The 72,089-nt window shown below is 36.5% G+C and overlaps 1 protein-coding gene across 1 annotated transcript; it reads left to right on the top strand.

The window, feature by feature from the left end:
- The first annotated feature begins 22,444 nt into the window (after positions 1-22,444).
- Positions 22,445-65,742, top strand: LOC149787678 (RNA ligase 1-like). Its single transcript, XM_089973875.1, has 9 exons — positions 22,445-22,579; positions 25,870-25,992; positions 42,281-42,389; positions 48,634-48,779; positions 50,660-50,744; positions 53,315-53,402; positions 56,127-56,236; positions 60,070-60,239; positions 65,273-65,742. The coding sequence occupies exons 2-9, from the start codon at positions 25,894-25,896 to the stop codon at positions 65,507-65,509; spliced, it is 1,044 nt and encodes a 347-aa protein (XP_089830001.1). The 5' UTR covers positions 22,445-22,579; positions 25,870-25,893; the 3' UTR covers positions 65,510-65,742.
- Positions 65,743-72,089: the final 6,347 nt, after the last annotated feature.

Here is a 72,089-nt window from a genome sequence, read left to right as displayed (position 1 = left end):
CTCGAACCGCTACGATAAATCCAATCGAAGTCGTTACACGCAACAACAGGAATGCAATCAAAGGAGAATGTGAAGTTTGCAAGACAATCAAGTTTAGATTTGTAAAAAAAAAAGTAGAACCGGAGGAGACATCGCTGCCTCCTTAACAAATCTACCTGGAGCTCCCTGGGCGAAATATCCCGGAGAGAAACATTTACCAGGATATAACTACTGCGGACCTGGTACAAGGCTCGATATAAGACTTAACGATAATAATCAACCAAATCCTGGTGAAGATCCAGTAAACGCTATCGATAACGCATGCTACTATCACGATCTTGCATATCGCAGCGGAGATTTACAACAAAGACACCTCGCTGATATTAAATTAATTCACGCAATAGATGCTGTTCCTGATAAAAATTTCAAAGAGAAATTGGCAACTTGGTTGATAAAAGGAGCAATGAAAGGTAAATTAGTTCTCGGTGCTGGTAAATTATAATGGAGCAGATATATTATTCTCCGCGAGGTTTTTGGCGAGGAAAATCAGCAATTGCCAAACTTGCCAAGGCAGCAAAAGTAAAGCAATCTGTCGCTGAATCGTGGCTATCGAGACAAGCAGTTTGGCAAATTTATCTTCCTCCGCCTAAGAAAATATCATATGCGAGTTTCTCTGTCAGCGTCCCTAATGAAGTCCATCAGGCTGATCTTATGTTTCTTCCTTACGATACCGTTGACGGAGTCACATACAAATACGTGCTAACTATTGTTGATATTGCCAGTAGGTATAAAGAAGCAGAACCATTATCGAATAAAACAGCAACGGAAATAGCAAAAGCATTTGAGAAAATTTATTCACGATCTCCATTAACATGGCCGAAGCTTCTCCAGGTTGATCCAGGTCGAGAATTTCTTGGCGCGGTTACTTCACTGATGAAAAAGAATAATGTTAAAATCCGTCGCGGTATTGTAGGTGTTCATCACAATCAAGCTATCGTTGAAAGATTCAACAAAACACTAGCAGAAAGATTATTCGGATATCAATACGCGAGAGAATTTATCCAAGATAAACGATCTCACGATTGGGTAACAAGATTACCTCACGTGATTAACGCACTAAATAACGAAGTAACACGAACAATATCAATGAAGCCCGCAACTGCAATTACAAAACCAAATATACCACTAAAGCGAGATTCTACTATTCCACCTGTGCTAGGTAGAGTCACGGTCAGATATTTATATAAGGAGGGGGAAGCCGAGGGAGGAAGAAAAAGAGCAACTGATCCAACTTGGAGTGTTACGACACATAAAATATCAGCCGTAACAAGATCATCAGGAAGACCAGCAATTTATTTCTTAGATTCATTAGCGCCACAACGAGGATTTACCAAAGAGGAATTACAAATAATACCGAAGGATACTCAATTACCGCCATCGTCGTTAATGTGAAATCTAATTCTACCCAACTGAGATAATTTTCTTACTCGAGACACTGCTAGATAAACTAAATTTGACCAGGAAATTCTATCATCGACGATCCAAACTTGGCCATCTACTGTTAATCCCTGCGATGAATGTATCGTTGCTGCGTATCCAAGTTTCCATGGTGATCTTTCCGCGTTTATTGCATCATTGACAAGATTAATATCAACGAAAATAATATCATTCAAAACTAATATTTTTTCTTCTCCGCATGGCAAAGTAACATTAATATTTTGTTTCCTGGTATCAGCGGGCCTATAACACAACGGTACCTGCAATGTTGGAAATTTCTCACAATGAAGCTTGAATAACATTTCCTGAATAACATCGCGAACAATTTTTCTGCTAGCAACAATCAGATGATCTGGACGCCACAAATTTAGAAAATTATCCATCGGAGTCTCGTCGATTATTTTTCTCATCACATCGCATTGAAACTTATTCGGTTGCAATCGAATTATTTTTTTGAATTCGGTCAGTAAATTATCATTGGATCTATAATCAGCGTCGATTTCTTCATAATAGTCAACGAAGTTTCTAAGCCATTCATGAGGAGATTCGCCATCAATAGGATCGGGCTGACCATGATCTCCGCACATTATCACAGCGGTATTTTTTCCTTCCAGCCAACCCAGGAATGATTTTAACACAACTAAATTTACCGTGCAAATTTCATCAAATATTATAATCTTGTTGATATATTTGTTTCCCATGCGAGCCGAATCCCACAATCCACCGCTGTATTTGAAATAACTGTGATACGTGCCAGAATTAACGCCGCGTTGTTTTATTTCTCGCGCTAATCTGTGAGTTGGAGTCAACACAACCATATCAGAGTTTGAAAATAAATTTATCGCTCTTGTTGTTTTACCACTACCGCCAGGACCGTTTATGTATACAAATTTATTTCGTGAAATCGGATCAAATACGGATGCAGCTGTTGATACTTCATCGCATTTATCTTTATGAAATTTATCGCAATCTTCAACATCGGCGTCTTCACAATAATCTAGAATATCCTCGTTTTTTATTCTCCAAGTTCCCCATGAACCATCAGCGATTAAATTTTCTAATCTACACTGGAATTTCTTATCGATATAAAACGAATCCGTTGCAACCCTTACCGCGATATCAGAAAATTTATTTATCATCGACAGCAAATTAATACTCACATAGGCGAGCATCGATGATCTTAAATGAGTATACTGTGCTGACTCTCCATCAAGATAAGTGATCACTGTACCTAACTTCGCTCCATCAATAATAATATTTTCTCTGTTACAAAATATTCCACGCGATACTGTATCGGCAATAATAAAATCCATCTCGGCATCATTAATAAATAACCTAGCGTGTCGGTGTTTATGATCAACTGATCCTCCTTGAGTAAATTTACCAATTATTTTTCTTCCGATATCTTTCGCATTTTCACAATCCGTCGGCAACCACACCTTGGTCTGCTTTCTATACGATATAATCGCCTCGCTCACCGTCAACGATATTAACATCGACGAATCCAGCATATATCTCAACAATACCGTAGGGACCCATCTTCGCTGAGATAAATGCCGACCAAACCAAATATAACAAATTTTATGTAAATTTTCAGCAAACTCGAATGAAGTAACATAAGCGAATCCTGTCATGACAAAATCAGGTAACGGTCCGTTAATTGCAACTCTCGTCATCTCGCTGGTAGGATGGCCGAATTTAGCAAAGTAATCCGCACAATCACCATATCCAAGGAAACTTCCAGGATAGCATGCGCTCATATCAACAGAGATCATATCTTCGAAATAATACTTGGTATTCCATAATCCTCCATGGCCGTATTCGATACAACTAAGTTGAATATCATTGAGAAATTCATTCCTTGTAGGTTTCCACGAGTTTCTTTCTCTAGCAGCGTGAGCAGCAACAGACGGAACGGTAAAACAATTCGTTAATAACTGATCTGGATTTGACGAATACTTCACCGCGATATTTTTCATTGATTCGTGTAATATTTCATCACGGTAAATATCTCCTCGTGGCAAGATAAATTGATCATATTTTTCTTCGCTCGAGAATAACCAAACTGATATTGGATCGGACGCGGCTAATAGTTTGATAAACCTAAACATGGCATCGGAATTGTCTTTCCCAGATTCCACAGGATAAAATTTAATGGAGCGATCTCGTGGAAATATCATTACCGACTGTGTCCACGCATGCGAATTATGATCAACAATTTCGATTGGTGTTCCTCGAGAACTATACGGCGATGAATATAATATTTCACCCGATAATGTTTTTACCGTGATAGGAAATTTAAGTTTTTTACTCAACGCAGCAACATCATCAATCGATGCGCCATCAGCAACTGTCTTTGCCCACGTGTTAATTTTATCCAATCTCAATTGAGTCAGACCAGATCCACGTCGTGCATTTTTCATGTGTTCGATAACTCGCTCGGCAACGCAATTTATTTTCGGAGATTCTTTCATCGTAGGTAGGTTTTTCACATCAGGATTATTATTCAGCCGATAAATTCCATAAACAACAGCGCTAGAAGGATACGCCTTAGCATAATAAGGACCGTCTATACCCAATAACAATCCTGGTTTCGAATTCTTATCAAGAATAACATTTTTCTTACCGCCGCGTACTGGATCTCGTTTATCGCGAATAATCCAAATGTCATCAGGCATTTGTGCAATAAATTTTATTCCGAAAATAAATCGTTCTTCCTTGTGTTCAGATTTTATATGTTCGATTATCTTTTTCGCCCGTTCCAAATTCATCGTAGCATCAACGAAGTTAGTTTTCCATGTCGACCAAACATGAATAGCTCCATCATCGAAAAATTCTTTCTTTGCACGATCAACTTCAGGAATGATAAATTCTGCCTCATCAAGATCAAATGCATCCATTATTATATTTTAGACAAATGTTTAAATTATAATATGCAATGCAAATGGATAACAGTCGGATCAACAAAAACATGTGACAAATCCTGCAGAGGTGAATATTGCGGAGCTCACATATACGCAATTCGACGAGGCAGTAAAGGACCACAGCGATGTTTAGTTTGCCAAGTTGGTATTCGAGGAAAGACTCGATTATGTTTCTCCTGTGGAGGGAAAAATTATCGTGAGTTACGAAGATATTATGAAAAAAGATCTTCCTCAGTAATAAAATGCGAAGAAGATTACATTAATCGATTCAAAGCAAATTATGATTTAAACAAAGAAAATATAGTATATGAATCACAAAACAACGATTCCTGCAATGAAAATCTCACACGAGTATAGATCGCATCCAACCATCGAGGGATACGAGGCATCTACCGATGGTACCGTTAGACATATCAGAACAAAGAAACGTGTTGGTCGTATTTGTAATACAGGATATTTCAAATTTACCGCCTACAAAACAAATTATTACAATCACAGATTTGTGTTCGAATGTCACAAAGGACATATCAGGAAAGGACTTGTCATTGATCATATCGACGGAGATAAACTTAACAACAAACTTTCTAATCTTCGAGCAGTAACTCCGAGTGAAAATTCAAGGGTTGGCAATACTGGTGGTATATGGCTACCAGCTAAGGCCGTCAAATCGATAAATTTAGAAACAGGTGAGGAACTTGCATTCGAATCGATGACTGCAGCAGCAAAACATTTCAGTATTAATTCAGCATCGGTGTATCGTGCGGCAGAAAAAATAACTAGCGCAGCATTTTCTTATCGATTTGGCGAGTGGATCGAGTTTTCCTATACTCGAATAATATTTGATTCGGAAATCGAGGACGAAGAATAATTGAATATTACAAAATTAATATAATGAATGAGGAAACCATAAACGACATCATTGGAGCGATTGATGATCTGAAGAAAAAATAAATCTTCCATCGGATCTAGATACAAATAAAATTCGATCTGAATTTGAAACAATTGTTCAAGGAAAACTTGAATATAAATATACGCTACCGTCAGAATATAAATTAATAAAGAAGATCCAAATCGCGATGTATCAATCACTTGCTACAGTCAGCGATGATCGCATCGAGGATTTTGTTAAATTATCGATGTTGGTAGAAAACGCTAGATTGATTTTATCAGACGCGTATGAATCACGAAAAATTACAAGTTCGCGTGTCAGGCAGTTGAAAAGACTTGTAGACGAGAGTAAAGTTAGGGAATCTTCCGATTCCTAATTCCGCAAACAAAAAAAAAACAAAAATTAAAAAAATATATTAATTTTGAAAATTTCCCTGGATTTTATTTATTTTTTTCGCCCATTTTTCTCTGGGATATAGATTTACGATTTCACTAGTAAATTGATACTTACAGTTTCTCCTCGTATATCAAGTAAATTTCCTTTCTGATCCGTAAGTTTGAAATTTATTCTCGTCAATAACCGATTATGACATCGCAGGTAAAACGGATTAACGGGCTCCTTTATTATCAAATAACCAGGAGAGGCGCTAGGTGAAAACGAATACAAAATAAATCCCTGATGGGCTTGATTTGACACTGACGCATCAACATTATAACTACCTTCAACAACATCCGCGTGAAGATAAATCGCGATAACTTCCGTTATATTAACGATACCTGGCGAGATATGCCGTCCACCCCCAGTCGGATCGTTATTGTGTTTAAGAATCAATTCTGAATGTACTTTTTTAGTCCATGCGGCATGTAATTTCGGAAATAAATCATCAATGGTATCAGTGACGGATTTTCTCATCGCATCAAAATCAGAATTGGGAAATTTGAAATTTGGTAGCGTTTCCTCGGTTAATTCAAATACTCTCATGAATTTTTGTTTTTCTCCTGAGTTTTTGATCAACTCGAATTTGCTAATAGGAAGAACATATTCGGCAATTGATATATCGTCGACTATCGCCTGAATAAACATATCATGATAATATTCAATATCATTCGCAAGTTGATTTAAAATCTTCACGTGCTTTATAATTTCGCTGCATGAACCAGATTTATTTAGGATGCATTCATGAAATGATCCTCGCAATAAATTTAATTGTGATTCGTGTTCTTGAATAAACTCGTCTAGTGTTCTTCTTACCAAGATACCGTCTATGGGGGCTATTATCCTGTTAATGTGGGTAGCGTCGAAGATTTTCACATCTGGGGGGATTTTAGGAAGAGGCAGCCATGAGAGAATTCTTTCGTTAATAAAAGTGAAAACGAACATTACTAGGTTAAATTTGTGGTTATTCATGAGATTGATGGCGCTGTGGATCAAGGGTTTGTGTTTGATATCTCCGTACCATCCTTCGTTGGTTGTAAAATCTTCCTTTTTTGGTTCCGGTAGTTCTGGAAGAGCTTCCTCGTACCAACCTGGAATAATAACATCCGATTTTTTTGGTTCTACCAGAGGTGTGACCTCGGGCCAACCTAATATATTTCTAATCGATGATTGGTAAATATCAACAATATACGGTGATTTCACTTCTATCATCGATGACAACGTCGGTTCATGCGCAGATATTTTTATTCCCGGAGTAGCATCGCCGGTTATATTTGATATTCTAGTGATAAACTCATTATTCAGCTGATCAATTTCATAACTGCCCGTTGGTATACCAACGACGATCCAATCAGGTGTTCCATCGGGTTTATTTTTATTTGCAAAAACAAGTGAATTATTTGACATCAAATTACCGAATGATTTCGATCTAACATTAGGCCAGCTGTTGTAGACGCGCAATTGTGTTAATGCAATTTCGTTGACGCTGATTGGTGTTGAGAAATTAATGCTAAACTCTGGTTTCGTTGAACTTAACGATATTAACGTTGTTGTCGGCGGTGTCGTGTTTGTCACGATCTGGGCTAGCTCGGACATTATTAATATTCATTTGTTCAATCTCCGAGTAGATACTGATAATCGAAGAAAATTCTAGATCGGATATAATACCGTCATTAAGACTCTCCGAAAGTAACGATGATAATTTTGAGTACGCGTCACTGATCTTAGTTAGTTTACTTTTGTACGAAGATAACTTTTCACTTGTGCACGAGGATATCTTTTTCGCGATGATATTTAAAACACCGGCAATTGTTGTTGTTGACGAGATTATTATTGTTGCTACAATTGGCGCGATTGTTGTCACTACGGATAAAATTATTCCTGCACCAGCGACTACCGCAGATACTGCGTAAACAGCAACATCAATGGTAACTAACCTTCGTTGATATTTCTTTATTTTTATCTGATAATCGTCGAGGAGTTTTTTTAGCGAATCCTGCCATGATCGCGCCTGATTGTAGCGGTAATCAGATGCGGTCATTTATTAATCTACGATAACAATTACGGGATTACCATGTTTATCCTGGAATACCAACTGTTCCCAATCCCGATAAATATTCGAAAATTACAAAATAATCCACCGGTCCTGTGGTGGTTCTATCTGGCGGTTCTAGATGGCATGATGTACCGACATCTTTTTCTAGCGAAATAATAAAAAATCCAGGATGGAATTCATGAATTCTACTGCCACGTTCCATTATCACGCTGAATTTTATCTTGGAAATAACATATACTCGATATATGCCGGTAATTGGCACAGTGAAATAAAATCCGATACTACCGTTTTCAGGGTCCCAATCATAATTGTATGTCTTAAACACAAATGGCACATTGCAGACAATATTTTTTGTTTCTACCTCCGTTGGTATCGAAATTCGCGATAATCTTTCAAGGTTCATTGACGATATTTTTGTGTTGATATTGTTAATTTTTGTGGTTGTTTCGATAATTTCCCTACCTAATTGTTTTACGTCAGTGGCGTGACCAGTTTTATCGACGGATTGGTCAATCTTTGCTGTTGCAGCAAGAAGTTTCGTGTTTAAATCTCGAATTTCTCCGTCGTACGTTGATATATCTAACTTTTGACGCGCCAATTCACGTACCACGTTAATTTCATCGTTGATGGATTTTATTTTCTCATCTATTTGTCCTTGCATCAATTTAATCCCCTTGGTAAATTCAGGAACAACAACATCGCCGAGTTTAATAATTTCCTCGTTGATTTTTTTGCTGAGATCGTCGATTGATGGTTTCTGACCCATCGAGATATTTACTTTGTTAATTTCGGCAAGAATATTAGTAATTTCCTCGTTGATTTTTTTTATTTTTTTGCTGAGATCGTCGATTGATGTTTTATCGATTTTCTGACCCATCGCGGTATTTATTTTGGTAATATCGGCGAGAATTTCAGTGATATCCTCGTTGATTTTTCTTATTCTCTCGCTGAGATCGTCATGCGATGCTTGATCGGTTTTTTTCTTTGCTAGTTCGTTTGCGGCGGAGGAAGTATCGCTGGATGTTTTTATGTCCTCGTCAAATTTTTTGCTAAATTTAGCTAAGGCATCGTCAAGTTTTTTAAAGTCGTTATTTAGCCTGTTAAGTCTTTTTGTCATTCTGTCCTGAAGATCGTCGTGTAATGCTTTATCGGCCTTCAGAAGCAACGTTGCTGATAACTCTTTGTCGGATTTTTCCACATCCGCGATATTGGCCTTCAGGGGTAACTTCGCTATAATATCGGCGATAGATTTTAATACCATCTCCGATTGGCGAGTAAACTGACTAATGTGATCGCGGTATTCGTCTCGCTTGATTATATCAGTTATTTTGACGTTGCTAGTTTGTAATCGCCCTTCGGTATTTTGAAAAACAGCAACTTCGCCAGGATCCACCTCTGACAGCGATAAAAGATTGTTAATATCACTCTTGGTTGCAAACTTTGATGTATCGATGTCGACTGCTCCCTTTTTTTCTTTTCTGAAGAGAGATCTACCGTAAATGTCAACCATGATATTTATCTACGGTATATTCAAATAAAATTTTGCGATAAGGATTGGATGATTTTGAAATTGCATCAAGGACATTAATTGACTCCGGGCCGCATATTGGTGGATCTGCTAATGTTTGTGTTGGAAGCGTTGAATACCAAACTGGAAGTTTTAGTTTTGACACGTATTTGATAAATTCATTTGGCGGTGCTAATCCATATGAGTCGAAGTAAATAACTTCGCGAGGATTAATCGCGTAAGCAACCCAGTGAGTGCCAGGGCCGGAATTTTTATCGAGATTTATTATTCCTGTCTCGGTAGGATTTGGTTTGTCTGGTAGTTGATCTCGCATAAATACGCCTCTGAAAAATTTTATTTTCTTTTTTTTTGCTTCACTTATTAAATCTAAATTTGAGGCTGGTAACCTCGACTTAACCCGGATCCGTACGGGGGTCGTCTTAGGTAAAGACCGGATCCTTGTCGTTGCTGCATCGCTTTTGCAAGAAGAAGAGGAGCAAGAAGGGGGAATATCCCTCCCTTTTTTTTACGATATCTTCCTCCGACGATCTTTTTTCCTAATACGGTACCCATCCCACCAAGTGCACCTAATCCTACTGCCTTCGCAATCGCGGGAGCCGCCGCAGCTATCAATCCCGGAATAGCGGCAAATAAAGGAAAAATACCACCTACTTTGATCATATCTCTGATTGCTCCTATTGAGAGATTCAGGCGAATACCAGTATTTGCTGATCTGGCTCTGGTGAAATGTCCATGTTGACTTTTAGTTAACGATAGTTTGTTAGGTCCACCGTGAAGCTGATTGCTTTTTAAGGTTAAACTTAAACCTCGTCGCGCTGTTGTTGCCGATTGAAGCTTTTTCACCTGACCGGGGGTCAGAGTTACGCTGACGTGATCGTATGGCATATTAATAATCACTTAATCTAAATTTGGAATTTGTTACATGTTCTCTACGGGTGCGTCGATGACTCTCATTCTACCGCTGATGCCTTCCAAGATCATTGTTCTATCGCTGAGAATTACTGCAATTGCTCTTGCATTATTTCCCCTTGTGTTAATTCTGGCTTTGAAATGAATATCGACGACCGACTGCTTTACCAAATCGAGATGTTCCAAAGAAAAATAATAGATGGGATAGAGTGTATTAAAATCTAGTTGTGATATTTGCAATCCAGTATCAATATTTTGATCGCGGCCCATGAAACTTAACAATCGATGATACGCGCGTGCCGTGGAATTGGTGACATAATCGATGGCTATTTCCTCGGATGGTTCCTGTTGGCCGTTTATTCTCAATGATACGTTTGTCGCCTCGAATCGATCGAATATCATATGGCTATGCAGTTGATCATTTCTATCTACAGATTGAAGGGCAACAAAGATATGTCTAGGTGCGGAAGAACCTTGTTGTGAAGCAATTCGCCAGGTAAATATTCCGTTAATATTAACATCATAGGAGTCGGTCATAGTTGTCAGCCAGGACATAACGGATTTTCCACCTTGATTCATAAATGATAATAATTTTTCTTCAATGATCATCGATGGGACTATCGCTGGCATCCACAAGGTAATTCTTTCAAGGACAACTTTACCGATATCAAGGGGATCCACACTTGCATCTCGCCAGATGGCTCTGTCATCATTGGCATCTCGAACGAAAGATATCGTATGTTTTGCTCCGTAAATAACTTTTCTAAAATGTCTGCAAAATCCAAAAATGTGAGATAACGGAATTGCGCAGGAAAATCTTAAACTCGGACCAACCAACATAAGTTTTCGTGTGGCAAATCCGAGATTGTAATCGTCATTGACGCCAGTTATTAAAGCCATCTGAGTGGCTGGATTAACACCACCTGGAGTAGTTGGTATAGCGATGTTATACCGATTGTGTTCAGCTTCATTAGAATTATCCTTCGCGAACATCATACTAGGACCGGCTGATCTGGTAAAATCATCCGAGTATCTTGCTAGTCCTATGATCGTCGTTGCTATATCAACATTATTCGTGATTGATTCAATCTCTTTTCCATCGATCATGTAAGTGGCATTCTTGAATAATGCCATAATACCATTATTGACAAATCCAACTTTAAAATTTGCTCCAAAGTTGGTATCATTGGTTCTAACAATTTTACCAACAAATTCGATATACGCCTCAGATGGAAGAAAATATCTTGTTGTATCGTGGACTTGAATTTCCTTCCGATTTCTTGAATCTGGCTCAACTACATCGTACGAGAAATACTGAAAATCTCGCACCGATGTATCCCTACCTACTGGTTCATCCATGTCAAATACTTCATTTGACACTTGTGCGAACATTTATTATTAATAATATCGTCTAAAACGAAGACCATCACCTGAAACAAAACTTGTATTTGCTAAATTTGTATTAGCAACATTCTGCGCTAGATTTGTATTAGCAACTTCCTGCGCTAGATTTGTTATAGCAGCTTCCTGTGCTAGATCATTTATTTTTTTATTTGCCGCATCATTTATGACCTTACTAACTTCGAGTGGCATTTCTCTGGTAATAGGTAATTTGACGGGTTGCTTTTTGCGTACTAAACTTAATATTTTATTTTTTATAGCATTGAAGCCCTTACTGGCCAAATTACCGATACCAGAAACAGCAGTTTCACCAATCTTTCCTATTGCTTTTAATCCTAATTGTTTGATCGCGGGACCAATTTTAGGTGCTATTCGCGTGACAAGACTTCCAATGATATCACCGAATCCATTACCGTGAATATATTTGTATACTGGCAATCGAGAGTTTACTATGCGGACCTGATTAGGTCTGCGTTGATGTTTATGAACAATCATATTATTTCAATTGTGTTGATTTAATCGATGAGTTCATCGACAAACTCCTTGTAAATGTGAGAATCGATGATACCACCACGGAATAATCGCTGACAAATATCTGATGCTTCGTTGACTATCTCACGGGAGTTATTTCCAGCTCGCTTTCCTCCGATTAATACTTCAAGGCGAGATACATCGTTGACAACACTATCGGGACAAACTGAATATCCGCTTCCTGTTTTTTTTGTTTCTGGAGATTCCAATGGCGTTACGTAGAATACTTCATCTGACGGCGATGAAGATTTCTTCTCCTCTGCTGATCCTGGTGATGTCCCTGACGACGACCCTGGTGAATATTTTTCTGGTGAACTTTGGGGAGTCCCACCCGGGTGTCTTTCTAGTTTTTTACGTTCAGGGTCATAAAGTAATTGTTTCTTAGTTTCCCTGTAGTTTGACGCTGTTGGTTCTGAAGGTGGGTCCATATACCAGGGGCGTTCTGTAGAAGGATACACCTTTTCACGTATTTCAGGAAATTGAATGGTATGGCGAATATCAAGGGGGGATAGTTCAGAGCTATCTTGTTTGGATGGCGAAAACCCAAGTGGTTGTTCTGAAGGGAGACGGAAGGAAGGAGCGGAAAACTGGGGGGTTAATACATCACTCGCAAATGTAGAAGATGATCGACGAATTTTATACTTCTCATCTATTCTTTTTTTTCTTTCGATACCAACATCCTTCATAAATTTACTAAAATTTTTATCTCCATAATCTACTGGTTTTCCCAAATGACCAAAATATATTACCGCCAGCCATTCAGCATCTTCCTTGAGTATATCAAAAAATTCTGGCCTTAAAAAGAATTTTTTATTTTCCACAGAATCATCCGCAGCCATTCCAACTGCTGAATCATAGTTTCTGATTAAATGAAACAGTTCAGTCTTCAAATAGTTATCAGCGGAAAATTTAGGATCGAACTCGTGCAACGTGTGCAACACTGATTTGGGTTTATCACTCTCTTTTTTCTTTTTTGGTATTCTCTCTTTTTTTAGTTTAGCTATTAATAATTCATCCGGTTGAATATCTTCCTGTGGTATTACTTTTTTCTCTCGTGTTTTAGTTTTTTCTTTTTTTTCCTGTTGTTTTCTTTCTTTCTCTCGTTTTTTTTCTTCCTTCTCCTGTTGTTTTCTTTCTTTCTCCTGTTGTTTTCTTTCAATTTTCTGCTCCTTATTATATTTTTGTACTTCTCTTGCTGCAGCTATATATCTTACGTAATATCTATCTTCTACCTTTTTTATTGTTGTTGTTTCTGTGTAAATTTTGTATAATAAATCATACCAAACTTCACGAGTTCCATATCTTTTTTTTCCTATTTCAGTCAAAAATTCCCTTCGATCCTCGAACATATTTTCCACAAGTTGAGCAAAATGATCTATATTAGGATACATTTCATAAAGTGGCTGTGATATTATATCCCATCCCTCATCGGTGAAATTTTCTCTTAAATTATCAATATTATATTTTCCTTTTATCATCATAGGTTTTCCTACTACAGATTTTCCATCTCCAGGTTTTCCTCCAGCAGCAATTGCAAGTTGTTGTGCTGCTGCTGCTATTGCTAATCGCTCGGGTAATGTTCGTGATTGATCCTCAATACCTTTTAACATAGGAAAGATTCCGCGTTTCCTGGTATCTGGATCTTTTTCGTCGCCATATACAACTTGTTCAATTGTTCCGGTCACTGGCTTCAACCATTTTGCCGAAGTTTCTGAAATTCCATGTTGCATATCTTCGTAACCACGAACATTTCTCTTAAATAATCGTTTTGTCGGAATGAACTTCTTTAATGCCGCTAATTGCTCTCGCGCTAATCTGGCAGAATGAGGTTCTCCAACTGTGCTAGTTTTCGGACTCATCTTATTTTCAACTATATTGTTTTATTGTGAAATAAAATTAACATCCGCAGCCCAATCTTGCAATCGCACATATAATTTTTCCTACCCCCCCCCCTAAATTTTGTTGTTTTTTTTTATGTCTGAAATTGCATCCTGGGTCGAATTTTCGCTGATTAATTTGCGTAGGAGGGCTTATTTCTGCAATCTGAGGCTTCTACGGAGAAAGTTTATGTGGGAGGCTTAATTTTATCTGAGCCACCTGGTCTGTAGAACTTCCCTGCTGCTAACGCTGACTGGTATTGACAAACCGTATTATGAGCGAGCGTATCCTGTGAACGCGGTTATTTATGGAATTTGTGTGATAAATGAAAAACCCAGCATTAATAAACTGACGCCGATGAAATTTTCAAAAATAAACTGTGTGGCTGAACGAGTAATGGAACATTTTACAAACGCGACCCGTGGAAACGGTTTAACGGATAAAGGACGTAAAATAATAAACGAGTGGGGTGAGATGGTTAAAGATACCGGGGCGTATATCAAAGATGTCACTGAGTTAGGAAAAAAATTAAAATTCCCAATAACCTTAGCGACTATAACAGGGGAGATTTTATATGAATCAAAATATAAATCAAAAGGAGCTCCAATAAATATCATTCATCATAACGCTCACGCGTGAACTAGCGCAGTAACAGTGTTTGCACGAGATCGAACTGTTAAATATTATCGCGGAGGTATGTTTGATTTTATTAACGAGATAAGTAAAAACGGTCCTGTGTCAGTATGGCTGTTTCAAAGTTCTAACGACGAATCGGATATGGAAGAAAAAAATAATTTTGATCAGTTTGTAAGACCGAATTGCGTTATTTATCGAACAGATCTTCTCCACGAAAAAATGAAAAATCTTGCGCTGCAATATACTGATGACACTGATGAACTACTGTGCAAATGTTTTACTGTTCCGTCAGTTGCGGCTCATTTTGCTAGAAAGAAAAATTCATGGAAACCAACTCGGTCCGATTTTCTTGATGATATAATATCAAGTTGTGTCGAATACGGACACGATGGATTGTGGAATACTAAATACGATCATAAAGATGTTATTTCAGTTGATATGGTTGCGTGTTATCATGGAAGATTTCTTGGATACGGAGATTGTTCTGTGTACTTTGAGCGATTCGGTCATCCGACGCACGAGATGACACGAGTATCGATAAATGTACCATTACCGGATTTTGACTTAACTGGATTTGCTTGTATCGAGTCATTTGAAATGTCTAAAGATCTCCATGCGATTTGTTATACCTGGTTTGGAAAACATTTTTCAGAAAAAATGTGGGCACCAATAGTACTATTACGGTATATGCTTCATTGTGCGATATTAACACTATTGATTGTAAGTGAAGCAATTATATCATACCGGAAACAAACCGAAGTTTGGTTACCACAACAAAAGAAATATTCTAATGATGAAAATCCCGATATAACCGATTACGAGAATAAAATTACAAAAGATCTCGGTAGAAAAATAATCGGCAAGTTCACCCAAGGAGGAGCATATGATCACAGACGACATTGTACAAGATTGATCATGGACGATGCTGAGTTAGATTTTATAATCGCTGATACAACGAACAGAAAGACGTTTATAAGTCGAGAAATTGCTTTCTTGTCAAATGGAACTAAATTAGGTACAATTGTGAGCTATATGGACGGTGAGTCATCTGAGTATACTCATTTAAGATCATCGATGCTCGCGTACGTTGCGAGAAATCTATTATCGATGATAAATGAGGTTTCTACACTCGCTGTCAGAGTCGCTACAGATTCATTTTATATCAATAAAAAATATTCAGGACTGTTAGAAAAATTAAGCATAGACACCTGTGCATCATGGGGTTCGTGGAGAATAAAAGAGGAAAATATACTCGATTATTCCGAATCAGCTGATGTTGCGGTTAAAGGTATTTATTGTAAAAAACATCAAAAACTACAATTATCATCTGCACCATCGGTGTACCATCCAATAACTAGAAATAAAACTGTTTATCTAAACGGACCTAGTGGTTCTGGTAAAACCACTCGAGCGATCGAACTGTTTTAGAACTTAGATATGATTGTGCTGACACCTACACACAGACTCGAGCGAGAGATGAAACAACGAGGAGTACAATCATGTACTTATCATAGCTTCTTCCGATGGAAGGGCGATGCATGGACTTCTTCGAGGATGAGAGAAAAATATAATCCGAGGATTATAATATGGGATGAAATATGCACTGTGTCGTTAGAAACATTAAAAACATTTCTTGATTGGTTATTAACAGGAAATACTGCTGTGATAATGTGCGGCGATCATGGTCAACCACCACCTTTTGTTGGACCATCTCCACATGATTGGTTGAAAAATTTCGTTGATTATTACGAAGAAATAAATGATGATCATAAAGCGCTTGATGCAGAATTAAGAGAATTTAAAAAATTAATCAGACTACAGCCGAATAAAATTCAATGTGAAGTAATGCGTGGAATAATTTCAGAAACACCCATGAACAACTTTCTGCAGACGTGGCGACCAAATGATCTGATAGTTGCAAGTCGAAAAATAGTGATACACTTCAACGGGAATTGTTTCAGTTACATAAAGAAAAATTTCCAACATTGCCGGTTCCGTTATGTTATCGACCAGCTGATACACGGCGGCAAAATATTGACGTTGATATACCGGGACAGACAGAGAAACATAATTTAGTATTAAATTATATTATCACAGTTGATATCAACGCTGTTGAAGATGCATTATCGTTGAACAAATCTCCGTGGACACTAGGATATGCAATGACGATTCACTCATCTCAAGGATTAACTATTTCTGATACAGTTGTTTGGATTATAGATGATCGTATCGAGTGGTCAAACCTAGTTTATCTCGCAGTGTCTCGAGTCAGAAGAATATCTCAGTTGCGGAGGATTGTCTTGGACGAGTCAGTGATTAGTGATGATATTGACAATGATATAATAAGAAAAAAATTAGCTGGTTATAAACAATCTGATAAAAAAATAATCGAGAATTTGATCTCGACGTTGAATTTATTAACGCGCTAAAACAACAACAGAATAATCATTGTACAAGATGTAATTGTGTGATGCTATGGAGATATTCGAGTAATAATCCAAGACAATTTACCGTAGATAGAAAAGATAATAGTCGCGGTCATACACGAGAAAATACCATGTTGACCTGTCTTGAGTGTAATCGACGTAAAGGTGCTAGATAAGTGATCGCGGTGGTAATCCACGTTGAGGAGCAGTTGAATCCAGTCTGTAGATTGCAGGTCTACCTGAGGATCTTGTCACGGTGGATATCTTATGTGTGGTAACACTTCAAATAGGATCAGTCGCTCTTTTTTTACCACCTTCGAGTTCACCGGGTTCATATAAATACCTTACAGTGGTATTACCTAATTCTGGTTGCGCTGAAAAATCACGTCGTTGTATTGGTATATTTTTTTTTGTAATTGCATTAATAGGTTTCATGTTGGTCGTTCGAGTTACTTCATTATTTAACTCAGTTATCACACTTGGTAATCTTGCAACCCATTCACGAGATCTCTTGTCTTGAATAAATTCCTTCGCGTATTGATATCCAAATAACCGCTCAGTAAGTGTTCGATTAAATCGTTCAACAATTGCCTGATCACGATGAATTGCAGTGTGTCCTCGTCGTATTTTGACATTATGTTGCTTCATCAACGATGATACTGGACCAAGAAATTCTTTGCCAGGATCAACCTGTAGCAGCTGTGGCCATTGTAGACCACCTTGTGGTCCGGGTCCATGTTGATAAATTCGTTTAAACGCATCGGCTACTTCAGCAGCTGTCTTTGTCAATAATGGTTCTGCTTCTTTATATCTACTTGCAACATCGACGACGGTTAGCGCGTATGTATACGTTTTTCTGCGTACAGTATCATGTGGTAAAAATAGAATATCAGCTTGATGAACTTCATTAGGGACGCTGACATCGAAATACGCGTACTGAATTTGTTTCGGTGGTGGTAGGTAAATTTGCCATATTGCCTGTTTAGACAACCATTTTTTAGCAGTAACACGTGTAACTTTTGCTACCTCGGCGAATTTACTAACTGCTGCGTTACCTTTCCAGTATCCTCTTGCGGAATAATAAATCGTTTCCATTTATACATTACCAGCACCTAGCGCTAATTTACCTTTCATCGCGGATCTTATTAACCAATTAGCTAGTGATTCTCTTATGTTTTATTTTTTATAGAATTTAACGCATGAATTAATTTCACATCTGCAATATGTCTGTCTTGTAGATTTTCACATTTATACGCTACATCATGAACATGACACGCTTTATCAATAGCGTTTATTGGATGCTCACCTGGCTTTGGTTGATCCAGATTTTCAAGCCTGATATCAAGTCCAGTACCAGGACCACAATAATTATATCCTGGTAGATGTTTTTCTCCTTGGTATTTAGCCCACGGAGTTCCTGGGAACTTTGACATTAATTTAGCAATATCACCACCGTTTTTACGTTGAATTCTGGGTAAAAACGAAACCTTCTTCCTGTTACATATTGCACATCTTCCACCATATGCTATTCTAGCATTTTTTGTTGTAACCGTGGACAGATCATTAGTTGGGGTTTTGGTTCTACAGCGTAAACAATATAGATTCATGTATTTATATAATATGGATATAATTGATTTCTCAGCGACTCGGCGACGAGAGACAGTTAAACACCATTATGCGTTGCCAAATTCGATCAGAATGATTATAATAGGCCCATCTGGATCGGGTAAGACGCAATTGTTACTTAATTTAATAATGAGATGGCTGAAATGGGATAAGTTGTATTTAGTAGCGCCATCAGTTGATGATCAACGATGTTATGATGTGCTTAAAGATTTTAATGTAAACGCAACACTGTTGAATGACGAGAATGTGATTGAATTTATAACTAACATTGATGAAGCTCCATCCGTTGATGATTTAGACGGATTTATTAATAATTTAGTTGTATACGATGATGTGATGATGGACAAAAATCAAATCCAGCTAGAATATTTTCTTGACGAAGACATAAAAACACCGATGTGATATATGTTACTCAGCGATACGTACAGATTCCGAAAGTAATCAGGGATAACTGTAATGTTTTAGTTGTGTTTAATGGAGTTGATACACATACGTTGCGCAATATTCATCAAACTTGGTGTAGCGGAGATATGGATATAAATAAGTTTAGAAACTTTTTTCACGAGCGCAAGCTACTGCGCATGGATTTATAACGATACATTTACATGATCCTAGAACAAGATATCGTGTAGGTCTCGATAAGATATTTGGATAAATTAATAACAGCAGGGGGGCGCGACCTTGCGTTGACGTAATCGCGTAAACAACGTGCATAATAAACTAGAAAAAATCACCAACGACAATAAAGTAATATCAATTAGAAAAATTCCGGAGAAATTTTCTCAGTAAAGTGTCGACGCTTTTTTAAATCTGTCGACGCTTTTTTCGATCATTTGTAGGAGGGCTTATTTTCGACATTTGGACGTTTTTCGACCATTTGTCTGTTCGCCTTCCCTGCTGCTCAGTCTGAGTGACCAATTCCGAAATTTTCTTTTCTCTTTCCATGAGTAGAATATGCCAGAATCCTATCAAAGATCAAATTTAGTGACATGTTTAGCATTTCCAATTTTTTAAATGTAGTAATCGATTCTTGACATTGGAAACGAATCTATTTTGGTGAGACTGTTCACTTTTCTATAGTCAGTACACATACGGAAAGTATTATCAGGTTTCAGCACAAGAATACCTCGTGAACTCCAATTACTTTTACTTGGTTCAATGACTCATTCTGCAGCAAACGAATAATTTCGTTTTCAAAGATTCATATTTGAGAAAATTCGTCCTTTGATGATGTTCTTTCACATGTGTAAAATCTATAGTTTCAAAGTCGTGGTAAATAGTAATTGCTTCTGTTGGATTATCTGAAAGCAAGTGCTCATATTTACAAATAGCTGTTTTAGTTTACTCTTTTTGTGGCTATTGATGTGAAAGTTTCTACCTCAGGTTGTTCAGTAATTCTAAATTCTGAAGATTGGTTACGCCAAAATCACAACAATCCGATTTCCTAGCCATCGTTTAAATCCTCACTGTGTGAGACAGGTACAGCTAAATTGATTGATTGAATAACAGGGTTATCTCTATCTACATACTCATTTAACATATTTATATGGCAAAGTTGTTTTTGTTTTCGCCTTGCAGGAGTGTTAATGATATAATTTAACCCAGTTACTTTTTATCAGCTGTAGGTGGTCCATAATACTTAGCCTGAAGAGAATTTTGAGGTTTGGACAAGAGACCCATAACACTATCACCAGGCTGAAAACTCCTTTCTTTTGTATTTCTGTCATACCTTAATTTTATTTTTGACTTAGTAGAGTGAATATTAGTTCTTGCTACTTCCCAAGCCTTTGACAATTACTGCTGTAGATGCTTTTCTTATAATAACATCAATGGTCATCAGACGGTATGTCCAAAACCTAGTTCAAAAGGACGAAATGCTAATGATTCTTGAATTGATTTCCTAACAAAAAACAATAGCAAACGAACATCGTCGTCCCAATCTTTACCTGTATTAAAGCAATATGACCGAATGATGTTCTTCAAAGTTTGGTGAAATCTTTCCAAAGCCCCTTGACTTTTACAGTGATAGGCATAAGACTTAAACTCTTGAATGCCTAATTAATACACAACTTGCTGAAAATTCCAGGCATACAATTTGGCCCTTGATCGGATTCGGCAGATTTGGGAAGTGCAAGAAGCGTAGCAAAAACTTTATGAAAGCGTTTTTATGGCTTTAGTTTTAATATTCCTCAAAGGAAAAGCATCTGGAAATCTTGTGGACGCACACATTATCTTCAACAAGCATTGCTTGCCTGAATTGGTCTTTGGTAATTAGGGACCGACACAGTCTACCAATATTCTGCTGAAAGGTTCATCAAATGGAGGAAGAGGTGGCAGACGAGCCTTAGGTATCTTCTGATTGGGTTCTCTGTTTTCCTTCCATTTCACAAGTTTGACAAGATCTACAGGGTTTATAGTAAAAGTCACACAAACCGTGTATGCGTATTTTCTGATATAAAATTAACAATTAATTTAGTTTTAAATTTTAATGGTAATATATTTCAAAGTTTATTCGATCGTGATTTTTTTTTTAATCTGCATTATAATTGTCATAACAAAATTTCCAGACGAAAATTATTGATCACTATGGACTTTACAATGGCATCTGGGCATTAGACTGGGTCAAGAAAATTGATATTGGATTGAACTATTTACTAGTGCAGGGGAATCAGTGTACAATCACGTGAGCAAGAAGTCGCGTACAGTTTCATTCATCTCTTGTATGGATGTTCAGCTATGAATGGGATAGAGAAGTAACATACAATTTTTGTGAACACGTTTAATTAAGCTGTACATTTGACATTTCTTCAAAATTATAATCTAGCAGTGTGTAAAATTTAACCAAAATGAATCTGAATTTTTGACAACCGCGTTTCTACTCTTTTTTACGTATGTGAAGGAAGATATTTGTATGGAATAAAATATGTATTGTGTACGAAGTGAAATATAAGATACGACATACCATACATAAGATATATACAAAGTTACATAATTACATCAAGTTTATTGGACTGAAGCGCCGAGTGGGGTGAGGGTATGCTGTTTTTTCCATAGGCTTTGTTTATAAATGACGACATTGTTGCGTCTCTGTTTACGTTTGTTGTGCAACTTAACAGCAGGCGCATTTCCTGTTTCATCATAGCGCGCGACAGAAACCGGTTTAAACGGGATCATCCTGCTTGGGTTAAAAATGTCGACGTACGTTATTATTGAATTTGCTGTTAAGTATTTCTTGAGGAATTTTCACAATAATCTTCAATGGGATTTTGATGATATCGTGCGAAATAAAGTGAATAAATGCCATTTAAAGGTAATTGTAATCAAATTCTCCAAAATGACACTCATGGCTGCAAAAAGTGTCTTGGCGCGTTCATGACCTATGTGAGTTGTGATATAGACTCATCACTTTTAATTTTCGGCAAATAAAAGATGATTGGGGATTTTACGATGAACGAAATGACTAAATTTTGTGCATTTTTTATATTCTTCATGCTTTCGTTTTTAAATTCGGTATAGGGTGGTACAAGTAAGCGGTTGATTGTGCTGAGATGCTTGTAACTCCAAATCAAGTACGGTGTCATCAATGCGCACTGTATGATTTGTAGGTATATTGTTAGTCCTGGAATGTAAGAGGTCTTCCCTGAACCAAACAACATAAATATCAGGGTAGACATCTTATATTGTAGAACTAGTATATTTTTAATCAACGATACGTGACTTTGATAGGATTGCTCACATTAAAGGTGTTCTCAGAACTGGAGGTTTTTTTATACAGCAAAGATTAAACATGGCTGCTCCCTGTTGTACATTGTAAAATTGGATTCATTCATCTTGACTGACGCTCATAGATTTGCCATTGACTTAGTGAGCGTTCTGCACTTTTATTTATTCAGTCATTCACTCATCAGTTCATCCATTTTTTTTAAATATATTTATACTAAATGTTTAGTAAGTGCAAAAGTGCTGAAGTAAATCCACAGGGGTTCGTATCGTTGCTTACAATTGACTTGTCATACATGTACTATACAATAACTACACCGGAGGACACTTGTCTCCTTGCACGCGCGACCTATTTAAGAATAAACGCTGATATTAGTAAATTTGGTACCGATATTTAGCTCGGGCATTCGACTGTGTATCCCTATCAAAAGTTTAACTTAATATTATACCTTTAAGGAATGCCAAATAATGTTCCCATTCTTCCGCTCGATATTGCCCTGACCGCGTCCGAAAATAAGTATAAATAAATACTGTAAACCTGTATAGAAAGTTGTCAATCGTGATAAAACTTGTTTTGGACAATCGGTAATACTACAACTTAAGACATATGATATTTTGGTTTCGGTGCTTATGTCTTACTGCCTATAAAATGGCGTGTAGCATGCTTCCGAGTCGACTTACAGAAGAACGATAGTTTAAATTTTCAGGAATATCTCACAAGGGCTTGTATCATTGCTTACAATTGACCTGTCATACATGTTCTATATAATAACTACAAAGGAAGAACACTTCTCTACTTTTACTCGCGACCCATTTAAGAATAAACGCTGTTATTTCAAGCTACATTTTGCGGAGCATAATAAATTTGGAACCCATGTTTATCTCAGGCATTTAACTTTGTATGCATATCCAAAGTTTGGCTTACTATCATACCTTTAAGGAATGCCAGACCATTTTCCCACACTACTACTCGACATGGCCGTCATGTGCCCGCTTAATATGCAGGTGAGATCCCGCTGAATGGAATACAGTCCTTTCATTTGTTTAAAGAAAATGACGTCCTGCATTTATTTATAACTAATTTTCAGTTGGCCAATGAAAAGGTAGTATTCCATTCAGCTCATTCTTGCATATTAAGCAGGTGCGATCACAGCCATGTTGAGCAGTGTGAGATGCCATTTAAAGCATAATTTAGTGTGAAAGTACATTCAAGTCATTTTTTAACATTTTATTGTACTCAGTCATAATTTAAGTTTGAAAATGTATATACTAATCATTATAATAGAAATATATCAATATGTGTGTGTGTGTGTGTGTGTGTGCTATGGTATTACACTGGTTTTAAAATTGTATATATAATGCTTTTTTAAAAAACTACCTACCTATGTACCCTAATTTTAAAATGAGTGCACTACTGTAGTAAACATATATATAGTTTGGGCCCAAAAGATTTCTTTTGATGTCTAGTTGATGTAAATAAAAAGGGTGACATCTGGCATGGCTGCCATCTTAAAAATATTGTTATCACAACTCTGCCTGAACAGAAAGTCATCTTGACATGATGTTTTCACTAGAACACTTCTTATGAGGTCTAGGCGGACTTAAATGAAAATTGTGCCAATCTGACATCTGATATGGCCACCACAAGTAAGCTATCTTGAAAAAGTAATCTTGTTATCAATTCTCCTGAATAGATGGTTTTATCAAAATGAGGTTTTCAATAAAAAGACTTCTTACAATATTTTGTTGGTCCGAACTGAAAATTGTGCCAATCTGATATTTATTACAGCTGCCACAGCCATACTGAACATCAGATAATAACAAATCTTGTAATTGATACACATCATGAATGGAAAGTCATATCTTGAAAATATTATCTCTACTCTTCCTAAACGGACAGCTCTAACACCATGGAATTTTCATTTTCACCAAAAGTACTTCTTATGACCGCTCTAGTGGTTACAGTGTCTGCCTCGGAAGCAGGAGGTTGTGGGTTCGAACCCAGGGTGAGTCATACCATAAACTTACAAAAATGGTAGTAACATCTGCCTCGCTAGATAATCAGCATTAAGAGGTTAGTGTTAGGACTGGTCGGCCTGGTGTCAGGATAATGTGACTGGGTGGGACATGATGCTACGTGTCTGCAGCATGATGCCCCAGTGCTAGACATCACTATAAACTGCCACGCTGCAGACATTGTAGCGATATGACTGAAAAATTGTTAAAGCTACTTTAAAAATCCTAATCACACACACTTCTTATGATACCTAGCTGGTCCTAAATGAAAATGGTACTAGTTAAATAACTATCATAAAAATCCTATAAAATGAATGACCATTATGACATAGGGTTTTCACTAACAGACTATTAATGATGTCTGCTTTGTGATAAATGAAAATGGTAACAAGCTGACATGCAGTATGTCCACAACAGCAACTAATTTTAAAATCGCTATCGAAGAAGAATGTCAGAGGTGGTTTGAACATTTGACAGTTAAAAGGAAGAAATTTTCTTATCATCAGACTATTAGAAATTCTTTCCTCCATGTAGGAGCATCAGTCCCTTAATATAGCTTATTATTTGTCTTGAATTGGTACTGTTCTCAGCATACTAATTACATCACTTGTACTTTATATATGATTTTTTGCACATTTCTACAATATGTAATTTGTTCATAAATATATTGTTCATTTTATTATGATTATGTCTTTGAAGTTTTTCTAGTAATTTCCATTTTTTTAAAGGGGAAAATGTACCCAAATTTTTATAAGAACTTTTTCTGATTAATAGATATTTAAAATCATTGTTTCTTTTAATTATTGTACAGACTAAGATTCCTCTTAATTAGCCTTTGAAAATTTGATGCTTAATCATTAACTTTATTTTATATCATTTAAGGGAAAATCTGTTTGATTAATTCACACTTCATTTGCAGTTGCACTATTGCCCTGATGTTAGAATTTACCAAGTGCAAGTGAAGTTACCCTTTGTAGCCATTTAAATTTAGAGTGTAACTGTAACTTAGATAGTAACTGTAATTTAGATAGTAACTGTAAGTAACTGTAATTTAGATGGTAACTGTAATTTAGATAGTAACTGTAATTTAGATGGTAACTGTAATTTAGATAGTAACTGTAATTTAGATGGTAACTGTTGGTTAGGTGTGAAAAGTACCACTAAGCTGGACCTCGGTTCCAATTACTGGCATATTCAAGGTGCAAAGACAACACGATGTTTTTATGAACGCGATAGCAACTGAGTACATTCTCAACTACTTTGATCCCCTTGATCAGCTGGTACTACATGGTGACAAGAATATTGCTTTCCACAAACCAGAGCAAAGTTTTGTACCAAAAAGTTACTTTTTCACCCTGGTCACCCCTTATTATGGTCTCTTTGTTGATGATGAAGTGTACCAAATATATTAATTTCAGCCCAAGGCCTGTGATTAGGAGGGGATGGAAAACTATGGCACTGTCCAACAGAAGATTTCCTGTGTCTTTGAGACAGCAGTTCTGGATGAGCCATCTGGAAAGAGAGACTATCAGCCATTTAAGGTATCAAACAGCTAATGCAGAGTACCATTTTGTTTGGGCCCCAAGTGGCCAAGTGGTCTAGAGTGCTCACTGTTATGAATCACTGCCATCTCACCTCTGTCTGCATTGGTTCGAGTCTTGGATTCAGCCAATGTGGGTATGTGAGAAAACTTGCCAGTTGCTTCCATGGGTCAATGTTTCTTTCTAGGGTATTCCTTGGTTTTTCGCGTTTATACTGGCCACCATGTGTAGTCTGTCTTGTGCTGAAAAATGGCATTAAACCCTACAACAACAACAACAAAAACCATTTTGGTAGTTAATGAACATGGTTAACAGAACCATACTACCGTATATCCTCCTTAAAAATCAAGTCCAACTGCAAACAACATAGCTACTGTTCACTCCTTACAGACTGCACAGACCCAGATCTGCTGTTGCGTAATGTGTGGGCAGATCTGGCTCTGTGCAATTTTGCAGTTGGACTTGTCTTAATAATGAGTGAAGACAGTACCTATATTTATTCGTGTGTGCATGTGTTTTCTTCTTTATGTGCTTGATGTGGGTGTGTAGTCCTATAGTGTATTAAAGACCAGAGCATTTACAGCCAGCGTACTGAAATTGCACTTGTTTTTGTCATTGTTGTTTTGTGTTTAATGCCAGTTTTCATTACATGATAGGCTGCCTGTATATATGGTGGAGGAAGAAACAAATCCCATGAGGAACCACCAACCCCCAGAAAGCTACTTGCAAGCTTTCTCACATACCCTTTCTGGCATAACCCAAGACTTGAACATCTGCAGACATGGGTGAGATGTCTGTGATCTATAATGGGGGGGGCATCTTAGACCACTGGGTCACCCAGGGTAAACACATTTGTCTAACAAAGTTGTCCATTATGTTAGTTAATTTAGTTGGTGGTAAATTTTATGAGAATTTGTTCACGATAATAGCAAATATTAGTAATGGATGGAGAAAGAAGTGTTTGTCTTGTGAATTATTTTGGAGATAAATAGGTCTTAATAGATGAAAATAACATGGTCACCATTACTCTTAAGTCCAAAAATTCAGCTAGTTAAAGGTAGTAACCAGTACTTCATAAGCCAATTTGATGTTATTTTAAAGGGCTGATTCAGAAAAATCACTTGTCTCACCAGCCTTTTCACTTATCCCAAAATTTAAAAACCTTGTCTGGATTCAATGAGATGTATACACCTTAATCTGTAGAAAGAAGAAAATAATGTACAGCAAATTTAGCACTATTTCTCCTTCAGATACGTTTCCCAATCACATTAACGTTAGGGATATAAGCCTGCTACCTCTCGAATCCAGCCCTACTAAAAGACGAAAATTCATCTTTTCGGTCTATCTCATATAGACCAAAGGATAATAACTCTTGCCCCTTACCTCCCCTTGCCACCGCCAGGTGTCACTAGTTTTTAAGCTTTGCTTGTACTGATAACACGTACATTATACCTCCAAACAATCCAAGCCATCTTAGCGTTAAATTGGACCATCTGAAGTTAAATTTGGATTTATTGTGTTGGACAATCATTCTTCTACAGGTTGTATACATTATTTTAACAGTTTTTTTCAAATTTGAGTGACTTTGTCACCCTTACGGATTTCGTTTACTGAAGAACATGTTACACACACTATCGCAGAACTCATGTTGTCAGTTAAGAGTTAATGCGACACTTACTAATTTCGCTTACTCCGTTAGTAACAGTTGTGGTATTAGTGAATTAATAACATGCTGAATTGATAATTTGTGCTTTGTTTTCTTTTCTTGTGTCGTTTCAGTAGAAATGTCAACCAAATGCATGAAATGCAAAAAGTTCAAAGCAAAAGAAGACAACCATGACTCTTGTATTGTATGTACTAAGTGTACATCATCTATACCATGCAGCATGTGTAATACTTGGACAGAGCAAACGTGGGCTGATGTAGTCCAGAAGGCAGCAAAAGGGAGGGATAGATGGAATAAGTTGAAGAAAGATAGCATTGATGTCCTCGGTATACATCCGAAGACAGCCTCCATTGCGAGCCTTGTGGGGGACGTTGGGGTCCCCCCTCCACCTAAAGTTCGTCATCTGCAACTGTCAGCCACAGTAACATCTGCGGCAATGGAGAAAAATAATGTTGACATGGTACAACAGTCCAACTTTGAACAGATGCGTTGTTTGGTCCAGGAAACGACGACGCAGCTATTGACATCAGGCCAGATATTACCCTTATTTCCCTTGCTCGCTTCCACAGTTTTTTCTGACTCTTTGGGGGAATGTTCCCCCAATTTTAGGCTGCCCAGTGGGCGTAAGTCCCCCCACATGTCCGAGCATGGCCTTCAGGTCTGTAAGTCAAGATGCATGGGGTTTTTACCGGATCCATCAGATCCATTTCTTTATACAACCTCTACGTCACCGGCTGTCCGGCTGTCCCAGCATGGGGACCCTATTGCTAAAACGGTCCGACCAAACATGACTAACGGGGATTTTAGTGATAAATCCGTCCATCAAGCTGTACCGCTGGCAACATACCAATACTATGGCGGAGATTTTAGTGAGAAATCTGTCCGTCCAGCCAGGCCATTGGAGCAGCTGGTACCAGTGAGAGCAGGACCGTTGCCAACATTCAGACCGACCACAAGCCGGACAAACCAGCCGGCAGGGCTGGCCGTCCATATGTTCACGGCTTATCCACAAGGGAGAGTTAGTGACAGTGTTAAGGATGACGAAATCGAGTCATCTATGCCAGCTGGTATGCTCTATCCAGAAATGCAAGCTATTACAGAACACGACTCAGCACACAGTGAGGGTGACGAAACTCCTGCAAATCAGCCGTACACAGATCCAACCATGGAACGGACTGAGTTTGGCTTCAAGGCATCAGTGGAAGAAATTTATAGGGTGTTGGCAACTTCAGAATGCCCTCCACCTCCTACCGCCACTCAAGACTACAAAGTTAAGACGTCTGTAGATCTTGACGGGGAGGAAGAGACACTGTCCTTCCGGCTCCTTCCCCAGTCGGCAAAAATTAAGGAGATCAGTGATCGTCTATCAGGACGAATAGGTGATCTGGGGAATGCTAAGGCGTTCTTTTCAGAAAGCCAAGTAGCAGCAACGTTCTCATGTCGCTGGTATAAAACTCATTCAGATTCCTTCAGTACGGATCTTCCAGCCCTGGACAAAAATATGGCAGCAGTTCACATGTCCGCTCCACTTTTACAAAGTGGACAAAAATGTGTTCCATGCCACGTCAAAGCTAGTCCGAAACGTAGTCGCTACGTCTTCAATGTTAGACTTGGCTTCATTAGCCATTTTTCTGACTCGCAGAAAAATCCGACAATGACCACGCTTGGGAAGCGACAGCCCAGATTGCTATAGTTATTAACAGGACAGCTCACCATTCCATGGCTAATGCGTTGACTGCTTCTGCCAACTTAGACCTGATACGACGTGACGCATGTCTGCGGTCCACATCGCTCAAACCCCATCATACTCTGGCTTTATGGATCACTCCGTTTGGGGTCGCCTTTACTCTTTGGAGGAAAAATTGAAGAAGTTCGGAAACAGGCAGCTCAGGAACTGCCCCTCCAACTCGCCGCCCAACCCTCGCAGGCGTTTAGAAAAAATCAGCCCCTGCCACAGCGGAGGGATGATTGGCGGACCAGGGACAAGAGATCCTTACAGTCAAATGTGCAGTATAGATCCCAACCCAATGCCAGGAGACAACAGTCTAATCAAGCTAAGAGGCAACCATACAGAGGCGGTAAGAAACAAAGTTTCTCCGTCTTCAAGCCTCCTAACTCTAAAAATTGACATACCCTCTCCACCACCCGCGGACAGCCTACCTGTGGGCGGCCGCCTCCTGCAATTTCAGGACCACTGGACCACCTTTTTTCCTCAGAACCATTGGATGAACCAGGTCATTTCGGAGGGACTTCGGATTTCATTTATCCAACCCCCTCCTCTGTCCTCCTCTCCCCTTTTCACGGACGTACCGTCCGATCGGGAGAAGGATACCTTTCTACAACAGGAGATATGGTCGCTCATAGAAATACGGGCGGTGGAGATTGTGAAAAAAAAAAAAAAACCTGCAATCGCCGGGGTTTTATTCCAGGCTGTTTCTTATCCAGAAGACAAAAGGCAAGTTGAGGCCGATCATTGACCTGAGTCGCCTCAGCCAATACATTTTACCACCGAAATTCAAGATGGAAACGGCAGGATCAATCCGTCTTTCCATCCGGCGGGACGAGTATGCCGTCAGTCTAGATATGACCGACGTATATTTTCACGTCCCTATCCACCCTGCAACGTGGTTTATCAGTTCCAGGTCCTACCCTTTGGCCTCAACATCAGCCCTTGGGCTTTTACTAAGGTTATGGATTGCGTCGTCACCTTGTTCCGCTTGACTTCATCTACAGGGATGGCAGTGTACTTGGATGACATCCTCCAGAAACATATGGTAAATTCTATTCTGCTCAAAGGCAGAAATGATCTTTTAGCACTTTTAGATCATCTAGGCTTTCTTGTGAACTGGGAAAAGTCCGATCTCCGTCCATCCCAGCATTTTGTCCATCTGGGTATGGAGTTTCTCACCGATCTGAATCTGGTACGGCTTCCTCGCGCTCGTGTAATCCGGATCGTCGAACTCGTCGAGTCCGTTTCCAACAGGACGTGGATTTCAGCGAGAGAATTCTTGCAACTCGGATTATTCAATGCGGCGGTGGACTTGATCCCGCTTGGCCGTCTTTTTACTGGCACAATGGCGCCCCTTTTCAAGTCTCCTCAATCAAACAATAATGATTATGCCCGAGATATGATCGTTCCTGCGTCAGTGGCACAATCCTGGTTGGCTGTCCATGGGGATTCCTCTGGAGATGCCCCAAGCGGAGATAACGGTATGTACAGATGCCAGTACCTACGGTTGGGGTGCCCACCTGCTGCCGGACTTCGCTACAGTCAGCGGCACATGGGAGCCAGGGGAGAGGCCTCTCCACATGAACCTTTTAGAAATGAGGGCTGTCATCAATGCCTTTCATTTCTGGAAGGATCAACTCTCAGGAAAAACTGTCCTCATTACGTCAGACAACTCTGTGGTGGTGACTTACCTCCTCAAACAAGGGGGCACCAAATCACCAGACCTGTGCATTCTGATCTGGCAGTTTCTACGTTGGTGCGACAACCTCCACATCAACGTACAAATCAGACACATTCCCTGCAGACTCAATGTCTTGGCCAACACTCTATCAAGGAAAGGTCAAGTCATTCACACAGAAATGGTCACTCCATCAATCAGTCTTTCTTCGGATTTGCACACTTTGGGGGCGTCCGATGATTGATCTTTTTGCGACAAGGTAGAATCACAAGTTGCCTACCTTCGTCTCTCCGGTTCCTGACCCAGAGGCTTGGGCCATGGACGCTCTGTCAATCAGCTGGGAGGGGTTGTGGGCATTCACCTACCCTCCCACGATTTCGATACCGAAAATAATCCAGAGGTTAAGGGGTCAGAACTGTCGGATGATTCTGATTGCCCCTCTTAGATGGAACAAGTCCTGGGTCACCGATCTACTCGATCTAGCGATAGATCTACCAAGGAAGATTCCAACCAGCCCATATCTTCTCAAACAACCGCGGTTACAGGTGTTCCACCCCTGCCCTTGTCCGGGCAGCCTTGCGAGACAAACAATTTAAACCTTCGATTGTGGAGAGAATCTCAAGAGCAGGAAGGCCCTCCACTCTGAAGGCTTACGAGGGAAAGTGGCGTGTTTTCAGGGACTGGTGCCATATCAATAACATCGTCCCTTTGAGTGTCTCAATCCCTCAACTGGCCAACTTTTTTCTCTGGCTTTTCGAGGAGAAACAGTTGGCCCCAATTATTATCAAAGGTTACCGCTCCGTGATATCAGACACATTCCACCATCATGGTAGATGTGATATGGGGCATAACAAAGATCTATTAGATCTTTTAGCCAATTTTGATTTCAATTGACCAAAATCCCTCACCCTGTTTCCAAAATGGAATCTGTCCTGGGTTTTAACATGGCTCAGTTCAGACAAATTTGAACCTTTAGCCCACACTTCGTTAAAGCTATCATCATACAAAACATGTTTCTTGATAGCCTTAGCTTCAGCATGCAGGGTGAGCGAGTTACATGCCCTTTCCAGTGACCCGAACTTTCTTCAGTTCAGATCAGATGGTTCGGTGGTCCTCCTGACGCAACCAGGCTTTGTAGCCAAAAATAGGTTACCATCCATTGGCAACCAAAGAATCATCATTCACTCGCTCTCTTCCATAGATAAGTCAAGAGCAGCAGCCATGCAAGATCCTGTTCGTGCACTCAAGCACTATTTAAAACGCACAGAGGCGTGTCGGGACACACGTAAGCGCCTCTTTCTTCCGGTCAAAGCTGGTAAACAGGATATCACCCCTCAAGCCCTTGCTTCATGGCTGAAGTGAGTTATATGCTCAGTGTACTCTGAGGTCTCACAAGACCAGAGGTGCCTCATGAAGATTACGGCTCATGAGATTAGAAAAGTCTCGGCGAGCCTGGCATTCAAACACAATGTTTTGATCCAAGATATAATAGAAGCTGTTGGCTGGTATGCAGAGTCAACCTTCTCCAGTTTTTATCTCAGAGATTTGGCTTCGCAGAGGCAAACCTTGAATCTGGTAGGTCCAGTGTCGGCAGCCCAGATGACCACCAGACCCATTTAAAACAATCAGCACAGCCTATCAGCTTCGCTGGATTCACCAGTGAAATTTCATAGGTAAGAAGATTTCAATAACTATCTTCTTAATCGTATATAGGGGTCACATATCATGGGACCCTAGGCTGTGTTGCTGATGAAATTAGGAGAACGGGTTATCGTTCAAATGGGGAATCCAGCCATCATTTCCTAGAAGGTCCCCGGGGTGGAGGTAGGATGCTCAGCATTCCCTCCTCCTATTACTTATTCTCCTAACGTTAATGTGATCGGGGAACGTATTTGAAGGAGAAAGCAAATTTTTAGTAAATTGTGTTTCTCCGAGAATACTTACCCGATCACATTACTTAAAAACCCTCTCAACCACCCCGCTATGCGAGCATCCTCGTATAATATATATCGCTCAGCTTAAAAAACTAGTGACACCTGGCGGTGGCAAGGGGAGGTAAGGGGCAAGAGTTATTGCCCTTTGGTCTATATGAGATAGACCGAAAAGACGAATTTTCGTCTTTTAGTAGGGCTGGATTCGAGAGGTAGCAGGCTTATATACCTAACGTTAATGTGATCAGGTAAGTATTCTCGGAGAAACACAATTTACTAAAAATTTGCTTTCTTCAAAAGGTGTGATTTTTCCGTTTTACATTGTCAGTATATACATTATTTCTTGCTCCTATCTGGAAGCATCAGTATTTCCATCAGGAAAAGTGTAAAGGAATTTACTAGAATTTGCACTTTCCATAACTTCTCTCAAGACTTGATCAATAGACAGAACAAAGTTTCATGCCTTGAGTCTAGTCTTATAATTAATACAAATTTTAACATTTGTCTGGACCTGGAGTGCGCACAGCATGTCTGTACAAAAAAAATGTTTTTCCATAACAGTCTAACATTTATACTGTGTAGAAGAGGGTTCTCATTTCTGCTTTAAATGCATTTTACATTAATGATTGGAAGAAGCTTTGCTACCTTGTGTGTGTGTGTGTGTGTGTGTGTGTGTGTGTTACACAAAGGTACAAAACTCTTCCCATCTCTGCTCCTTAACTCCACTTGCCACTGCTACATGGCTGCAGTTGTTTACGTAGTTTTTGTTTATTCTTGATTATTGACCATCCACAACAAAGTTGGTGCAGTACTGAGTGGAAAGGTATTCACTACATGTTGCATTCATTATTTCATTAAATTTGATGATACAGTGTGACCCTGCTATAACACAGTAGTTAGGAACCATAGAATCCAACCGTGTTATAGACCGAACCGTGTTATAAGCAACCAGGTTAGTTAGCCGAAGAAAATGATGCATATACCCCCAAAAGTTTGTGGTGGGGGTAGGTAATAAATGCTGGCAGTAAAATACATGCTTCATTGGCACAGTTACCATCTAAAATAGATGCATATTAATCAGGAAATACACCTGTAGTGAAAACAGAGAAGAAATATATAATATTTCACTTTATTTAGAGAACCATGGATTGGTACATATATGTGTATAATGTTTATGTATACATGTCTAATGTATACCATGAATAGAATATCAACACCATGTACTTACCCGCAAATCTCATCACATACATTGAATCCACAATACAAGTAATTCCATCGAAAATATGCACACACACAGATTTAAAATATTCAATAAATTTTGTCACAGGTAATATAGGTCTGAATTTAGTGGATAAATGTAGCACAGTCATAACGAATGATGAAGCACATTAACTTTTCAGTATGTCCCAAGTCGGTTAAAGTTAGTTTGCGTTTTACGACATTTTAAGCCACTGTTAGTAGCGTTCATAGGCATAAACTTGTTCCCTGCAAAAAGGATACTTTCATGGCACAGTAAACTTATTCCAGTCACACTGGAAAATAAAAAAAATCTATCAGATTCCATTGCTTTTATTTAAGTTTGGTACTGACTTCCTTTGAATAAAAGTTCTTTGATGAAAGGTGCATGTGTTATTAAAGTCACCACTAAAGGACAGCTTTGAAGAACCAAGCAAATGCCCATTTCTTATTGTGGCAGCAACACCAAATTGTATTGCATGATTGAGACTGATTTTGTTTCCGTTTGCTTAGTACATTTTCATAACAATCAGTGTTTCAAAGGTATTCTGTTTTCTTTGAAATTTCAGCAAACTATTTTATCTAGGTACATTTTTAAAAAAGGAAGTGGCTGTCGTGGGGTCAATTGTAGTTACTGTTCCTCCCTGCCTATTGAAAAGACCAACAAGTAAGATGGTTTCCTTTGTACATTTGTGTTAGCGGACTAATACTGCCATCCACGCATGCATCAGAAATTTAACAAAGGGTCAGCAGACGATAGAGATGCAGGTGTTCTGGTCTGATGACAAGGATTTGTACAGAAAATGTGAGTGTTCTGAATGATTGAATTCTGAGTGAAAAGAAGAGGAATTTTACTTACCATCCACATACAAATATCAGTCTATGTACATATATATATTACCAGTGAGCAGCCGAAAATCCAACGAAAGATAGACTATGAGAAAATGCCTCATCTGCTTGATCTCCACTACCAGAAATGTCAACAACAAAAAAAGGCTGATATCTCACAACAGTACTCATGCTTCATGTCAACATAAGCGGATTATGATATAACAATGCATTGTTAAGATGGTTTGTCAATATGGAAAAAGAAATTGTTTATGTAACAGTAGATAAATTTCAGTGCATTTTATATCAAGTTTGCAGCTTTTTTTCATGGGGCCTCTGAATTTCTCCACCTCAGACAATGATTGTATATACAAGTTTAAACAACCAACAATGTTGTCAATAAAAAAACAAATCACAGATGGTGTATTTTGCCACCAATAAGGAAAATAAAATCACAGTTTGTGACATTGGCAAAGCCCAACACAATTCCAAAATAAACTTTTTACATGTTATTTTTAATACTTTTAAGAAGAAAAAACTATAAAAAAATTTGTGTACAAGAAAAATACATTTAAAATTTCAGGAGCCATGCCACAATCATCTTATGTTATTCATGCGTGATTGCATCCTTAAAATGATAATAAACTTTTTACGGTTTTGTTTCGTACTTTTAAGAAAGAATTGTTTTTGTGTACAAGAAAAATACATGTATGTAAAAAAAAAATAAGCCACGCCACGACCATGCTATATCCGAATTCGTGTTATAATGGAGCGTGCTATAGTGGGGTCACACTGTATTTATTTGAATTTCTTGTATTTGTGGACTTTCTTTTCTTCTGAATTTGTGCTCCAACACACTATTGATGGTGCCCATTGTTGGTTTTGTTCAGGCACTCTAATGGTATTTCTTTGCTTATTTAGCAGCAAGCATTAATTGTTTGTGTAGGTGAACAATTTTTTGTTGTTGTTCCTTTGTATTAAAGAAAATTGATGAACTGTGTCTACAGAATGCATAAAATGCAAGAGATTTAGGGCACCTGATGACATCATCACTAGCTAACATTGTTGGGGGACACTTGAGTGATTGCCCCCCTCTCCTCCCACTTCACTGCAACATTGATAGTGATGCATCCAATGGCTACAGTGACTCTTACATTGGGTCAGCTACAGATGGAAGAACAAGGGGTTGCAGAGTTTCCACCCACACATTTCACTAGTGACATTGTCATAGTTGCATATCCAGCAATTAGTCCAAGAGGCAGTGACCTAATATGGCTATACTCAATATGAGTGACTGGGAATCTGTCAGTTCGGTGAGCTGTGCTGTATGCAAGCCAGCTGCACCTTGATATGCAAGGCTACAAGGGAAATCAATCCAGTTATCCAATCAATCTGATTTGGTTCACAAACCAATCAGGCAGTTACTGAGGTGGTCAACCAGCTGACAACAGGACCATCTGTCCAGCCAAGAGCTGTGTGTACTGGTCAGCCAACAACCAGGTCATCTAACCAACTGATAGCTGAGTCTACTGGCCAATATGCTTACTGATGTTTCATACTGGTAAGTCAAACCATGGTACTTGCATGGCCACTGATGTAACCACCAGCTCAAACCTTGATGGTTAATCATTTGGAGAGATACCAAACCATATACAAGGGTGATAACACATGGTTGCAGTTTTTTCCATCTTTCCATTGTTTTTATTGTTGTTAACATAAGAAGGTTCTTTCAATGTTGCCTATAATGAATTATTTTGTAAGTCAGAATTTTTATTTCCTCATACAAAAGTAATTGTGGTTGTAAAGTTTCCCATTTTGTTACTTGCTCAAATCTGTTTGCAGCAATAAAATATGAATAAGACCTGAATCTGGATGATTGTAATTTAGTAACTGCCCCATACTTTCTGTGATAAAAATATGAACCTAATCAAGTATTTAGATGTAAGTTAAAATCTGCAAAATTTAACAACACTATATCATTCTTCAATGTCCTGTCTTAGAAGACAGGGTTTCATCTGGCTCAGTGCTCTAACGTGGTCACCTTTGCAGATTACTCACAAATTTTAACTCTATTCATGTGAGTTTTGAGTCTTGGCTCAACCAATGTAAGTAAGTGAGAAATACATTTTTAGGAAGTGAACAACTGGACATTTTGGGTAATTTTCTGCTTGTTTTGGCAAAATATTATATTTATACTTGCAGATTCAATATGAAAAATCCTTCTATTTTTGCTTTTAAGCAAATAGTTGCAATGCATAAGAACATTGAAAAATACACTGCTAAGGTAAATAAAAAAGAGGACCAATTTCTACAAAAATGGACCTCAACAATGAACATTTAACTTGTCTCTGACTTGATGGTAAACAGGAACAAAATATTGTAATATCACAAAGGCCATGTCACCTAGATTGTGTGCCATATGCATGTGTATATGCGTGTGTGTGTGTGTGTGTGTGTGTGTGTGTGTGTTTTCTTTTTTACTTTCTCTGTAGATTATATTTATTATCCCTAGATTATCTGATAACCAGAAATGTTTGATTGTAAGGTGACTCTGGGATGGTTCCCCGACCCATTGGTCAACCTATTATGGGGTTAATAAAAAAAAAAAAAAAAAAAAAAAAAAAGAATGTAAGTAAGTGAGAATGCTTGCCAGTAGCTTCCCATGGATGACTGATTCTTTGTGGGTTCTTTCTCCACCAATTATACTGGCCGCCATGTATAGCATATGCTTAAAAATAGCATTGAACCCCACAGAACCCAGCCAATATATCCTAGAAGATCTTCATTGGATAGTTTTAAAGAAAACTAAAACAATTCTCGTTTTTAAAATATTTTATTTCATTTGTATGCTACATCAGTTCTGCTTCCTGTGATGACAATAAAATGCATAAAACATTATTATGTAGCACACATCCATGTTCACTCTCACAAAATTACACATGTACAGAAAACATTATTATGTAGCACACATCTGTGTTCACTCTCACTAAAATACATATGTACAGAAAACATTATATAGCACATGTGTTTTCACTCTCACAAAAATATATCATGTGCAGAAAACATTATGTAGCACACCTGTGTTCACTGTCACAAAAATACATATGTACAGAAAACATGGAGCACACGTGTTCACTCTCACAAAAATATATTCCTACAGAAAACATTATGTAGCACACATCCATGTTCACGCTTACAAAAAAATACATGTACAGAAAACATATAGCACATCTGTGTTCACTGTCACAAAAATACACATGTACAGAAAACAGTATGTAGCACACATGTGTTCACTCTCACAAAAATACATATGTACAGAAAACATGTGGCACACATCTGTGTTCACTCTCACAAAAATACATTATGTACAGAAAACATTATTATGTAGCACATCTCTGTGTTCACTCTCACAAAAATACACATGTGCAGAAAACATTATTATGTAGCACACCTTTATGTTCACTCTCACAAAAATACACATGTATAGAAAACATTATTCTGTAGCACATCTCTGTTCACTCTCACAAAAATACACATGTATAGAAAACATTATTATGTAGCACATCTCTGTTCACTCTCACAAAAATACACATGTACAGAAAACATTGTTATGTAGCACATCTCTGTTCACTCTTACAAAACTACATATGTACAGAAAACATTATTAAGTAGCACACATCTATGTTCACTCTCACAAAAAGACACATGTACAGAAAACTATTATGTAGCACACATCTGTGTTCACTCTTACAAAACTACATATGTACAGAAAACATGTAGCACACATCCATGTTCACTCTCACAAAAATACATATGTACAGAAAACATTATTAAGTAGCACACATCTATGTTCACTCCCACAAAAATACACATGTACAGAAAACATTATTATGTAGCACACATCTATGTTCACTCTCATAAAAATACATATGTACAGAAAATATTATGTAGCACACATCCATGTTCACTCTCACAAAAATACACATGTACAGAAAACATTATTATGTAGCACACATCCATGTTCACTCACAAAAATACACATGTACAGAAAACATTATTATGTAGCACACATCCATGTTCACTCTCACAAAAATACACATGTACAGAAAACATTATTATGTAGCACACATCCATGTTCACTCTCACAAAAATATAAATTTGCAGAAAACATTATGTAGTACACATCTGTGTTCACTCTCACAAAAATACATATGTACAGAAAACATTATTATGTAGCACATCTCTGTGTTCACTCTCACAAAATACACATGTACAGAAACATTATGTAGCACACCTCTGTGTTCAGTCTCACAAAAATACATATGTACAGAAAATATTATGTAGCACACATCTGTGTTCACTCTCACAGAAATGCACATGTACAGTAAACATCATGTAGCACACATCTGTGTTCACTCTCACAAAAATACATATGTACAGAAAACATTATGTAGCACATCTCTGTGTTCACTCTCACAAAAATGCACATCAGCAGAAAACATGTTGCACACATCTGTGTTCATTCTCACAAAATGCATATGTACAGAAAACATTATTATGTAGCATACATCTGTGTTCACTCATAAAAATACCTGTGTACAGAAAGCATTATTATGTAGCACACCTCTGTTCAGAAAAATACATATGTACAGAAAACAGTATTATGTAGCACACATCCATGTTCACTCTCACAAAAATACATATGTACAGAAAACATTATGTAGCACACCTCTGCTCACAAAAATACACATGTACAGAAAACATTATGTAACACACATCTGTGTTCACTCTCACAAAAATACATATGTACAGAAAACATTATGTAGCAGATATCTGTGTTCACTCTCACAAAAATACACATATACAGAAAACATTATTATGTAGCACATCTCTGTGTTCACTCTCACAAAAATACATATGTACAGAAAATATTACGTAGCACATCTCTGTGTTCACTCTCACAAAAATACATATGTACAGAAAATATTACGTAGCACATACACATCTTTGTTCACTCTCACAAAAATACATACATACAGAAAACATTATTATGTAGCATACATATGTGTTCACTCTCACAAAAATATGTTGTGTACAGAAAACATTATTATGTAGCACACATCCATGCTCACTCTCACAAAAATATGTTATGTACAGAAAACATTATTATGTAGCACACATCCATGCTCACTCTCACAAAAATATGTTATGTACAGAAAACATTATGTAGCACACATCCATGCTCACTCTCACAAAAATATGTTATGTACAGAAAACATTATTATTTAGCACACATCCATGCTCACTCTCACAAAAATATCTTATGTACAGAAAACATTATGTAGCACACATCCATGCTTACTCTCACAAAAATATGTTATGCACAGAAAACATTATTATGTAGCACACATCCATGTTCACTCTCACAAAAATATGTTATGTACAGAAAACATTATGTAGCACACATCCATGTTCACTCTCACAAAAATGTTATGTACAGAAAACATTATTATGTAGCACACATCTATGTTCACTCTCACAAAAATATGTTATGTACAGAAAACATTATTATGTAGCACACATCCATGCTCACTCTCACAAAAATATGTTATGTACAGAAAACATTATTATGTAGCACACATCCATGCACACATCCATGCTCACTCTCACAAAAATATGTTATGTACAGAAAACATTATTATGTAGCACACATCCATGCTCACTCTCACAAAAATATGTACAGAAAACATTATTATGTAGCACACATCTATGTTCACTCTCACAAAAATATGTTATGTACAGAAAACATTATTATGTAGCACACATCCATGCTCACTCTCACAAAAATGTTATGTACAGAAAACATTATTATGTAGCACACATCCATGCTCACTCTCACAAAAATATCTTATGTACAGAAAACATTATTATGTAGCACACATCCATGCACACATCCATGCTCACTCTCACAAAAATATGTTATGCACAGTAAACATTATTATGTAGCACACATCCATGTTCACTCTCACAAAAATATGTTATGTACAGAAAACATTATGTAGCACACATCCATGTTCACTCTCACAAAAATATGTTATGTACAGAAAACATTATTATGTAGCACACATCCATGCTCACTCTCACAAAAATATGTTATGTACAGAAAACATTATTATGTAGCACACATCCATGCTCACTCTCACAAAAATATGTTATGTACAGAAAACATTATTATGTGGCACACATCCATGTTCACTCACAAAAATATGTTATGTACAGAAAACATTATGTAGCACACATCCATGCTCACTCTCACAAAAATATGTTATGTACAGAAAACATTATTATGTAGCACACATCCATGCTCACTCTCACAAAAATATGTTATGTACAGAAAACATTATTATGTGGCACACATCCATGTTCACTCTCACAAAAATATGTTATGTACAGAAAACATTATTATGTAGCACACATCCATGCTCACTCTCACAAAAATATGTTATGTACAGAAAACATTATTATGTGGCACACATCCATGTTCACTCTCACAAAAATATGTTATGTACAGAAAACATTATTATGTAGCACACATCCATGCTCACTCTCACAAAAATATGTTATGTACAGAAAACATTATGTAGCACACATCCATGTTCGCTCTCACAAAAATATGTTATGTACAGAAAACATTATTATGTAGCACACATCTATGTTCACTCTCACAAAAATATGTTATGTACAGAAAACATTATTATGTAGCACACATCCATGCTCACTCTCACAAAAATATGTTATGTACAGAAAACATTATTATGTAGCACACATCCATGCTCACTCTCACAAAAATATGTTATGTACAGAAAACATTATTATGTGGCACACATCCATGTTCACTCTCACAAAAATATGTTATGTACAGAAAACATTATGTAGCACACATTCATGCTCACTCTCACAAAAATATGTTATGTACAGAAAACATTATGTAGCACACATCCATGTTCACTCTCACAGAAATACATGTGTACAGAAAACATTATTATGTAGAACACATCTGTTCAGACTATCAAAAGTACACACGCACAGAAAATTTTATTATGTATCACACATCTATGTTCACACTCACAAATATTCACTTGTACAGAATTTTTTTTAAAGGTTTTCATTGATTGTCATCACTGTTTGGTATTGAAATTATTTTTTTTTTTTTCTGGTAGGTGGTTGCAACGGATGTCCTGAAGAGGTCTGCTGTTGACAATGACATCTTTACTGCCCATGCTACAGAAAAATTAGATGGCACTTGTGTATACATAAAACAATATAATGGTAGGAATTAGCACTTGTGTCTACATAAAACAATATAATGGTAGGAATTAGATGACACCACTTGTGTATACATAAAACATAATGGTAGGAATTAGCACTTGTGTATTCATAAAACAGTATAATGGTAGGGATTAGATGGCACTTGTGTTTACATAAAACAATATAATGGTGGGGATTAGATGGCACTTGTGTATACATAAAACAGTATAATGGTAGGAATTAGATGGCACTTGTGTATACATAAAACAATATAATGGTAGGAATTAGCACTAGAGTATACATAAAACAGTTTAATGGTAGGAATTAGATGGCACTTGTGTATACATAAAACAGTATAATGGTAGGAATTAACACTTGTGTGTACATAAAACAGTTTAATGGTAGGAATTAGATGGCACTTGTGTATACATAAAACAGTATAATGGTAGGAATTAGATGACACCTCATGTATATACATAAAACAGTATAATGGTAGGAGTTAGATGACACCACTTTTGTATATATAAAACAATATAATGGTAGGAATTAGCACTTGTGTGTACATAAAACAGTATAATGGTAGGAATTAGATGGCACTTGTTTATACATAAAACAATATAATGGTAGGAATTAGATGGCACTTGTGTATACATAAAACAATATGATGGTAGGAATTAGCACTTGTGTATACAGAAAACAGTATAATGATGGGAATTAGGTGGCACTTGTTTATACATAAAACAGTATAATGGTAGGAATTAGATGACACCACTTGTGTATACATAAAACAATATAATGGTAGGAATTAGCACTTGTGTATACATTAAACAGTATAATGGTAGGAATTAGCACTTGTGTATACATAAAACTGTTTAATGGTAGGAATTAGATGGCACTTGTTTATACATAAAACAGTATAATGGTAGGAATTAGATGACACCTCATGTATATACATAAAACAGTATAATGGTAGGAGTTAGATGACACCACTTGTGTATACATAAAACAATATAATGGTAGGAATTAGCACTTGTGTATACATAAAACAGTATAATGATGGGAATTAGCACTTGTGTATACATAAAACAGTGTAATGGTAGGAATTAGATGGCACTTGTGTATACATAAAACAATATAATGGTAGGAATTAGATGACACCACTTGTGTATACATAAAACATAATGGTAGGAATTAGATGACACCACTTGTGTATACATAAAACAATATAATGGTAGGAATTAGCACTTGTGTATACATAAAACAGTGTAATGATGGGAATTAGCACTTGCATATACATAAAACAGTATAATGGTAAAAATTAGATGGCACTTGTTTATACATAAAACAGTATAATGGTAGGAATTAGATGACACCACTTGTGTATACATAAAACAATATAATGGTAGGAATTAGCACTTGTGTATACATAAAACAGTATAATGGTAGGAATTAGATGGCACTTGTGTATACATAAAACAGTATAATGGTATGAATTAGATGACACCTCATGTATATACATAAAACAATATAATGGTAGGAATTAGCACTAGAGTATACATAAAACAGTTTAATGGTAGGAATTAGATGGCACTTGTGTATACATAAAACAGTATAATGGTAGGAATTAGATGACACCTCATGTATATACATAAAACAGTATAATGGTAGGAGTTAGATGACACCACTTTTGTATATATAAAACAATATAATGGTAGGAATTAGCACTTGTGTATACATAAAACAGTATAATGGTAGGAATTAGATGGCACTTGTTTATACATAAAACAGTATAATGGTAGGAATTAGATGACACATGTGTATACATAAAACAATATGATGGTAGGAATTAGCACTTGTGTATACATAAAACAGTATAATGGTAGGAGTTAGATGGCACTTGTTTATACATAAAACAGTATAATGGTAGGAGTTAGATGACACCACTTTTGTATATATAAAACAATATAATGGTAGGAATTAGCACTTGTGTATACATAAAACAGTATAATGGTAGGAATTAGATGGCACTTGTTTATACATAAAACAGTATAATGGTAGGAATTAGATGGCACTTATGTATACATAAAACAATATGATGGTAGGAATTAGCACTTGTGTATACATAAAACAGTATAATGGTAGGAATTAGGTGGCACTTGTTTATACATAAAACAGTATAATGGTAGGAATTAGATGACACCACTTGTGTATACATAAAACAATATAATGGTAGGAATTAGCACTTGTGTATACATTAAACAGTATAATGGTAGGAATTAGCACTTGTGTATACATAAAACAGTTTAATGGTAGGAATTAGATGGCACTTGTGTATACATAAAACAGTATAATGGTAGGAATTAGATGACACCTCATGTATATACATAAAACAGTATAATGGTAGGAGTTAGATGACACCACTTGTGTATACATAAAACAATATAATGGTAGGAATTAGCACTTGTGTATACATAAAACAGTATAATGATGGGAATTAGCACTTGTGTATACATAAAACAGTAATGGTAGGAATTAGATGGCACTTGTGTATACATAAAACAATATAATGGTAGGAATTAGATGACACCACTTGTGTATACATAAAACATAATGGTAGGAATTAGATGACACCACTTGTGTATACATAAAACAATATAATGGTAGGAATTAGCACTTGTGTATACATAAAACAGTGTAATGATGGGAATTAGCACTTGCGTATACATAAAACAGTATAATGGTAAAAATTAGATGGCACTTGTTTATACATAAAACAGTATAATGGTAGGAATTAGATGGCACATGTGTATACATAAAACAATATAATGGTAGGAATTAGATGACACCACTTGTGTATACATAAAACAATATAATGGTAGGAATTAGCACTTGTGTATACATAAAACAGTATAATGGTAGGAATTAGCACTTGTGTATACATAAAACAGTTTAATTGTAGGAATTAGATGGCACTTGTGTATACATAAAACAGTATAATGGTATGAATTAGATGACACCTCATGTATATACATAAAACAATATAATGGTAGGAATTAGCACTTGTGTATACATAAAACAATATAATGGTAGGAATTAGCACTTGTGTATACATAAAACAATATAATGGTAGGAATTAGCACTTGTGTATACATAAAACAGTTTAATGGTAGGAATTAGATGGCACTTGTGTATACATAAAACAATATAATGGTAGGAATTAGCACTTGTGTATACATAAAACAGTTTAATGGTAGGAATTAGATGGCACTTGTGTATACATAAAACAATATAATGGTAAGAATTAGCACTTGTGTATACATAAAACAGTATAATGATGGGAATTATCACTTGTGTGTACATAAAACAGTGTAATGGTAGGAATTGGATGGCACTTGTATATACATAAAACAGTATAATGATGGGAATTAGCACTTGTGTATACATAAAACAGTGTAATGATGGGAATTAGATGGCACTTGTGTATACATAAAACAGTGTAATGGTAGGAATTAGATGGCACTTGTGTATACATAAAACAGTATAATGATGGGAATTAGTACTTGTGTATACATAAAACAGTGTAATGGTATAAAACAGTAAAATGGTATTCATATAATATTGTAATGTTATGTATAAAACAGCATAATGTAATGAATAAAACAGTATAATGGTATTCATACATCATTATAATGGTATGCATTAAACAGTATAGTGGTATAAAACAGTATAATGGTATTCAGCTACAAACAGGACATACCCTGATCTGTCATTTGCATAATATACCAACAGATCAGGGTCTTTTCGCCTAACAAACTGCATAAACTCAGATCTACTGGCACATCATGCAACAGCCAATTAGGTATATGCAGTTTGCAGTTGGATCGAACTTGTAAGCGAATTTATACTGTACACGTATCTTGAGCTATAGGAAAAATTGTTCTGTAGTATATGCACAGTATTGTGTATTATGTTCCATTAAGGAGATAAATATGTTGTTATGGGTTTAATGGCATTTTTCAGCACATGATAGGCTATACATGGTGGCCACAGGAATAAGCCCATTAAGAAGCACCAACCCACAGGAGCCAACTCTTTCTAAATTAAACTAAAAGCAAAATATTTGCACTATTATTACTGGGAGATGCAAATTTCTGTGTGTGTTGAATATAGTTTTAGATGTTTGTAAAATGAGTTGTGCTATGCAAGCCACATAACTTAGAATACCTTTTTAAATCTAGAATATAGGAATATTTTGGATCAAAATGAAGCATATATTTATGATAAGTAATTCTGCTGAATGTCTAATTCCATGTTTTGACATTTTCTGTTAAATCTAACTCTGTATGATATTTGTCTCTAAGAACTGACATAAAAATTCAACATTCAGAAATTATATTAAATAGTCACAACTTCTTTATTACAAAATGTACTAGTGATTTTTCAGAGATTTTCTTTTTAAGCAATCTACTGTTAGCATGAGAATTCTGTGGAGAACTCACTGTTGAAAACTGAAGTGCTGTATCTTCAGTGGTACAGAAGGGAAGAAAAAAAATATTGATGGCCAATTTTATATGAATAATTATGATTAAAAAACCAAGTTCCATTTAGTTTCCAATTGAAGTGGAAATCTTTTTATTTTTTTCTCATATATAACATGATTGTGCAGTTGTATCCTGCTTCATGAGAAAAATATTTATTTTCTTGTAGTGGAGATTCTATTTTCCTAGTATTTCTAAGAGCATTTTTCTGCATTCCTGGTATAGTCAAGAATTCTGTAGACTTGTACAAGAGTAATCTTATGTAAGAATATCAAGGACAAAAAAAATACGAGGGCAGTGGGAAATTATTAAAGCATGTATGTGATAGTATCTTTGCATTTGTGCAGAATAGGTTTGTTGCTTTTATCTGTCATCTGGGTCGAGGCTAGGATTAAATGATTTTGGTCCAGATGCAGAGATTCTTTCGTTTGATGCAGAATTCTAAGATACACTTATATTTTCTTCCTTTGCAACATGCCATGCAATCTAAATTTATGCATTCTCAGAATGTTTTGTTTGATTTTCATTGTTTTATTTCTGTAGAATAAATAAATCTCCCAAAATCTTTACTTTAGCAAGGATTTTTAAAAAATATTTTAACCCACTAAATATTCTGGTTTTTAAAGATTTTAGATGCAGATCACTTTTAAATGTTGAATTATAATTTAATAAAATGTAATAATTAAAATAAAAGAAGATATTTTCATGTCTTTGTAAGGAACCCACAGTGTAAAGTCTCAGATGTAATACATATCTTTGTATGGAACCCACAGTGTAAAGTCTCAGATGTGATACATATCTTTGTATGGAACCCACAATGTAAAGTCTCAGATGTGATACATATCTTTGTATGGAACCCACAGTGTAAAGTCTCAGATGTGATACATATCTTTATATGGAACCCACAGTGTAAAGTCTCAGATGTGATACATATCTTTGTATGGAACCCACAGTGTAAAGTCTCAGATGTGATACATATCTTTGTATGGAACCCACAGTGTAAAGTCTCAGATGTTGTCTTGTATTTGTATGTAACCCACAGTGTATAGTCTCAGATGGCATGTCGTTTTATGGAACCACATTGTAAAGTCTCAGATGTGATACATGTCTTTGTACAGAACCTACAGTGTTCGATATAAAAAATATTCTTGAGGTTCTAGAGACATCCTTACCTACAGATACTCTTACCAGACACCCTTACCGCCAGATACTCTTACTAAACACCCTTACTACAGACACCCCTATCTATAGATCTTACCTAGACACCCCTACCTACAGACACCCATACCTTGAGTTACTCTTACTTCATTTGATGGGGCCCCACATGGCCGAGTGGTCTAAAGCGCTCACCATTACGGATCACTGCCATCTCACCTCTGTCTGCGTGAGTTCAAGTCTCGGGCTCGGCCAATGTGGATATGTGAGAAAGCTTGCTGGTAGCTTCTTGTGGGTCGGTGTTTCTTTCTGGGGTTTTCCCAGGTTCTTCCTCCACCATTTATACTGGCCACTATGTATAGCCTATCTTGTTATCTTGTGCTGAAAAATGACGTTAAACCCTATAACAACAACAACAACTTCATTTGATAATTGCAATCAATTTGAAGGATTGGAATATTTCCAGGACAAATTCTGAATGACAGAATTATGATAATAATGTAAAACAGTAGCTCAGAAACTAGTTTAGTCAGAAATGGTTGTTAATAAATAAATTCTTTTTCTCTCTCAAGGTTTACCCTGGCTCTGGGCAAGATTTGATCGTAAACCCAATAAGAATGCTGAAAAGAGATTTAGAAAATTCCAAACTCAGCAATCCAAGGGAGACAATTCAGATCAGCATGCAAAATTTAACTGGAATCCAGTAAAGGATTTCAAGGTTTGTTTATAAAATACATACCAAAAGAAAAAGTGCATTGAAAATGTTCCTGATCTTCATCCAAAAGTGACTTTGTGTTGTCCCATATTCTCTAAGACCTTCTAACTTCATGCAATGGCTTTTTTTGGGGCAACAGTGATCAGTGCATTCAGATGAATTTTAGGATCTTACTGTGGGTTGAAAGTTCTTAAACAGAAAGTTTGGTTTATCATGGTGAAGAATATTAAAGTTGTGTGTTCCAGATTTTGAAAGTCTGATCGTTTGAACATTTTGGTGTAAGATTATAATAGGTCTGAAGCTCATATGCTGATAGGCTAGACACTCCTGTCCTGCCACCTTAAGTAAAAAGCATGTATTGTCATTGTAAACAATATTTAAAGTTGTGTTAAATTCTTGTCAAAGTCACGTGGTTGCCACTAGAAACATAATTTTTCTTTCCCTAATTCTTTCTATACAAAGACAAAGGTAGACTCAATAGATTGGTAACTATAATTAACCCATATAATTTTTATTAAGCTGAATATTGAAGTAGTCATCAGTGAGTGATAAAGATAGACTAGATAGATGATTACAGTGTGACCAATATAATTTTTATTAAGCTGAATATTGAAGTAGTCATCAGTGAGTGATAAAGATAGACTAGATAGATGACTACAGTGTGACCAATATAATTTTTATTAAACTGAATATTGAGGGTGTCAGCATACTAGTGATAAAGATAGACTTGGTCACTAATTACAATGTGACCAACATTAATTTTATTACACTGAATATTGAAGTAGTCATCAAGGAGTGATAAAGATAGACTAGATAGATGATTACAGTGTGACCAATATAATTTTTATTAAACTGAATATTGAGGGTGTCAGCATACTAGTGATAAAGATAGACTTGGTCACTAATTACAATGTGACCAACATTAATTTTATTACACTGAATATTGAAGTAGTCATCAAGGAGTGATAAAGATAGACTAGATAGATGATTACAGTGTGACCAATATAATTTTTATTAAACTGAATATTGAGGGTGTCAGCATACTAGTGATAAAGATAGACTTGGTCACTAATTACAGTGTGACCAACATTATTTTTATTAAGCTGGATATTGAAGTAGTCATCAAGGAGTGATAAAGATAGACTAGATAGATGACTACAGTGTGACCAATATAATTTTATTAAGCTGAATATTGAAGTAGTCATCAAGGAGTGATAAAGATAGACTAGATTATAAGATAACTACAATGTGACCAATATAATTTTTATGATATTGAGGGTATCAGCATACTAGTGATAAAGATAGACTAGATAATTACAATGTGACAAATATGATTTTAATTGCTGGATATTAAGGGTGTCAGCATACTAGCGATAAAGATAGACTAAATAATTAGCATACTAGCGATAAAGATAGACTAAATAATTACAATGTGACAAATATGATTTTAATTGCTGGATATTAAGGGTGTCAGCATACTAGCGATAAAGATAGACTAGATAGATGACTACAATGTGACCAATATAATTTTAGTTGCTGGATATTAAGGGTGTCAGCATACTAGTGATAAAGATAGACTAAATAATTACAATGTGACAAATATGATTTTAATTGCTGGATATTAAGGGTGTCAGCATACTAGTGATAAAGATAGACTAAATAATTACAATGTGACAAATATGATTTTAATTGCTGGATATTAAGGGTGTCAGCATACTAGTGATAAAGATAGACTAGATAGATGACTACAGTGTGACCAATATGATTTTTAATTGCTGGATATTGAGTTAGTCAGCTTGATAATGACATCAACAGTACATACTACAATATTGATGATCATGATTGAATTCATTAATGTTAATTTTGCTTTATTTCTCATACAGCAGGTTCCAGATGACTGGATCCCAGCAGATGGGATTGAAATAGTAGATGGGTTCCCTCGGCCAGATGACATAGGCCATACACCTGGTCCGTTTATATACTGGTCTTACTGATGATTACCTTGTTAGCTTGCCTATGTGAAAATTAGCCCGCACTCAGAATTGGCAGTGGAAATTGGAAAGATCTTGAGCAACTACTCTGTACAAAACACACATAGGATCATAACATTTTGTCCTTTATGTATCCTCTCTATTGAAGTTGAATTGGAAATAGTAAATAAGAATGTAACATTGTAACAGTACACACAGCTTAAAGCAGCAGTTCATAACATTTTTGGACGGCAACCCATATTAGGTTTGTGGTATTAGCCTCACCACCCATCAAATGCTTAACAACCACTGAGTGGTAGATTTCAAATTATTATGGTTTATCTTGGTGACCCACTCAAAGCAGCATGGTGACCCAGTTTTGGGTAACAACCCATGGGTTTAGAACCACTGGCTTAAAGGGTGCTACAAGTCATGGAACAGGAATAATCTGTTAGTCATTGTGTTGACACTTTATACATTGGACCTAAGTCTGTAACTTCAGCAGAATATACTCCATCTGCAATATATAAGCAGTGCTAGAGCTAGTATATTAAAGCACAACATAGTAGATGACAAATTGAAGGTCAGATTTTGTTTTGCTGACTGGTTTATTCATTGAATGGTCTCAAATATTTGTATTCATTGATTGTTTTGACTCGCATATAAGGGTTGATCAAAAAGATTTATGATAAATGCTGTAAAGAATAATATACTTTTCGGTTTACGGTAATTTTAGTATACCTTCTCAGAGTAACTTTCTTTCAGTGCGCTCCTGCCATCTTGTAGCCCATGTCCTAATCGCATGGAGCAGCCCATCACATGACAGCTTTCCTAGTGATCCAGGATTGCATCCCTTAGCTCTTCTTTGCTCCATAATGGTTTTCTCATTATGAATCTTTCGATTTTGGAAAAGGTCACAAGGACCTAAATCTAAGCTGTAGAGTAGGTGATTTAGGGTTTCAAGGCCAAGTTTTTTTTAAAGGTCTGCATTAGAAACTTGCATGCTTATGCAGAGATATTATCCTGATGCAAAATGAAGCTGACCCTCAGAATGTATGATACTTTTTGTAAAAAGCCTCACATAAATTACCTAATTGCTATGGTACAATATTGTCTATTTACTGTGATGTTCTCTGGTACAGTGTGGTTCATAATTATTCCAGGTGTGTTGAAAATGCACATAACCTTTCCAGCAGATTTGAAAAGACATGCTTTATAGGTGATGACAAACGTGTGCTTCAGCCTACTGGGTTTATCTCTTACTTTTGGGTTTCGTCACATGTAATGTTCTTATTTAAGAAATTATAGCCTAGTACTTTATACTTGTACAATAATTCCCTGCAGATCTTTACCTTTAAACCCATTTGTTCTTATTCAATATGGACAAACAGCTGGCTCAAACCCTGTGCATTTCCAATTCCTTCTTCAGAATGTCCTCTGCACTACCATATGAAATATGAATCAAATAAGAAAATTGTTTGCTACTTCTCAGACAGTAACATACCTCCTTCACTTACACTTATTTAGAATAAACAGTTAGTTTTGAAAAAGATGTCCTTGGCCTACCTTTTTCTTGTATCATCTTTAACAGTCTCCCTACCATCAATGCAATGATTCATTCAGATTCAGTTTTCAGATTTAGCAAGTGCTTCAAGTTCATAGAAGTCAGCTTTTATCTATATCTCCTTCAAATACATTCCCCAATCTCATTAACGTTAGCAATATAAGCCCCACTACTTCCCAAATCCAGCCCGTCCAAAAGACAAAATTTTGTCTTTTCTACCAATATTATATAGACAAAAAGAACACTTGTCCATTATCTCCACTTGCAGTGACAGTTGACACTAGTATTAAGCTGTTGCTGTAAACTGACATATTCGCAATGCCTCCCTAATCAGTTGTAAATTTTTGCTAAATTTCATTCCATTCATTGAGAATTATGTTATTATCAGATGTATTAAACATTATTCTGAAGGTGGATATACATTATTTTTAAGTTTGGCTATAAATTATGTGAATTTTCTCGTCTACATATACTTAGTTACTCTGACTCCATTCTCTGTCCATGTGGTTCTAAATGGTTACATTCTTATAGGATGTGTTCCAGTTCACGTTCATGCACACTGTTTGTGTATCACCCCTGGTATAGTGCATTCTCTGGCTTTGTTAGTGCCTCATAAAAATGTGAATTCTCAGTATCTGGTGATTCAGTAAAAAGTTGAAATTATTTGATTCAGATATTTGTTATTCAAGAAATTCCAACAAAATCAGTATTTACCTACTGAATGGAAGTGGAGAAGTCAGCAACACACGCACATTTTTTTTTGTGAATTATATCTGATGTTTCTAGAACAGAATAAATATATTAAACTAAAAGAGTCACAGTTGTAAACTTATATATTTTCATTCCATAGGAACTCAAGAACTGCACTGTATAGATTTGTTATGAAGCAAATAATGTATGAAATGTACCTAAGCACTCTTCATGGAAGCATGTTTTAATTAAATATGCAAGTGAACTTAAATTATGACCAATAGTGGTATTAACAACATGTCCACTTTTTTCAGGCTGGGTTCCTGTAGACCCAAAATGTAGACAACATTGTTGGCACCTATCTGCAGTGAATTTAAACAAGGGTGTAGGGCTGTTTCTTCGGTAACTATAACCTAAGTACATTACTGCACATTAGAATGTTAACATCGTTACAATATGCATGGAAAGGTCAGTATTTGTGTGCTAAAAATCAGATCACGATCTTGTACTGTATGATAAAACTTTAAAAAATGTATCTTTGTGAATTTGGATGCACCCTTTGCTTGTGGTGGGGGTATCTTTGATTTGATGTCCATTAATGTCAGTCTGTATTCTCAGCTTGTCAGCAAAATTGTCCAGATACCAATCATCAGAGACAAATTAAACTTTTCAAATATATCAGTGTGCATATGTTGATTAGATTAGATTTAAAATTTTAGGCCACTGCAACAGTTTTTCTTTTCCTCTTTTTTTATACATATTTTTGAACTTCTTTGATATATTTATGATAGGAATGTTTTTAGCATGAATAAAAAATAAACACAATGTTGATAAATGAAATGTTTTATACTCCTCCTGCATATGTCAATTACTAGGACAGATTTTCCTTCATTCATACCGATATTTCACATTTGTCTGAACTTGTCAATTTGTGGGACTTAAACTCTTGGATATGCAGTTGGGGTATATGTGTTTTACAGACACAGATCTTCTATTTCAGGTAGGTTTACTGGATAGTTTTTCAGTTTTCAAAATGAATCAATTTCTTTCTCACCTGCTTTAGTATAAGTTAGATATATCGGTCACTCATTCTGATGGCATTACCAGTGTCAGTGATAGCATCAACACTGGTTAAAGTTTTGCTTAGGTTTGCTGTATGATGTTCCTAACAGTTTCAGAGAATGCTTTCATTCTTAGACTTTCTAATCATTCAGCATTGGTCTTTCATCTCACACACACCCATACTCCCAGTACCCCTCAGTTAACAGTAATTGTCATCTGAAAATCTTGCTTTCGATTTTATACATCTGCCTTGAGGCAGAGTGTATTATGTATATTATGTTATAATGTTGCCCATACATTTGTATGTCTGTTTCCAGTTTTGTTTCTGTATGCAATATACACTTTGCATACTTTGTTTATTGATTACACTTGGAATAAGGAAGAACCATTTTAATTGGGGTCAAGGTCATTGTGACTGAAAGGAGAAAAATTATTTCCACACAGTACTGTTGTCCAGAAGCTCCAGATATCAAACATTGTTGATGGGTTGTACTTGGGGTAAGAAGGAGCCATTGCAGCTCAGTTAATAGAGTGTCAAACTTATAATCAATACCCTCCCGGCCCAGGCCAGGTCAGCTTCCCCTATGCAGGCTTGGGAAATGCACTTACCTTCTATTTCCTCAGCATGATTTAGCCAGTAATGCATTAAGAATGCCTTTAAAATTAGGGGTGAAACCATTCGTTGATATATCGATGCATTGATACTTTTGCCATACCAGTACATATCAATGCAGAAGGTCAATACAAAATGATACTTACCCTATACGGGTTACTTTAATTTTCAGCGGTTGTGAATTATTAGTTGTTTACCTTTTTATTTTTAAACCTGAGAATTCGTCTGAGACAGATATCACATGTACAGGTTCTTTTTTTTTGTTAGTGTAAAGGAAGAACCTATTGAGAACACCAAGTCGCCTTCAACAAATCAACACAAAGTGGTGTTTGTAATGCCTCCCCCCCCAACAGCATGTTCAGCATAAAGGAGACATTCCAGATTTGTTCCCAATGTGTAATGAAGTACTTGACTCATAATTTAATAACCACTTTTACACGAAGTCACTCTGTTGATTCGTATCTTGCCTACTTGGGTCTAATTTGATGGTCACACTTCTGGTATGTCATGCAGTGAAATATGTTACATTTAATTGTGTTTGGTGTTTATTGTTGGTTCCAGTCCAGCGTAAACAATAACCACCAATCAGAACTCAATGTAGCTCATTCCTTAAGTGACACACAGGATGTATTGGCAAAGCAACGGAGAAAAATAGTGCAAATGTGGTTATTAAATGACCTGATAAGTACTCTAAATTGTACATTGGGAAAGAATTAGAATGTCTCTTTCTATTGTTAAATATTTCACAACTGACTGAACATGCTGATGGGGTGACTAAAATTAGCCCTGAATCAGTGAGGGGGCAGATATGAAACTGCAAGAGTTTGTCATCTTGCATAAATTATAATATATTTTACAGAATGGAGTGGGGTTTGTCGGTAATTTGCCTTTCAGTATTAGACAACTGACGCTGATCTGCCATCAGATGTTGATGAAAAACAAAGCTGGAGAAACCTTAAGCAGTTTTTCCTTTTTCTTAACCAATCAATTGATCTTTAAGAAAGAAAAAAAATCATAATGCATTCTGTTTGCTCAGATCTCTTGGCCAATTGCTTAACCAGTCTTATGCCCACTTGATCTTCATGACACATTTTGACCATTCTCTTGATCAGTTCTGCCCAGAAGTGTTTGTGAAGTATAGTTGAAAAAGAAACAGGTGTCTACTTGCATTTACCCATTCCATTGAATTTACTTGGATTCTTGCACATACATAGAGCTGCATTTACTACTCTATTCCATTTAATAAGGTCTTTGTCATTATAACATATTTCTACCCCAACATGATGCTCCAGTTGTTTGAGGAAGCAGTGGGAAAAGATTTTCACAGTTGTACAATAGTGAATTTTCTTGATTGTATTGAAATGGTTTGCAACTTCTAACAAAATATTGATATCATGAGCACTGGAGTTCATCATACTGCATCTTGTATTTGAATTATTGATGTCCTTCAGGCAAGAAGAAGAAATGTCTGGAAGACTGTTGATAGAAGCTATGCCTCTGTCTGAGATGGAGGGATGCACAGCTGAGCTAATAGGAACCAACATCAATGCTAATCCTTATGGTAAGGCTACCAAATGTCTCCCATCTTTTTAATTTTTTTTCATTCCAGCTCCTTCATGTTTTTGATAAAACCCAGTAGTCCCATCAAAATATAAAGATTGCAGTTATCTGCTTGCTTTTTGGAACTCAAATCTTGAGCTGTTTACCATATTTTTTCTACTTTGTTATAATTCTACCATATTTTTTCTACATTGTAATAATTTTTCCATATTTTATTCTACTTTGTTATAATTCTACCATATTTTTTCTACATTGTAATAATTTTTCCATATTTTATTCTACTTTGTTATAATTCTGCCATAATTTATTCTACTTTGTTATAATTCTATCATATTTTATTCTACTTTGTTATAATTCTACCATATTTTATTCTACTTTGTTATAATTCTACCATATTTTATTCTACTTTGTTATAATTCTACCATATTTTATTCTACTTTATTATAATTTTACCATATTTTATTCTACTTTTTTATAATTGTACCATATTTTATTATACTCTGTTTCTTGCACAATCACACTGAATTTTCTTTATGTGATTGGTATTTTAAAATGTAATTTTTGTCAGTTTGGTCAAGAATAAAAAGTTTGAAAAGAAGTTATAACTGTTTATGTGTATAATTATGGAATTATCACATGCTTATTTGATATATGAAGGTCACAAAGGAGAGTGGCATGCACAAATTAAGTTACTGTTACAACAACAACAATAATAATAATAATAATAAAAATGCACATGTCCCTTGATACCTAGCACACAGCAGGGTCCAAAAACATAGACCACAGAATAACAAGGGTGCAGTTAACCAGATTTACCAAAGGACATCTGAAAAATTAAGAAATAGATGACCATTGACAGACAGGTGGTGGAATGCTCATTTTATAAGTGCATTGGCAATAATTGTCCATAAACAGATTTGTATGATGAAGTTGTTGCTTTTCTGTATAAATTATAATTACCCAGTCTCTGAAAGATCATTAAAACTTCAGTCCAAAAGGATTCAGCATGCATCATGTGCACCAGCAGAAAAACATTGTATTGCACCTTCTTTTAGCCTATTTATGTGTATACATTTTAGTATTATTGTTAATTAAGAACAGAACAATATTCCTTCCTTAAAAAAGCATGGACAATTATTTCAAGAAACATAAATGTCAAAATTCAATATGTTATTGTTCTGCTAGTAACCAACTGATGCTGTGATTTTGTTGCAAGTAATAGCAGGAGTTTTGCCCATCCATGAGCAAATCTGTGAGTGCCAGTTTGGACTGTGACTGCCATTTTGGACATTTTAAGTTCACTAAAAACTTTAGAACTCAATTTTCCATAATGTACTCAAATGAGCAGGCCCGGCACTTGGGTCCCTTGCAATCCTTGATCTCATATGTAACTGATTAGGATAAACCACTTATTAATGTAATATACTTTAATGATTGTTACTTGCATATTAATATTCAAAACAATGTTTGATTGGTCATTAATTTGATTGACTTGACACACAGCTATGACTGCTAGCTCTTACATAGGTAGGATTTGCATGCCACTTAACTTTTATTTTACTTTCTCTACTTCATTTGATACAAAAGACAAAATTAAGGTGATAATACAAACCAGGTCAACTTTTAATTGACTGTAACATTGCAACAAGCACTTCTTTAACTGGGAGATCAAAACACATTTGGGTCTTTATTAGGTTCTCACAAAAATGCTAATAGGCATCACTGTGACAGTCGGTTGACACTTCTCATGTTGGAACACAATGAGGCATATTGCATTCTGAATGATTACACCAGAGCCAAATTAAAAAATAAAACTGACACCTGCTTATGCATTATAAGCAGATTTACAAATAATCCAGGTGCTAAAAATAAGGTGTAATTACATTTCCCTGACAGGAGTACTGAAAAAGCATAATGCAAGGTACCAGACTAGGAAGAATTCAGCAAAGATCAGCCACTTACTGTGCATGGTTGATCTGAATCTCAGCCTGGTCCAGACAGTAAGGATTGTCACCACTGAATTAAATTTTATTTAAAAAATGTGTGTGACTTGAAGCATCTAGCTAGGTAAACTAGTAAAGAGAGAGAGCATTAAATTCCAAGATACTAACCAGATATAAAAACAACTAAGGCAGGATGAAAAGCATGTAATTGCAGGCAAATCAGTTGATAAATGTGGGGAAGATTTCCATTGATCAGAACATAAAAATGTAATCATACCCAGTTGTGTTTATTTCTGTATAAACTGTATTGAGAACTACTTTATACTTCTATAAATAGAGTAACATGCAAAGGAACCAATGTAAACAGTAATTGGAAGGCATACACACTGTATGCCTTTAAAACTAAATAAAAATGGTGGATTTTATATTTTATTTAGAAAATTTAATAAATTGATTTGACAAACTCAAATAACAAATCTGTATAATTTTTTCTGAAGATAATTCATTCTTTGATCAGATTTGAAAAAAATGCTGGGAAACACAAAATCTGCCAAGAAGAACATTGGGGCTGTGTTGTACAGCACTTTCACTGCAGCTTGTTACAAATTAATTTAAAACTATAGGCAAATGGATGTAGGGATTGGGAGGAGGGAGGTTCAAAGACAAACATAAAAATTGGATTCTCAGTCCTACATTGTAAGATGCAGACTTTGATAGTTATGATATGGCAGTGGGTGGGTTAAAAAAAAAATCCTGCTACTCCCCCATCCTAACTTTTAGGGTCAATGTCTTGCACTGCTTGACTATTGGATCCCCATCACTATAACCATTAACTGATATCCTTAATTTCATTTGTAAGTAGCCCCTGCAAGTAATCTCAACTGTTAATGAACAGGGGTTAAAATTCTGTGGGATTTCAACATCCAGACCAATTAAAGGATACAGTAAGGAGGTGAGACATAGTCCTGTTTGACAAGTGTTGGAACCTGCCATCATTATAAACTTTGCAGTACCATACAAGGACTCCCATGTCATACACAAAGGAACAAGAAGAGTTGCGAAGTAAAGCGACATTGCCTGAAAGCTTAGAAGTTGTGTTTGGAGCCCTAGACATATTACCCCCCAAAACACTTGGAATATCACTAAATCCAGACCAATTTTAAATAGCGGCACTCCTCAGAACATCAAGATTACTAGGAAGGGCAATTAGATTTAAGACCACAGAAAGTGGTTTGATCATAAAAGACCAGAATAAAATCAAAAAGTCTTTGGAAGCGAAGAATAATAAAAATAACAACTATAATAATAATATCATTATTAATATCAATACAGTCATACCAGTCATCATCCTTATCTACTTTTTCAGAGTTTTAGGGACCACTCCTATGGCCTAGTGGTTAGAGCATCCACCTCAGATGGGGGATGTTGCGAGTTTGAACCACGGCCAAGTCATACCAAAGACTTCTGCAAATGGTACTAACAGCTTCCTCGCTAGGCGCTCAGTATTAAAAGATTACACCGTTAGGACTGGTCAGCCTGGTGTCAGGATAATGTGACTGGATTAAAGATGATGATACATGCCTGTAGCATGATGCCTCAGTGCTAGACATCACTATAAACAACCGCATTGCAGACATCATAGCGACATGTTAAATCTACATTAAAATCCAACTCACACATACACATTCAGAGTTTTAATACTGTGTTGAAAAAGAGAAAACCAGTTTCGGCTGTATGTTTAAAGGTTGTTTCTAGATTTCCATGTGATCCTGTCAGATTCTTTTACATTATGGAAACTTGTCAGAACCTTGGCTGTCTTTCTCTGCAAGCCATCTGGTTGGGAAAGACTTTAAATTCATGCATTCAATGAGACATTTAATTTTCCATTCAGGTATTGGAAGCAAAAAATGTCCTATCCACCTTTTGGTTGTTCATGGTGCCATCATGGTCAGTGAACCCCCAGCTGTTGATGAGCAAGTCATCAGGGAGTGGTTCAAGACATCAAAAGCTGCAGCTATTGAGGGCATTGTATGGCACTGTAGAAATAAGAAACTCTTTAAGGTAAAGCTCTGGTTCAGAACAGTTTTTCTATGCATCATGAATCATTACTTTTGTTAGCAGTCAAAACTGATGAGCTATAATAGTACTGTAGCATCATTTTATGGACATGCAATGGGTGCCATTATGCACATACCCCCGTTCAAATCTCCACTGAATATGAATTATAATTCTCTTACCTGTTTCATAATAATATTTATTCATATATAAAAATTCCTTTAATGTTATCAAGCATTTGCCTGTAGGATCCATGGATAGCACTCTCCCTTGGTTTGGTGTATATTTGTTATTTCTATTTATATGTAAACACACACACACACACACTAAAAATAACATGGTTTTTAAAATGTTGGTATAAAGATATTTGACAAACCAGTACTGTTTGTATATTAATGAGAATTTAAAATGTGCATATAATCATGGTTTCAGCAGTAGACTATTGCTTCTACACTCTCTAGATCAGTGATGAATTTTCATGCTTTAATCAATATATCAAAAGAGAAAATAATGAGGAGAAAAATATCCCCCATTTTGCAATGAATGAAATACATTGCACAATTTCATTGAAATCCCCACTGCTTTCCCTTTTCTCTGTCTTTCTCATGCTGTGTGGGACAAATATTGTTAGAAATCTGTGGAGTTGGAAAGAAAAAAGAATTTGAGCTGGATGAAGTTATTGAAGTTAAGCCAAGCAACCTAGAGGAACTAGACTCCGCATAATTGATTTTTCTACAGTGTTACATGATACCAATTATACAGAGTTGCAATAGCCTGTGGAAACTAGTTGGCCAAATGGTAAATTCCTTGACATACACATACTGCAGTCTCTTTGATGCTTTATTTCATTCTGTTTTAATATGGTTCTAAAACAGATTAGTTTTAAATATTAAAATGTATTAAAGGTTTTTTTCCTGTCTTTCTCTCTCAATCTTTGTTTTTGTTGGTTGCTGAGTCAGTTTGCTAGTTTTACCTTGATTCATCGCTCACTCTCAGTAGCTCGATCGATCAATAACCTCTGGACCATCATCACAAGCCATGGGTGAAAATCCTTCAAAAAGGAACACATCATGTCTCTGGAAATTTGTTGGTAAAAATGAACGACAAACTGACCAACAACAGAGAGAATATTAAAACTATTTTATGGTCAGTGGCAATGGCAAGTAAAGCATAATAATAACTTAGATCAACTGTAATTAACTTTAAATGTTTCAATCACCTCTTTGCAAAGAAAAATATAAATTTATGACTTGTTTGGGTAGAAGTTTGTAACAAATGGAGATAATTTGGAACCATTGGAGATAATTGTCCCGTGTCTTTTTGTATAAAAGCAGGAAAGTTACATCAGGCCTGTCCATCCAGCCTTCTGTCTTTCAGTCCACCAGTCCTTCCTTTTGTCTTTCCTGCTTTCATTTTTGCACAATAGTCTGTTACTTATTGTTGAATTAGAAACAACTTTTTGAGGTAACTAGATATTGATGACACAGATTTGATTTGTCAGCATTCTGTGTGCTCATTTAGCAGAGTATATAGACCTGATTATCAAACCCATCCACTTTCATAGCAGCTTAAGAAGTCCCATGAATAGTATTAGATTTTAACCAAGTTTGAAATGCAGTTTGATATTGCTGAGTCGCTGCCTGAGTTCAGATGTCAGCCTTCTGCATCATTAGTGGTTATGTAGCCCCAGATTGTCAGATTCACCCACTTTTATTTCCACACAATACCGGTAAGTCCCTTACCCTATGTACATCCTTATAAGTTGAGTCCAACTGCAGACTGCATAGATTTGGATCTGCCATTGCATAAGGCACCAGCAGACTTAGGTCTTTGCAGTTTGTTAGGAGTAATCAGTAGAATAGACAACATAGACCCTGATTTGTGGATGCGTTATGGCTGATGGCGATCTTCATTGATTGCATTTTCAGTCAACTTATATGCAAGTAGCTATGGTAATTGTTATAGGATTTCAACCAAATTTGGCATGCAGCTTGATACAGAAGAGTCATTACTGGCTTTGATTTCCATCCTTTAGCAGAGTTATAGCCTCTGATTTTCAGACCCACCCATCTTCTTTTCTGCAACAGCAGTTATTAATTATTATCAAATTACAACCAAATATGCTGTGCAGCTTAATTTGAATGAAACTTGTCATTCTTTTACATAATTTAATTGAGTTGTAGCCCTGACGTCAGACAGTGCTGTGAGAACCTTCAAGCTGTTGTTGCCACAGAGTGACTTAATTTAATAGTTCTAGTGCCATTACAAATTTTAGGTTGCCAAACTCAAATAATTTTGGTCACCTTTGACATTGAGAACAGAAATTGAGTATGGAATTATTGTTAGAAAATGCCATAAACAGAAGGTTTTAGTTACTGCAAAATAAAAGTAACAGTTCTTTTTAAATTTTATACCTAGCTTTGCCTAACACAACTATCAGGCGTCAATTTAATTTCAGGCCAGCCATTAAAATTCACTATTTGGAATTCTCAAAACTTTTCTGTAAGTTGTCTGGTCTCATTCACTGTTAAAGACCTGAGCATTGATTTTCATCTTCTGATTGTTTCCATTAATAAAGCCTTTTGCCTAACGTCTGTATCAGACCAGATGTGTACCTTTAACTGAGGTTAATTGCACAGGTGATATATTAAACCAGTCACTTATATATTGTATACAAGACTGTAGAAATGGTTAAATGATTAACTGAAGACAACTAGTCTGAAATAATTGACAACTTACATTTGTGTAGTATATGAAAAATCCATGAATTTGAGTATTAGATCATATGTTATAAAATTCATGTATCAGTCAAATCCCATTAGAAAACAACAAACACATGCATATATATATATATATAATAATAATAATAGTCCTTGTTCGATTTATATCCCATTGTCAAAATGAACATGTTTTACAAAACATTGATATTCATTATCCTAGTAGCATGTGGTTGTATAGTTGTTTATATGATACATGTACTTGTTTCAAAATATTGGAAATTTAATGTGGGTTTTATGCCGACATTGATAGTGATCGTTAGCCTGAACTGTTTTGTTGCAAGCATGAAACTTTCATGGCACAAGAAATATGTTCTAATCACTGTGAAAAATTAAACAGTGCTTTTGTTTAAGTTTGTCGCAGACTTCCTTTGATCAATTGTAGTCAGCTTGCTTTGATGAAGGCGCATGTATTATTGGAGGCGCCACTAAATGCTCTCTTTGAAGGACCAAACAAATACCCATTTTGTTATTGCTGCAGCAGCATCAAATAATTGTAGAACATTGAGACAGAATTATTTTTCATTTGCTTAGTATATATACAGAACTATTGTTGCTTCAGATGTAATCACTTTTCTTTGAAGCTGCAGCAAAACTATTTTTTCTGGTACATTTATCAAAACCAATATTGCCATTGTCTGGTTGATTGTATTCATTCCTGTTCCTGCTTTCAGAGGTGGTTGATTGTAGTCAGTCAGGTAACATGGATATTATGGTTATATTACAGCATACAGTACCAAGCCCAGACACCAGCATATGACGATTAAAATATAACAATGCACGGTTAGGGTGATTTTTCAATATGTACGAAGAATTTGTTTATGTAACAATAGATTCCAGTGCATTTTTATATCCCAGTTTGCAATTTTCTGTCATGGGGCCATTGAATTTCTCCACTCTTAATCCAAGACTATTACTATACAGTTTTTATCAGCCAAAATTGTTGTCACCAAAATTATCACCAGATAGTATATTTTGTCGCCAATAAAGAAAAAAATCATAATTTGAAACTTTGTTGAAGCATAGTGCAATTTCTGCTTTGGTGGCCAAATGGTCTAAGGGCATTGACTCTTGGTTAAACCAACTTCGGTATGTGTGAAAGGTTACCAATAGCCTCCTGTTTGCAAATGGATCATCCTGGACTTTGTGTCCACCAAATATACTGGCCACTATATATAAGCCTATCATGTGCTGAAAAATAATGCTAAGCCCAACATATTGAGAACCAAACCGTGTGTAAATACTATTCAGAATTTAGAGTAGATAGCTGGCAATAATGATAGATAGAATAAAACTTAAGAAGACCAGCCATCATAATGGACCACACTTTTAAATTCTTTGAGACAGAACACTTTATATGGTACAAAAGAAAAATATGGTATAGACAAAACTCACTTTATGATGATGAGTTTTTCAAGTTCCATTGTAAGTAGGTCATTTTGGTCAGTCTTTCTTTGTTAACATTGATAGGTATAATTCAATAAACAAAGCTGCTTTAAATTGCTTTCAGATATGTTATATTATCTTCATTTTCATGAAGAAATCTTGGAAATAGCACAAAATGCATATGCCATGCAAACACATTATAATGAATGGTTGAATGTCTATATTGTTTTCATTGTTTAGTGAAAAATATGTGTACCAAGCAGTGACAAAGTTACCTCCCTTTTTAAAGTAAAACTTTATATAATTGACTTGCAGCTTCCTCTGTTGTAAAGTCCCAGGTGCAGGTTCATGGGGCTTGTAAAGTCCCAGGTGCAGGTTCATGGGGCTTGTGCTGTCATGTTAGAAACTGTATTCAGAATTATTATTTCTTGCTGTCATATATAAAGCATAGCATTAGACCCTCTGTATGCCACAGTCCCTATTAGAATGAAACACACATGTATTCACTCTTGTTTATACAGTGAATTGGCTCTGACATGAATTTTAAGTGTGCAGATGTTTTAATTTTGCAAATTGTATCTGTATTTACTGAAACAGGTGGAATAATTTTGATGTTTGAAAGTGTTGACAGACAAAACACTAAATTCTTGTGGTGAGTTTTTTTATATAAAGTCCCACTATAGTGCAGATTTTGTTTCTGATTTGATGAAATATGTTGAAAGATGTAGTGGTATCATTGGAATTTCATCCACATCTATATCTTATGCGATACAATTGTAATTCATTTATTTATGCACTCTTGAAAATAAAAAATAAATTTATAACATGTTTTTTGTCATAAGTTAAATTATGCTTTTTTTGTTTCTGCTTCTCCAGCTACACCGTCATCATATCAATCAACCATGGCCTGTAAAGATGCCAGCACTGACTTCGAGGAAAGTTTGTATTAATGTGGATGCTTCAAAGTTTCAGCTGAATGATACAAAATCACTTCTGTGCATATTCGGGGAACACAAAGGTGAAGTTTGTGACTCACTTCAGAATTTACAGGACATTATATTACCAGAAGATAATGGGAGCAAAGAAAATGATGAAAATTACAAAACTACATGATGTACATTCGGGATATTATCTCATGGATATGTAAAGGTACAGAAAGGAAAGGAAACAATGTAATTTATGGAGAAATCTTCAAGCTGGTGTAATTGCAATGCTTAAAGATAAAAAATTGTATAATATATTGTACTGTCCTATCCCATCCCATTACATCTATACATTTTTTTCTAGATTTCATCTACATTTTCTCAAAGTATATATCCAGCATGAATAAATACAAGAAAACATAAGATGCTCTTTTTAGCTTCAAACTATTTCTTATAATACTCTTAGTTATGTCTTGATTGACCCGTCTGTTCCATTTGTTTGTGATGGGGAAAACTGTATTATGGCTTTAAACTGAATTTCACAATAGCAAACAAAATTTGGGTATAAACTTCATTCATGTGAGACCAGCTGTAAAAAAATTTACAACTACAGATTCATAATGGCTCAGACATTATGGTTGTGTCTGGAGGAGAAGGTGCAACCAGAGAGCTAAGAGGAAAAAACTTGATTTAGATAGGCTGCCACTTAGAAACTGGAGTTTTATATATATATATATATATATATATATATATATATATATATATATGTCTTTCCAAGAACACTGGATCAAATAAAATCATATTGGTCAGGGTGATAATAGATATGCAGGAGGAAAAACTGACAAACAACAGTTCAAAACTGGTCTGAAACCAGCCCAGTTCCGATCTCGCACACTTAAAGCCACAAAAGACATGTTCACAAATGAAACAAGAACAAAACACAAAGACATAATTACTATAAAGGGTCTACATGATGTTTGTTGGAGACATTTATAGAGATGATACAATGAAATAATAAAACAAATAAGGCTAGACAAGGTTTAACATTGCTAATTTTAAAGCTGCATCCTGATACAGTGCTCTTAAGTTGGAAATGGCTAGATCCTATGACTGCAATCGATGATGTAAGTAGGTCAGGTGACCTGCTTACTTACATCATCAGTTGGAGTCCCTTTTTCAGGTCAGATGCATGGCTCTATTACTCAGTTCTCAGCGTCTTCTTGGCCACATAATGCTTTGTACAGCAAGTCAAAAAAATTAAAAATAAATCTTATCACAGATTATCCGGTCTATTGCTTAACAGCTACTTATATGAGAATATTTTAAGCAAGGTGAGCTATCATAGATTCGTTTGTAATGGCAGATCGAGGAATTTTTCCTAAAAGATTTCAATTTTGACTCTGGGATGGTAAGGCTGGTTTGTTTTGCTAAACGTAATGTTTGGTATTCACTGATTATTGTACTGTTTTTTAACTGGGGAAAGGAGGTGGTGCAGTATTGAACTGTCTCTTTTTCCACCACTGTTCAGGTCCTTAATGTATGTCATACAGCCACTGTCGTAGCCCTCCTGTCATGTATGTCATGCCAGCCACTGTTCTGGCAGTCCTGTCATGTATGTCATACAGCCACTGTTCTGGCCCTCCTGTCATGCATGTCATGCCAGCCACTGTACTGGATCTCTTGTCATGTATGTTAACCAGCCAATGATACTGGCCCTCCTGTCATGTATGTCATGCCAGCCACTGTAATGGTCCCCTTGTCATGTCATATCAGTTACTGCACAAGCCCACCTGACACTGTATGTTATGTATGTTATACCAGCCACTGTGCCTAGCCTCTTGTCATGTATGCCATACCATATTACTGAAACACCAGTACCAGGCTTTTTCTTATGTATGTCATACTTTTGTCATGCACAATCTATTTATTGGTATCTTGTAGACATTATTCAGTTTACAGTGGACAAAAAGTGCACTAGTTTGGAAGCTATTTGATTTATATGGATGTAAATGGCCAAGAATCAAACATATTACAGGTCACAAATATGATGGGTCTAAGTAGTGAAAAGTATTTCAAGACTGCACATCTTGTTTTTTCATACATTTGAAAACAGTTAAGAAATACAAAAATTTAAAACCTGGCTTAGTCATAGTTGAGTGAGACAGATATAAGCAAACATGTTCAACAACTTTGACCATTCCATATCTCTGTTAACTTAGTCATAGGATCATGTAAGACTATGGGATGACCCTACTTCTGCCTCATGTAATGCTTCTCTCCTTCAAATACATTACCCAGTCATAATACCTTAGGATAACTACTACTACTTCGCAAATCCAGCCTTTTGCAGGTCATCTGCTACATGCCTCATAGTCCAAGTAAACATTATAAGCCACCAGAATGTGTTGTTCAGTATGTTGAACGCACTCAAATGGATCAGCCTAACCCACACAGTGCCTCTCAACACTCACTACGTACAATACCCAGCTTAGTTCCTCACTATTCAACAGGCATTACTTCTCATACCTTTGCCACTCAAAAGGAACCTATAATCAGTGACCTCTTGGAAGTCACAGGATTGAATTCAGGGTGCCCCACGAGCCTTGACACTCTTCTCCAGCTAATTCACAGGTAGGACAAGAGACTTCAGACTTGCTGATTACAATCAAAGATGATGATGTCTGGTCTCAGGCAAAAATGGTGATGGTTAGACACCCCAGCAGTCAACCAAAATGTTGCAGCCTTCAGGATGACAAAACTGTACTCTTTATGGATTGGTTGTCTTTCAATAACACCCAACAGTTGGTATGCAATATTATGTCTGTGGGTTCTATTTTGGACTATGGCAATCTTCAAACAAGCAGAACACAGCTTATCTTCTCACTCTTAATCCTACAGGACATGCATGGGAGTCTGTCTCTGTTAAAAAGAGTTGCTCAACACACCCTAGCCAATGCCATTACTTCACCTACAAATTTACAGCTGGTAGAACAAGATGCAGTGATCTCAACCTCTGTCTTCTTTTAGGATCACCATAAAGCCAAGGTTTGCTCTCAATTTTTATCTTCCAATCTCCTATTTAATGGCCAGGTTAGTGAAATCTGCAAACAGACCATTAAGGAGACCAATCTCCCTCCCGAACAACCTTGGCATTAGTGCAGGGAAACAATCAAAAGAGTACCCCTTGGACACATACTTCAAGGAAGCAGTCCTACTGAAGTTAGCACCCACTGAAAACCACAGTTCTCACAAACTAAAGTGGATAAGAGACTGGAGAGAGTGATCACTTTCACCAACATTTCTCTCCACGATAGCCTCCATGTCTCAAAAAACGAGATCATCTTAACACTGCTATTACCACAGATCCTAGGGGAAGGCTTCAATTCTTTGCTACCGATTTGGACAAGATTTGCCACTTTGATCAGTGGATCCAAGAAGTGGTTGCTAAGGGACTCTGCATCACTTTCTACACACCACCTTCACTGTCCAGGGTCTCTTCAGCTACAGACATCGATATTGACCCTTTCAAAGCCACCACCTTGAAACAAGAAATTAATGGCCTCTTTCAAAAAAGATAGACATAGAAATTGTTCAAAATATAAATTCTCTGGGTTTTTGTTCAAGACTATTTTTGGTCCTAAAGGCAAATGGCACTCTGCGCCCTGTCATCAGCCTGAGTGTCTTCAGTCAGTTCATTGGCTCCCCTTGGTTCACGATGGAAACACCATGATGAGTTTTAAATGCCATCCAGGAGGGAGACTTCACAGTCATTGTTGACGTTATAGATGTATATCTTCATGTCCCTATTCATATGGCTTCTAGGTAGTTCTGCAATTCACATACAACAATGTAGTGTACCAGCTCATGGCGCTTCCATTTGGACTCAGTTCCTGGGTCTTCACATTTCGGATAAACTGAGTAGCTTTTCATGTCCGGACCATCTATATTTTGGCAACATCAAACTACATGGACAACATTCAACAAAAACATCAGGTGAGTTATATATTATAGCATGACATGAAAACCCTTGTTACACTGCTCCTCAATTTGGGCTTTCTTGTCAAAAAATACTGATCAGACCCAGTACTATCTCTGCAATTTGTTCATCTAGGTAATGAGTTCAACACTCAGATAAATAAAGTACATCTCCCTTGGGAATGGGCATTGAAAATCAGAACCATGCTAGATTCTTTACTTATAAGAAACACTCTCTCTGCTCAAGAATTCCTTCACCTAGTAGGCCTGCTCAATGCGACAGCAAATGTCATCATCCTGGGTCACCTTTTTATGTGCCAGTTACAAATGTTTCTTTTATGGAGGCCAAAAGTTTGCCACTGGACCAGTCTCTTGTTATTTATCTGCACAAATATAAGTTACCTATTCCTCTGCAAGTGCAACCATCAGAAATCAGTCCGTGTGGATGAATGTACATTGTGGTAGGGAGAACACTTAATACCATTTTTCCGGGAAGCCAGTGGACTGTGGTCTCACCATGATCAGCATCTACATATCAATATTCTGAAGATGAAAGAAATTTTGAAAGCCTTTCATTATACTCAAATGGAATATGAGTTCTTATGTTAAGAATTCCACCATGGTGACTTATCTCAAACTGCAAGTTGGAATCAAGTCCCCAGACCTTTGCATCCTGGTATGGGAGTTTCTAAAGTTGTGTCTTCAATGACAAATCCATATCCAAGTTCGTCAGATTCTGGGGTGACTAAACATACTAGCAGATTCTTTGTCCCAGAATAATTAACAAATACAGATGGAATGGTGTCTTTGTCCCTCGGTAATCACTCAGATATGTACCCGATGTGACAAGGTGGAATACCAAACTCCCAGCTTATGTCTCTCAAGTATTATGTGCAAAAGCCTGGGCAGTTGATGCTCTATCAGTAAATTATAATGGCATGGACACATATGCCTACCCTCCAAGGCATCTGATTCCAAAGATCATACAGAAATCCAGAGAATCAGAGTGTCGCCTCATCCTGATTGCACCACTCAGATAAAAGAAGTCATGGATCAATGATCTCATCAATCTTGCAACGGAAATTCCCAGTAGAATTGAGATATTCGCTCATCTGCTTAAACAGCCTTGATAGCAGTTGTTTCAACCCAATCCAGAGCTGTTGAATCTGCATGACAAAATCATTTTAAACAAGCCCTGAAAAATAAAGTTCTTGCAACCAGTCATGGAGAGAATTACTCGAGCAATACTGATCTCATCTCTGAAAGCTTATGAAGGAAACTGACAAATTTTCACATTGGTATATACAGGAACACTTTACCTCTCTGCAGGCATCAATACCTTAACTAGGTAACTTCATCCTCGTGCTCTACGAAATTAGCACCAAGCACAATCAAAGGTTACTGCTCCATGATCATTGACACATTGATTATACACATCCAAAAACATTGGCTCTGTGACCAAAGTGGAACCAATGATAGGCACTAACCAGGCACAACAAGACACTATTTGAACCACTTCAAGAGCATCATTGGTTCACCTTTCATAGAAGACCTGCTTCCTTACTGCATTAGCGACAACATGCAGAATCTTCAAGATACATGCCCAATCAGTTTTCCTGAACCACAAGCAGTTCTGACAAGATGGGTCTGTTTCACTCACGACAGTACCAGCTTTTATTGCCAAGAACAGGCTCCTATCCATGGGTAACCAGACATTTGTAATGAAATCACTGTGTACTCTAGACACTTCAGCTCAAGGCTGCCTATAGGACCTAGTACAAGCTCTAAAGTGGTATCTAAAAATGGAAAGACCCACTGCATCAAGGGAGACCATGTCTCTTCTCATCTTTCAGAAAAGAACATGATGATATATCATCAAACACTTTCTGGCCTGGATAAAGTTATTCACATAGAGAAATAAAGAGAAATATAGAGAAATAACTCATATCAAATGAATTTGTTACGCATTTCAGCACAGGAGGTTAGAGTAGTTGCCATGAGCATAGAATTTGAATGAAACTGTTTCCTAACTGACATTATCCATCCCTTGGGAAGGGGGATAGAATCCACATTATCCATCTTTTATCTAACATCTTTCATCCCAAAGGGCTCAACTCAGTTTGGTGGGACCTATAGCTTAGGCACAACAGGTCACCATACCACATCATTCTACATCTTGATAAAGATGCAGCTTCATGACTTCATTGGATTTGTGGGAGGGAAAAAGGTTTCCCTTTTTCTAAGCCACTCATCAACATATGGTGCCTACTTTACAGTTGGATTGTCTCACATACCTTAGGGGACCAGAGACGGTCTCTCTCCGGGGTGACCTTCCTTCACCTCTTACCTATTCTCCTAAGGTGTGCTTGTGTAATGTCTTTGGGGAAGAAACCAATTTTTCTAGTCAAATATGTTTCTTTGATAATACTTACCCAATTCATAATACACATTCACCCTCCCAGTGTATGCCTTTTACTCCCAGCCTCCCTGCAGTTACTTTCATGCTGCCTTCTGCTCCAGTAGTAACTGAGATATTCATAGGATTTGCCACCAATCCCTGTGCCAAGATGAGATCACTCATACTGACTACCACCTAGGTAGGCAGATAACATTGCTTTCTAGTTTAAGGTTTTTATCTGGGAGTGCTGGATTTGAGAGGTAGTAATAGTAGTAGTTCTCCTAAGGTAATATGATTTGGTAATTATTATCAAAGAAATATATTTTAATACAAAAATTATTGGTTTCCTTTTCCATTACCCATGCTAATCAGTTTTTGCTATGAGTAACTTTGGAGA

This window comes from Sinohyriopsis cumingii, chromosome 11, assembly GCF_028554795.1.
Source record: "Sinohyriopsis cumingii isolate HCF-2022 chromosome 11, ASM2855479v2, whole genome shotgun sequence".
In the NCBI taxonomy this organism is placed as follows: domain Eukaryota; kingdom Metazoa; phylum Mollusca; class Bivalvia; order Unionida; family Unionidae; genus Sinohyriopsis; species Sinohyriopsis cumingii.
This window is presented reverse-complemented; position numbering and strand designations above follow the sequence as displayed.

What these genes read in the sequence shown, in the direction of transcription:
- LOC149787678 (XM_089973875.1), top strand. Translation starts at nt 25,894, where the DNA reads ATGGAAAACTATGGCACTGTCCAACAGAAGATTTCCTGTGTCTTTGAG. An exon ending in ATCCAGTAAAGGATTTCAAG is followed by an intron (nt 48,780 to 50,659) that starts GTTTGTTTATAA and finishes TTTCTCATACAG; the next exon opens with CAGGTTCCAGATGACTGGAT. An exon ending in TGACATAGGCCATACACCTG is followed by an intron (nt 50,745 to 53,314) that starts GTCCGTTTATAT and finishes CACTTTTTTCAG; the next exon opens with GCTGGGTTCCTGTAGACCCA.